The sequence below is a fragment of the Poecile atricapillus genome, chromosome 4 (genome assembly GCF_030490865.1).
Source record: "Poecile atricapillus isolate bPoeAtr1 chromosome 4, bPoeAtr1.hap1, whole genome shotgun sequence".
Lineage (NCBI taxonomy): Eukaryota > Metazoa > Chordata > Aves > Passeriformes > Paridae > Poecile > Poecile atricapillus.
This window is the reverse complement of record NC_081252.1, coordinates 76,238,969-76,310,027: the sequence shown is the minus strand read 5'-3', so window position 1 is coordinate 76,310,027 and position 71,059 is coordinate 76,238,969.

Sequence of the window (71,059 nt, the reverse complement as noted above, 5' to 3'; positions counted from 1 at the left end):
CCTTGTTAGCATCTAGGATCAAATAAAACCGAACCAAACCCCAATAACTGCAGCTGTGTGAAACCTTGTCAGGAATATCTTCATTCTTCCAAGGACCCTGGAGTGTCTCAGCACCTGTAGGGTGTGTAAACTCAGTGCCAAGCACGTTTGACTTGCCATGGATTGCAATAGTTTTGATGTTTGCAAAGGGAAAAGGGAATTTGAGTGATGTAACGACCCCCATCTCCCTGTACCCTTTGTATATTCATTCAGGGGATACCTCAAAAGGAAAGCACAGATGTTGTCCAGAAATGAAGGAAGAATCATGGCTGACACCTATTTATGTGTTTGCCTGTAAGATCCCTTAGAAAAAATCAATGTGACAACCTGGCTTTCTGTAATATGAACCACTGAAGAGGGAAAAGCAAAGTGCACTGAGAAAGAAAATGTGCTGAGAAATGGGAATTACAGATTCTTGGAATAGTTTAGGGTGGAAGGGACCGTAAAGCCCATCCTGTTCCACCCCTGACACCTCCCCCTGTCCCAGAGGGCTCCAAGCCCCAACTTGAACAATTGATTTGTTTAAGATGTGCTGTAACAGCTTTGGGTCCCGTGACAGAAATTAAGTTCTGATGAAAAACCTCCATGAAATGTAGCAGGAGCTGAATATCTCACAGAGCTCAAGAAAGAGCAGAAACAGGATGAAACAGTTCAAAAGCTGAAGTCATGAACCTGAAGTGAAAGTTCCCTTGAAAAGGGCACTTAATAAACCACAAACCCTTTCTCTGCCAGAGAGAATTCCCAGCTTGAGGCATGGCAGGATGAACAGGGGCTGGGCACACGTGGACTGAGGGGCAGCTTCCATGGAAATGTTTATATGGAAATGTTTATATGGAAATGTTCACATGGAAATGCTTCCTGGAAATGCTTCTATGGAAATGTTTATATGGAAATGTTTACATGGAAATGTTTATATGGAAATGCTTCCTGGAAATGTTCACATGGAAATGTTTATATGGAAATGTTTACATGGAAATGTTTATATGGAAATGTTTATATGGAAATGTGTACATGGAAATGTTTATATGGAAATGTTTATATGGAAATGCTTCCTGGAAATGTTTATATGGAAATGTTTATATGGAAATGTGTACATGGAAATGTTTATATGGAAATGTTTATATGGAAATGCTTCCTGGAAATGTGTACATGGAAATGTTTATATGGAAATGCTTCCTGGAAATGTTTACATGGAAATGTTTATATGGGAATGCTTCCTGGAAATGTTTACATAGAAATGCTTCCTGGAAATGCTTCCTGAAAATGGTTCCCTGGAAATGTTCACATGGAAATGTTTACATGGAAATGTTTATATGGAAATGTTTATATGGAAATGCTCCCATGGAAATGTTTACATGGAAATGTTTACATGGAAATGCCTACATGGAAATGTTTACATGGAAATGCTTCCTGGAAATGCCTACATGGAAATGTTCACATGGAAATGTTTATATGGAAATACTTCCATGGAAATGTTTACATGGAAATGTTTATATGGAAATGCTTCCTGGAAATGCTTCCATGGAAATGTGTACATGGAAATGCTTCCATGGAAATGTTTACATGGAAATGCTTCCATGGAAATGTTTACATGGAAATGTTTATGTGGAAATGCTTCCATGGAAATGCTTCCTGGAAATGCTTCCATGGAAATGTTCACATGGAAATGTTTACATGGAAATGCTTCCATGGAAATGCCTATATGGAAATGTTCACATGGAAATGTTTACATGGACATGCTTCCATGGAAATGTTCACATGGACATGCTTTCTGCTTCCATGGAAATGTTTACATGGAAATGTTCACATGGACATGCTTTCTGCTTCCATGGAAATGTTCACATGGACATGCTTTCTGCTTCCATGGAAATGTTTACATGGAAATGCTTCCATGGAAATGTTCACATGGACATGCTTTCTGCTTCCATGGACATGCTGGAGGCCCCATGCCCAGGTGCAGGATGTGCTTTAAAGCACCTGAGCCTCTGAAAAAGCCGACAGCCCAGTGCTGGAGGTTGATGCTCACCACCCCCTTGTGAAGTGTGGAGGAGGAAGGGCTGTTCTGGGGAAATCCCTGGGTTAGACAGAGCCAAGAGCGTGCTGGCCCTGCCAGGGTGTGACACCGTGTCTGCTCCAGCTTCCGACTCCTGAGATGGAACCACCTCTCCTAAATCCACTTCAGATGTGCAAACAGCCCTGTCAACAGCAGCTCACCACGCTCTGTGCCTTTCTCTGGGCTGCAGTAGCCTTGGTAACTCTCAGGGAAAAAATAACCTCATTTTCTCTTTCATCCGTAAGCCGAACTCTTTAATTTGCTTTCAAGTGAATTAAACATAAGCCTCCATTTTTCTAATTCCTTTGTCCTAATTTAAAAGTACTGACATTTATCAAAGGAGTTTTCCAGATTCCCCATTTGCAGCTCATTGTTTTAGTATTTTTTAAATAAACCAGACCGATGCTTTTATTGCTGAAATGATTTCCTTCCCTCCTCCTTTTGTTAATAACGAGGGGATATTGTGCTCATTTCTAAACTTTCTCTAATAAAGTGTGTCCTGCTGCGTTATCCAGGTGACCGTGGTTCACAGCTGAGCTTTGCCTTCACTGCTGTGGGAAATGCAGGAGCATCTTCAGGGCACAGAGCCTCATTTCTCTGTCCCGAGTGCACCCTCCAATATTCAGCACCCGGTGACGCAGGGTTCATGCCATGGAGGTGTCAGAGGTGCTGCAGAACAGCCCCAGCGTTATGAGAACATCGATACAGCAGCACCAGTTTATTTGTATTTCCAGAAACAGCAGCTGCTTGAACAACTTTCACCCTGAAATGTAGGTTTGGCACCCTTGATCCTTTCTGAAAAGGAAATTTCACTGGTTCAGTGTTTGCACAACATGACACACATTGAAACCATCCTCTGGGAGCCAACACGAGCGTAAACACAGCACAAAACACAGCCTGGGGCAAAGAATCACCTTCCCCATGCTGGGACACCCTCCTGGAAGCTCTGAGCATTTGCTTTCCAGACGTGTTTTCCTTTCAGGGTGGCTGGAATGGTCTGGGGGCTGATGGGCAGCCCTGGGGAGCTCTGTTTATCCTCTGGAAACTGGAACCATTCCCCAGCCGGCTGTGCTGGCACTCCCAGAGCTCCCTGGGAAGGACAAGGGGACGAAGTTCACCCATCATGAGATGACAGCTCTTCTGCAGACAGAGTTATTCATCCCAGCACCAGGCTGTTTTTCAGTGGCTCATGACAAATCTCCATTTCCCCTCAGAGTTATGGCTTGTATTTTCCTTTGCTTTCTGACCCTGATGGCCCTTCCAGCGTGCATTGAGTTATCTCAGAGCATCTGATCCTCTGTCAGTGTTAATCTTGGCTCTTGGCATTTGGGGAGGAATGATGGGAAGTGTTTAGCACCAGACCTAATTCCACACCCTTTCGTGACTTGGTCCAGTCAAGGTCAGATCCTGAGGCTTGCACTCTGACAGCAATTCCCAACATTCCCCTCTGCTTGGAGACCTCCCTGCCTGTGCTGAGGACTAAGGAGAGATCACTACTGAAACAAAGACTCCATAAAAATAAAAATAAAAACGGAATTATACTTTTAAATCCTGGGGAATGGAGGGATGTTCTTAGCTCAGGAAGAGGAGTAGGTGTCAGCAGGAGTTACACTGTGTGTGTGAGTTACGTTGTGTGTGGGGAGGGATGAAGTTGAAAGCAAATTTAAACTATGGTTTAAATGTTTTTGGTTTTCTTATCCTTTTGCTGGGATTTGGAAATATTTCCATAAACTCTTCTCCCTGTTCTGTCTGGCCCAGTGTGGGGCACAGCTGGATCCTCCTGCAGGCGCTGTGGATCCTCCCTGTGCAGCCCTGCCCACGGTGCCTGCATGGAAGGGAAATGGAACTGCTGTCAGGGAAAGGGTTAAAACTGGGAGCAGAGACAGCTGCCCCAGCAGGGAGCTCATTCCATAGAGTGGGGAAATGGGGTTAACAGCAAACCTGGAATGACAGAATCGTTCAGGATGGAAAATCCCTCTGATCCCATCCAGCCCAGCCATCCCCAGCCCTGCCAGGGCCAGCACTGCCCCTGTCCCCAAGGGCCACATCCAGGGGCTTTGGAATCCTCCAGGGATGGGAATTCCCAACCTCCCTGGGCACTTCCAGATTCCTTTCCATGTGGGAATATTCCCAATATCCACCCTGAGCTGCCCTGAGGCCGTTCCCTCTCCTCCTGTCCCTGTTCCCTGGAGCAGATCCCAAATCCCCCCCGGCTGTCCCCTCCTGCCAGGGACTTGTGCAGAGCCAGAAATTCCCCCTGAGCCTCCTTTGCTCCAGCCTGAGCCCCTTCCCAGCTCCCTCAGGAATTCTCCAGCCCCTTCCCAGCTCCCTCAGGAATTCTCCAGCCCTTTCCCAGCTCCCTCAGGAATTCTCCAGCCCCTTCCCAGCTCCCTCAGGAATTCTCCAGCCCCTTCCCAGCTCCCTCAGGAATTCTCCAGCCCCTTCCCAGCTCCCTCAGGGATTCTCCAGCCCATCCCAGCTCCCTCAGCCTCTCCTGGGGTTCCAGCCCCTTCCCCATATCTCCTGATTTCCACTGCAGTAGCTTGGGTGCAACCCCTCGGTGCAGAGGAGTGGAAGAAGAGCTGAGCATGGGACCTTTGACTTCTGTTACTCCATTGCTCCTGAATCCATCTCAGTTGCCTAATTCGAGGAATTGAACTTTAAAAGGAAAAATCAGCACGTTGTTTTTCAGTGAACATCTGTCCTTCATTCCCTGGTGGACATTTTCTGTTTAAATGCTTACAAATAAGAAAGTTTTCTTTGTAGACTTAGAAAAAAAAACCCTTTTAAAAGGAAAGTAAGGTTTCAGTCTCTTCTGGCAGCAATTAAGAATACAGGGTATTGTGCCTTTGAAAATTGAGCCTCTTATTTAACTGTCTAAATAGAGATTTAATTTTCCTGCTTTTGGCACCTAAGCTTGAAAATTTTCCTCTTACAGATGAAAACAGAACATTATAGAAATTGAGTCTGTGGCATTTTTATTCTGCTTTGTGATAGAGGAAAAAAAAATGAGGAAGATAATTTTTCAGTATTTGCACCTCTTACTCTAACCCCTTTGAACCAAAATCCCTCCTAAATGTCAGCTCTGGAGGCTCTGGATGTGGCACCAAGGCTGATTTTAGTGCAGACCCAGAGGCAGCCAGGCCCTGGAAGCGGGCAGGTTCTGCACGTGCTGCCTGAGCTCTTCCCCAGCTCAGTTCCACTGAGCTCTCAGCAGATTCAGAGCAATAAATAAGGAAAACCCTCTGGGATCACCCAGTCCAACCATCCCCAGCCCTGCCAGGGCCACCAGTGCCCCACGTCCCCAAGTGCCACATCCAGAGTCTGAAATCTCTGCAGTGATCTCAGAGGTCGTTCCCAACCTCACAGCTCCTCTTAACTCCTGCTCGCCCCTGCTCCCAGCCCAGCTGTGCTTTGAACATCTCCTTCTCCAGGATGTGTTTAACAGGTGCTGCTCCCGGGGGTCTCTGGTCCCGGGGGTCTCTGCTCCAGGGGGTCTCTGGTCCCGGGGGTCTCTGCTCCCGGGGGTCTCTGCTCCAGGGGGTCTCTGCTCCCGGGGGTCTCTGCTCCAGGGGGTCTCTGCTCCCGGGGGTCTCTGCTCCAGGGGGTCTCTTGTCCAGGGGGTCTCTGCTCAGGGGGTCTCTGCTCCCGGGGGTCTCTGCTCCAGGGGTCTCTGCTCCAGGGGTCTCTGCTCCAGGGGGTCTCTGGTCCCAGGGGTCTCTGCTCCAGGGGGTCTCTGCTCCAGGGGGTCTCTGCTCCCGGGGGTCTCTGCTCCCCGGGGTCTCTGGTCCCAGGGGTCTCTGGTCCCGGGGGTCTCTGCTCCAGGGGGTCTCTGCTCCAGGGGCTCTCTGCTCCAGGGGGTCTCTGCTCCCGGGGGTCTCTGCTCCCGGGGGTCTCTGCTCCCGGGGGTCTCTGCTCCAGGGGCTCTCTGGTCCAGGGGGTCTCTGCTCCAGGGGCTCTCTGGTCCCGGGGGTCTCTGCTCCAGGGGGCCTCTGCTCCCCGGGGTCTCTGCTCCCGGGGGTCTCTGGTCCCGGGGGTCTCTGGTCCAGGGGATCTCTGGTCCAGGGGGTCTCTGCTCCAGGGGGTCTCTGCTCCCCGGGGTCTCTGCTCCAGGGGGTCTCTGCTCCAGGGGTCTCTGCTCAGGGGGTCTCTGCTCCAGGGGGTCTCTGCTCCCCGGGGTCTCTGCTCCAGGGGGTCTCTGGTCCCGGGGGTCTCTGCTCCAGGGGGTCTCTGCTCCAGGGGGTCTCTGCTCCAGGGGGTCTCTGCTCCCGGGGGTCTCTGGTCCCGGGGGTCTCTGGACACCCCTGGGGTTCAGTTCAGAAGCACCTGTGAGGAGCAGCGTGGTGTGACCCAGCTCTGCACCCCCTGCCTCTCCTCCACCTCTGCTGCACCTTTTTGGGTGGGAGAGAACACCCTGAGGCTGAGCCCCACAGCACAGAGGGTTCTCCAGCCCCACAGCACAGAGTGTTCTCCAGCCCCACAGCACTGAGTGTTCTCCAGCCCCACAGCACTGAGTGTTCTCCAGCCCCACAGCACTGAGGGTTCTCCAGCCCCACAGCACTGAGGGTTCTCCAGCCCCTCACAGAGCCCAGGCTGGAGCAGCTCCGGCTGCAGCTCCGGGGTCTCCACGTGCTGGGTCATCTTTGCAGCCAAGGGTTTGATGGAGAGGAGCGGTGTGGGATGGGATGGGATGGGATCCATGGGATGGGATGGGATGGGATGGGATGGGATGGGATGGGATGGGATGGGATGGGATCGATGGGATGGGATGGGATGGGATGGGATGGGATGGGATGGGATGGGATGGGATGGGATGGGATGGGATCCATGGGATGGGGATGGGGATGGGATGGGGATGGGATCCATGGGATGGGGACGGGGATGGGATCCATGGGATGGGATGGGATGGGATCCATGGGATCCATGGGATCCATGGGATCCATGGGATGGGATGGGATGGGATGGGATGGGGATGGGGATGGGATGAGATGGGGATGGGAACCATGGGATGGGGATGGGGATGGGATCCATGGGATGGGATGGGATGGGATTGAGGGCAGGATTCCTTCCCAAGCTCCAGGGAAATGGGGAGAGCAGTGCTGAGTGCATTCCCCAGCAGGGATGCCTCGCTGTGTCTGTGCTGGGTTTTATTCCTCGAGCCTGCTTTAGTGAAGACAAATCCAGCACGGGAAAAGGAAACCCAGCCCCAGAGGGAAAAGCCTCTGGTGCTGGAGGGGCTGTGAGCACGGCAGGGAGGGAGGATGAGGCGCTCCTCAGAAGTGTTCCCGTGCTTGTGGTTAATTGCACAGCCCGTGGAATGCGGGATCCCCAAAATCACCGGGGCTTCCAGTGGCTGCTGCACCCTCCCAGCCAGGGGAGCATCCTGGCTGTGCCCTGCCTGTGCTGCCTGAATCCCTCCGGCCCCAGAGCCAAAGCTCCCGGAGCCGCTGAATCCCTGTAATTACCGTAATCTGCTGTCGATTAGATCGGATAGCTCTGTTATCACTGTTAATAACAGCTAATTAGTGAGGCTGTCACAGGGAGCGCCTCTGTAAGGGAAGGGTTTTGTCTTTAACTTCTCATAAAGGCTCTATTTTAAATCGGAGGAGCCTCTGCCTTCAAGGACACCGCTACTGCTGACTTCGAGCCCCTCGCATTGTGATGGAAATGCTCCACAGATTTCTCCCAGAGCTGCCAGCAGGGTGGGAAAACAGGAGCTGGGATGGAAAATGGAGCGAGGTTCAGGCAGCCCTGGAGAGACGCGGCCCAGGGGGAGGAGGATGGATGGGAGGAGGAGGTGGAATAAAAGGGCAAAGGATTATCTTTCCTTCACAAAACTGCAACGGCTGGAGCTGGGCCAGGATTGGGTTGGATTTTGGGAAAGGTTCCTCATCCAGAGGGTGCTGGCACTGCCCAGGCTCCCCAGGGAATGGGCACGGCCCCGAGGCTGCCACAGCTCCAGGAGCTCCCAGGGATGAACAGGAATGGACAGGGATGGGCAGGGATGGACAGGGAGGAACAGGGATGGACAGGGAATGGACAGGGATGGACAGGGAATGGGTTGGGATGGACAGGGATGGGCTGGGATGGACAGGGATGGGCAGAGATGGACAGAGATGGACAGGGATGGACAGGGATGGACAGGGAATGGACAGGGATGGACAGGGATGAACACGGATGGACAGGGATGGACAGGGATGGGGTGGGATGGGCTGGGATGGGCTCTGGATGGACAGGGATGGGCTGGGAGGAACAGGGATGAACAGGGAGGAACAGGGAGAAACAGGGATGGACAGGGATGCCCAGGAGCTCCCAGGGATGCCCAGGGATGCCCAGGAGCTCCCAGGGATTCCCAGGGATGCCCAGGAGCTCCCAGGGATGCCCAGGGATGCCCAGGAGCTGCCAGGGATGCCCAGGAACACCCAGGGATGCCCAGGGATGCCCAGGGTGGGATTGCTGGGGGGTCTGGGCAGGCCAGGGGGGATTTGATGATCCCTGTGGGTCTCTCCCAGCTCAGGACATTCTGTGGTTCTGTGCTAAGTACAAAACCTCCTTCATATCTCCAAAGATTCACTGGAAGATGACAAAGGTTGCCACTGAGGAGTGAAGGATGATTTCAGTTTTAATAATGAAACACAAACACATTGCTCACAGTCACTTTAGGTTTTTTGGGGGGTGGGTTTTTTTTGTTTGTTTTTGTTTTTGTTTTGTCTTGTTTTGATGGAAACCTGCTCAACTAAAAGGAAAAAAAATATCCTCACATTTCTCTTTCCTAACCCTCATTTCCTCCATGGCTCAAACCCTGCATGAAGCAGAGCTTAAAGAGCTGCTTTGTCAGGAGAGGAGAGCACTGGAAAGGAGCTGGCTGCTCACCCCGTACCCTGACATGGGTGACTTTGCAATGGGAAAGCTCAAGGACTCCCCTGAGTTTTGGTTTGGAGATTCACATTTCTGCTGCAGCAGGGATTCAGAACATGGAGATGCTCAGAGCAAAAGGCAGCAAATGAATTTACCCTTGGATCCTTTTCTTTCATGTGAAAGAACATAATTCAGGTCTGTTTCATGTCACAGCCAGGTGAGAAGTGGCCCTCTCCTCTCACAAGCCATTATTGAACTAGAAGCAAGACTACCAAAATAAAACTCCTTCTGTGCTCTGATCCATGCAGAGTCAGGCCCCTTTGCTACTGACCAGCAAAACCGTGATCCACCATGGGATTATTGAGTGAAACTCTTTATGAATTGCACTGAGGACCTCAATCGCTCTGGCAGTGAGTGCCTTTGCTTTCCAATATTTGATAAAATATCCAAATCTTTTCGGTCTCTCTTTTAATTGGAGCAGCCACAATTTTGGGAGGTGATGGATGATGCTGTGAGGATTTTGCTGGGGCGGCCCCACGCTGCTGGCAGGTTCAGGGGTGAATCTGGGCTCAGCTTGGGCTGCTGCCACTCCCGGGGGTTCAGCATCCTCTTCATTTGTGAGACAAAAGAAAGGCTGGTCCTAAAAGCTTCCCTGATGGACGTTTGGTGCTTTGCAGAGGGAAATGGTTGTGTCAGAGATGCCACAGGGGATGAGCTTTGGTTCTGTCCTTTAATCTTCCTCCTCTTCCCTTTCCCTTGACTCTGCTGCCGGCTGTCCCCTGCAGGCGAGGCTCTGCCCCCCAGGCTGGGGAGGGAGCAGTGGCTCAGGCAGGAAGGTGATTTTCCAATGCTCAGAGCCTGGAGTCCATCCTCTGCTCTGGGGATTGACCTCCTTGGAACTGTCACCGCTGCTCGGCCTGCCTCAGTTTCCCCAGGTGCTTAGGAGAGGTGCCAGGGAGCTGAGAATCACTCGAGGGTAAGAAATCCTTGCATGGAACACAAACACAAACACGAACCCTGTGTACAAAGCACGTACCCTGTGCCGCTGTGCTCTCGTTTCTGGAGCCTTCCCGGGGTTCAGGGTCCGTGTTCCCATCACAGCACAGGGAGGTGTTTGTGGGGGAGGCAGATGTTGGCAGTCCCTGGGCACACAGAGACACTGCCAGGGCTGTTCCCTCTGTTCACTGCCAGGGCTGTTCCCTCCTCACACAGCTCTGGGCTGTGCCAGGGATGTTCCTTTCCTGGCAGAGCTGGGACACAAGGCTGGGACTCCTCGTGAGCGCTGGGGCAGTGCTGGGGGTTCCTCAGAGCCACAGGGGAGCAACAGCCGGGTTTGGGGTTCAGCTCCTCCTGTCCAAGTTATGCCAACATCTGCTCCCATCAGCTGTGTCCTGATCTCCACTGCCCTGGGGAGCCCCAGCTGAGAGCAGGTGCCAGTCCTGGGGACACCCAGGCTGCTCATGGCCTGTCCTCTGGGGGAGCTGACCTCTGCCTTGGGCTAATGCCCATCACAGCCCAGCAGTGTTTGATGTCCAGCGCTGTTCCTGCCTCTCCTGCAGGCAATCCCTCTGCAGGAATTGTTTCTGAGGTGTTTCACTGGTTCTGGTCTCAGCTTCAAAACACCAGGTCCCTGCAAAAATGAACGAGGCTGTCCTGTGACCTGCCCACACAGGGCATGGGAAAAACAGTGGCTTCAACAGGAATGGAGATTTCACAGAATCACAGAACAGTTTCTTCTTAAAGACCCTCTCATTCCACCCCTTCCACAAGAACCACCCCTTCCAACCTTCCACAAGAAAAAGCAAGGCCATGGCTCCACGGGAGCTGATTTCCAGCATTTCCATATTTACAGAGCCCCCTTCCAAAAGCCAGCAGCCCAGATTGCTGCAGCACAAACCAGGATGGGCTGGGTTCTGGTGGAGTTTCTGCCCCGAGCAGACAGGCAGATGTTCCCCCTGCAGCTTCAGCAGCAGCAGCACCAAAGCTGTTCCCCTGTGGCAGCGAGGGAGGAGAGATTTCCTGGGGAAAAGAGCTCCTCCATCCCTGCTTTCCACCTCAGACTGCACAGAGAGTGGCTCTGGGTGCAGGGGTTTGATACCACAACTGCCCCATTTCCATCCTGCAGGAATGAACAGCCGAGTGCTGTGGGGCTGCAAAGGACTCAGGAACCCCAGAGCTCCCTGGGGCTGCTCCATCTCTGATCCTGGAGCTGCTCCATCTCTGATCCTGGAGCTGCTCCATCTCTGATCCTGGAGCTGCTCCATCTCTGATCCTGGAGCTGCTCCATCTCCTCTGATCCTGGAGCTGCTCCATCTCTGATCCTGGGGCTGCTCCATCTCTGATCCTGGAGCTGCTCCATCTCTGATCCTGGGGCTGCTCCATCTCCTCTGATCCTGGGGCTGCTCCATCTCTGATCCTGGGGCTGCTCCATCTCTGATCCTGGAGCTGCTCCATCTCTGATCCTGGGGCTGCTCCATCTCTGATCCTGGGGCTGCTCCATCTCTGATCCTGGAGCTGCTCCATCTCTGATCCTGGAGCTGCTCCATCTCTGATCCTGGGGCTGCTCCATCTCTGATCCTGGGGCTGCTCCATCTCTGATCCTGGGGCTGCTCCCTCTCCTCTGATCCTGGAGCTGCTCCATCTCTGATCCTGGAGCTGCTCCATCTCTGATCCTGGAGCTGCTCCATCTCTGATCCTGGGGCTGCTCCATCTCTGATCCTGGGGCTGCTCCATCTCTGATCCTGGAGCTGCTCCCTCTCCTCAGCTCCTGGAGCTGCTCCATCTCTGATCCTGGAGCTGCTCCATCTCTGATCCTGGAGCTGCTCCCTCTCCTCTGATCCTGGAGCTGCTCCATCTCTGATCCTGGAGCTGCTCCATCTCTGATCCTGGAGCTGCTCCATCTCTGATCCTGGAGCTGCTCCCTCTCCTCTGATCCTGGGGCTGCTCCATCTCTGATCCTGGGGCTGCTCCATCTCTGATCCTGGGGCTGCTCCATCTCTGATCCTGGAGCTGCTCCCTCTCCTCTGATCCTGGGGCTGCTCCATCTCTAATCCTGGAGCTGCTCCCTCTCCTCTAATCCTGGAGCTGCTCCATCTCTGATCCTGGAGCTGCTCCATCTCCTCTGATCCTGGGGCTGCTCCATCTCTGATCCTGGAGCTGCTCCATCTCTGATCCTGGAGCTGCTCCATCTCTGATCCTGGGGCTGCTCCCTCTCCTCTGATCCTGGGGCTGCTCCATCTCCTCTGATCCTGGGGCTGCTCCATCTCTGATCCTGGAGCTGCTCCCTCTCCTCTGATCCTGGGGCTGCTCCATCTCTGATCCTGGGGCTGCTCCATCTCTGATCCTGGGGCTGCTCCATCTCTGATCCTGGGGCTGCTCCATCTCCTCTGATCCTGGGGCTGCTCCATCTCTGATCCTGGAGCTGCTCCCTCTCCTCTAATCCTGGAGCTGCTCCATCTCTGATCCTGGAGCTGCTCCATCTCCTCTGATCCTGGGGCTGCTCCATCTCTGATCCTGGAGCTGCTCCATCTCTGATCCTGGGGCTGCTCCATCTCCTCTGATCCTGGGGCTGCTCCCTCTCCTCGGCTCCTGGGGCTGCTCCATCTCTGATCCTGGGGCTGCTCCATCTCTGATCCTGGAGCTGCTCCATCTCCTCTAATCCTGGAGCTGCTCCCTCTCCTCTGATCCTGGAGCTGCTCCATCTCTGATCCTGGGGCTGCTCCCTCTCCTCGGCTCCTGGGGCCAGGCACATCCTCAGTGCTGGAGCTGGGCAGGGAGCAAAGGCACCGGGATCTCCAGCCTCACCCTCAGAATCCCAGAGCCGCTGCAGGAGAAGGGTTTCAGCCTGAGAGAGGAGGGTCAGATGGGATATCAGGATAAATCCTCCCCTGGCAGGGTGGGCAGTGCCTGGCACAGGAGCCCAGAGCAGCTGGGGCTGCCCCTGGATCCCTGGCAGTGCCCAAGGCCAGGCTGGACACTGGGGCTGGAGCTCCTGGAACAGGGGGAGCTGTCCCTGCCATGGCTGGGGTGGAACAAGGGGATCTTTGAAGTCCCAACTCCAACTGTCCTGTGATTCTGTGATCCCAAAGGTCCTGGAAGATGCTTGGGGGGTTCCCTGTGGGGACAGTTGGGATCTGTGAGCCTTGGGGGCTGTGCTGATGGGTGAAGATGCCTCCAGCAGCAGGTGAGGAGCCCTGCAAGCCCAGCTCAGCTCCGTGCTGAGGTTGATTCACTTTGGATTTGATGGAAGGTTGGCCTGGATGATCCTGGACGTCTTTTCCAACCTTGGGGATTCTGTGATTTCTCTTTAACAAGGTCAGGGGATGGTACAAACCAGTGGGGAACTGAGTTCCATTTTCATGTGGATTTTGGGGGATCATCTGCTCTTGCTAGGACAGGGTCCCCTGGCCCCAGTAAACCCAGTTTGATTCTCCTGGGGTGTGCAGGAGGTGCTGGAGCAAACCCACAAAACCATCCCAGAGCAGACAACCTTCCTGTGCACATTCCTCCTCTCACACATTTGTCCTCCCTTTTGCTAACCAGCAGTGAAAACCCAAATCTCAAAAAGAAATTCACTGCACAAGCTGGATTTGTCCTGCTGGAATGTTCTGGTGCCTTTGATGCTCTTTGAAGCATCGCTGCAGGACAGGAGGGAGGTGTTTCCAGCAGAATTCTGACCCAAGCTTTGAATCAAATTGCATTTCAAAGTGCTCAGATCTTGTCTTGGATTGGGAGGAATTTGGATCTGCCCTTGGCAGCTGTCTTGACAATTTGGAGAATTCAGAGCCAGAAATTGGTGCAGATTTCAAAGAGGTTTTTTCACACCTCTCCAGGGCCTTGATGTTGGTGTCATCCATTGGTTCATTATCTCAGAGGGTGTAAGAACAGCCCAAGGAAGGTTTGAACTGAAACTTTTGAGACCACTTCCAAGTTTTCTAAGATATTCCAAGACTTTGACCTTACCAGCCTTTAAGGTGGATATGGTTAGCAAATGTTTTGTTCTTTCCCAAAAACAGAGATAAAATCAAAACATCTTTCAAGGATGAAAAGAATCAGCTTTTCACTGAACCCAGTGTTTAGTGAGGTTTTGGCTAAAAAAGCTTCCCCAGGTTCAGTGTTCCATGAGCAGTGTGAGTGTTTTCAAAGGAAGCAGACACTTGCCACACACACCAAAAAAAAAAGAAAAAAAAAATAAACTGTTCCATTCTCCTCGAATCACTCTTACAAACGATGCAATTGTAAATATTTGAGCAGCTCTCCCCTGGCTACGCTGTCACTTTCTAACTTCCTAAATCACTTTCTAGGAGAAACACTGCCAAATTCTGCTTTTCTTAAATCCCCAGTGTGCAGGTTTCCCCTCCTGAATGCAGGGATCAGCTGGTGGATGGATGTCCCAGCTGCTTCCATCCACACCTGGGGAGCCCAGGGCACTCCAGACCTTCCCTCTGGCACCTGGCACCTCTCCCTCTTCCTGCCAAGCCAAGGGACAGGAATGGAGCTCTGCTGGAGGAGCTCAGGGTTAGGTGGGATCTGGGGATGAATCCCTGCCTGGGAGGGGGGGCAGGGGCTGGGATGGAATTCCCAGAGCAGCTGGGGCTGCCCCTGGATCCCTGGCAGTGCCCAAGGCCAGGCTGGACACTGGGGCTGGAGCTCCTGGGACAGGGGGAGCTGTCCCTGCCATGCCTGGGGTGGAACAAGGGGATCTTTGAAGTCCCTTCCAAGCCAAACCACGCTGTGATCCCCTGTGATCCCCTGGCTGTGATCCCCTGACTGTGATCCCCTGACTGTGATCCCCTGGCTGTGATCCCCTGCCTATGATCCCCTGTGATCCCCTCACTGTGATCCCCTGGCTGTGATCCCCTCACTGTGATCCCCTGTGATTCCCTGACTGTGATTCCCTCACTGTGATCCCCTCACTGTGATCCCCTGTGATCCCCTGGCTGTGATCCCCTGTGATTCCCTGTGATCCCCTGGCTGTGATCCCCTGTGATCCCCTGTGATCCCTGACTGTGATTCCCTGTGATCCCCTGACTGTGATTTCCTGTGATCCCCTGCCTGTGATCCCCTGACTGTGATTCCCTGTGATCCCCTGACTGTGATCCCCTGTGATCCCCTGGCTGTGATCCCCTGACTGTGATCCCCTGTGATTCCCTGACTGTGATCCCCTGACTGTGATCCCCTGACTGTGATCCCCTGGCTGTGATCCCTGGCTGTGATCCCCTGGCTGTGATCCCCTGTGATTCCCTGTGATCCCTGACTGTGATTCCCTGACTGTGATTCCCTGACTGTGATTCCCTGGCTGTGATCCCCTGTGATTCCCTGTGATCCCTGACTGTGATTCCCTGACTGTGATTCCCTGACTGTGATCCCCTGTGATCCCCTGTGATCCCCTGACTGTGATTCCCTGACTGTGATTCCCTGGCTGTGATCCCCTGTGATCCCCTGTGATCCCTGACTGTGATTCCCTGACTGTGATTCCCTGGCTGTGATCCCCTGTGATCCCCTGTGATCCCCTGACTGTGAGCCCCTGGCTGTGATCCCCTGGCTGTGATCCCCTGGCTGTGATCCCCTGTGATCCCCTGACTGTGATCCCCTGACTGTGATCCCCTGTGATCCCCTGACTGTGATCCCCTGGCTGTGATCCCCTGGCTGTGATCCCCTGTGATCCCCTGACTGTGATCCCCTGTGATCCCCTGACTGTGATCCCCTGACTGTGATCCCTGACTGTGATCCCCTGGCTGTGATCCCCTGACTGTGATCCCCTGTGATCCCCTGTGATTTCCTGTGATCCCCTGACTGTGATCCCCTGACTGTGATCCCCTGGCTGTGATCCCCTGTGATCCCCTGTGATCCCCTGGCTGTGATCCCCTGACTGTGATCCCCTGGCTGTGATCCCCTGACTGTGATCCCCTGACTGTGATCCCCTGACTGTGATCCCTGACTGTGATCCCCTGTGATCCCCTGGCTGTGATCCCCTGACTGTGATCCCCTGACTGTGATCCCCTGTGATCCCCTGACTGTGATCCCCTGATTATGATTCCCACACCCTCGTGCCCTGGATCCTCTCCTGGAGTGTGACTCACGTGTGACTCCTTCAGAGAGCATTTTCCACTTCCATCGAGGAGATTTTTCCATTTCATTAAGCAGGACATTTTCTGAGTTTGTTTTTTTAACACCACAGCGTGTCAGATCTCACTCTGTGCTCTCCAGTTGCTGTTTCCAATAACCACTCCAAAAGTGAGGGAGAACATTCTTTTCCAGGCCTTTATTCTCTCACATTTACTCTCCCAGCTTTTAGAATGACACGTTGTTGTGGCTTTGCTCCAGGGAGGCACTGGAGGATATTCTGTGTTTCCAATGACAATTCTAACACATCCTCCTGTGGTTCATGTGCCCCTGGGCTGGGCAGTGGGCACAGCTCCCTGCCCCAGGGTTCCACCAGATGTGAGGATTTCCCTCCAGGAGCCCAAACAGAGTCAGGGACAGACATCCACCCAGAGCTGCAGCTGTTTTCTCTCCCTTGTAACTCCTGCAGACCTTTCTGCTCCCAGGGAAGGAGCTCTGCTGTCCCCTGCTCTCCTGTGGCACCGCTCAGCAGGCTCTGACAGGACAGGGGGACACGGCTCCAGGAGAGGAGATCTGGATTGGAAATCAGGGAAATTCTACCCTGGGTGGGGAAGAGCCATGGCACAGGGGACACAGCAGCTGCGGCTGGATCCCTGCACAGCCCAAGGGCAGGCTGGACACTGGGGACACTGGGGACACTGGGGACACTGGGGACACTGGGGACACTGGGGCTGGAGCTTCTGGGACAGTGGGGACAGGGGGACAGTGGGGACAGTGGGACAGGGGGTCAGTGGGACAGTGGGACAGGGGGTCAGTGGGACAGGGGGACAGTGGGACAGGGGGTCAGTGGGAGCTGTCCCTGCCATGGCAGGACTGGGATGGGATGGTCCTTCCATCCCAAACCATTCCATAATTCAGTGACTCTCCACTCCTGCTCTCTGGACTGACTGTGGTTTCCATCAGGAACTCTGGTTCCTCTGAGAAGGATTTTCCTTCTGCTTCATTCTGCCACTGGATTTCCAGCCTTGTCCAGCTCCCTGCTCCAGTGGAAAAGTCAGGAGATGGAAAAGTCAGGAGATGGAAAAGTCAGGAGATGGAGAAACCAGGAGATGAAAGAACCAGGAGATGAAGGAGGCAGGAGATGGAAAAGTCAGGAGATGGAGGAAGCAGGAGATGAAAGAACCAGGAGATGGAGGAGCCAGGAGATGGAGGAACCAGGAGATGGAGGAATCAGGAGATGAAAGAACCAGGAGATGAAAGAACCAGGAGATGAAAGAACCAGGAGATGGAGGAGCCAGGAGATGGAGGAGCCAGGAGATGGAAAAGCCAAGAGATGAAAGAACCAGGAGGTGCCCCCAGGGCTCTGTGGCCCTGATGTGGGAGGCCCCTTTGCTCTGCAGGGCTGTTGAAGGAAGATTTCCTGGAGCAAACAAGTTCCTGTCCTGAGTGTGCAGCAGTTCCAGCGGCCCCAGGTGACTCACATCTCCTTTTATCTGGATTTTATGGTGTCTGAGCTCCACCTCCCTCCCTTCATTCCTGGAAAACAATAAATCAGGACTCAGTGTTGCCTGTGCAATGAGAACCTGGGCCTGATTTCTCAGCTGGTGTCAGTGGCTGTAGATCCACCAGCCCTGCTGGAGCTGAGGTGAGGGTGAGCCCCAGCCCCTTCCCTCAGGCCTTCCTGCTCCTCTCTGTGAGGCTGTGAAATAAAATGTTTGTGGAAAAAGATCTCTCTTTTCTTTTCTCTCTGAGACAGAGAATACAGAAGGGCAATTTCCCCAGAGTGTTCTCTGGAACAGCACAGAGTATGGATTGATTAGCTGGCAATCTTTATTGTTATTTTTTTGTGGTGCAGCTGCCCAGAAATCAGGCTGAGAGCACGGGTGGGACACTGCAGCTCACCTTGGTGCAGAGAATTGCTGCCTGTTTAGCTGCTCCTTTCCTCCAAAAATCCTCTTTTGCTGTGCTGGCCCTCTGGTCCTGCAGAGGAACTGTTTTCTCAGTGGTGTTTCTTGGGTTGGTGGTTTGGTTGATTTTTATTCCTTTTTCCTCTTTTTTGTGTCTGCAGAGTTCCTGTTTGTGATGAGGGCAAGGTGCAGAGTGTGGAGGTGACAGGACACGGAACAGAGGAGTCTCCAGAGAGCCCAAACCTGTGAGGAAAGGAAATCCCAGACTGCTCAAATTTCAGTGCTAGCAGCTCCAACACGTGTCAGAGTACACGGGAGATTTACTGAACTTTTGCTTTTGGGTGTCTGGAAATCCTCTTTGCACCTTTCCAGCACCAGTGCTGGGAGCCAGCAGCTCCCTGTGGCTGTGCTGGGGAGGTGTTTGCATCATCATCCCTCAGTGGCAGCGGGACAGGGGCTGCCTTGGACCTGCTCCACCTCCCGAAAGCTCCCAGGGAATCCCAGGAGGGTTTGGGTGGGAAGGATCTCAAATCCTCCCCAGTGTCACCCCAGGCATGGCAGGGACAGCTCCCCCTGTCCCAGGAGCTCCAGCCCCAGTGTCCAGCCTGGCCTTGGGCACTGCCAGGGATCCAGGGGCAGCCCCAGCTGCTCTGGGAATTCCATCCCAGCCCTGCCCACCCTGCCAGGAACAATTCCTGCCCAAATCCCATCCAGCCCTGCCCTCTGCCACTGGGAGCCATTCCCTGGCTCCTGGCCCTCCAGGCTCTTGTAAAAAAGTCTCTGCTTTGAAGGTGGCTGCAAATGAATGGTTTCAGGAGCTGTTGGGAAGAGGAGGAAGGGAAGAGCAGAAAGAGGCAGAAATAGCCCCAGTTCTTTAGGAAACTGGCAGTGGGGAATGTCTGGCTGGGGCAGCCTGGAGGGGACAAGGTGGACACCCTGCAAATCCCAGGAAATCTGCGGGGAAGGGGCTCCACATCCACACCTGACATGGGATCAGAATTCAAATATTTTGGCTTTTTGTTTGTAGAGGTTTTTGGATGTGGCTGCAGACTCTGGGCCAGCCCTGCAGGACAAGTTGCAGGAAGCAGAAACAAATCAGCAGCTCCCGTGGGGAGATTCACACGGAGCCCACAGCTGCAGGGAGGATCTGGGCACTCCAAGACATCCCAAGAGAGCAAATTCTGCCCCTTTCTGTGCTCCCTGTCCCGTGCCAGGAGAGAAAAAGAGAATGGGATGGGATGGGATGGGATGGGATGGGATGGGATGGGATGGGATGGGATGGGATGGGATGGGATGGGATGGGATGGGGTGGGGTGGGGTGGGGTGCTATGAGCAGGGATGATGCTCAGGGATGATGGATGATTCACAGAGATGATCCTCAGTGAAGAAGCTCTGGAAGATGCTCAGGAAGATGCTCAGGGATGATCCTCAGTGAAGATGCTCTGGAAGATGCTCTGGAAGATGCTCAGGATGATGGATGATGCTCAGGGATGATGCTCAGGGATGATCCTCAGTGAAGATGCTCAGGGAAGATGCTCAGGATGATGCTCAGGATGATGCTCAGGGATGATGGATGATGCTCAGTGAAGATGCTCTGGAAGATGCTCTGGAAGATGCTCAGGGATGATCCTCAGGGATGATCCTCAGTGAAGATGCTCTGGAAGATGCTCAGGATGATGGATGATGCTCAGGAAGATGCTCAGGGATGATCCTCAGTGAAGATGCTCTGGAAGATGCTCTGGAAGATGCTCAGGATGATGGATGATGCTCAGGGATGATGCTCAGGGATGATCCTCAGGGATGATCCTCAGTGAAGATGCTCTGGAAGATGCTCAGGATGATGGATGATGCTCAGGGATGATGCTCAGGGATGATCCTCAGGGATGATCCTCAGTGAAGATGCTCTGGAAGCCGCTGTGAGCTGTGATTTTCCCCCCTGACACTTCTCCTGCTCTGGGAAGGGAGCAGGATGGCCCTGCCTGGAGCCCCCCATTGCAGCCAGCCCCTCGTCCCCGTGCTCCCTGCAGCCCTGCCCGTGTCCCCAGCACTGCTGTGCTTCCAGCTGAGTCCCCAGTGCATCTGAAACCTGCAACCCTGCAGCCCTGCAGCCCTGCCCATGTCCCAGGCACTGCTGTGCTTCCAGCTGAGCTCCCAGTGCATCTGAAACCTGCAGCCCTGCAGCCCTGCCCATGTACCAGGCACTGCTGTGCTTCCAGCTGAGCTCCCAGTGCATCTCAGACCTGCAGCCCTGCAGCCCTGCCCATGTCCCCAGCACTGCTGTGCTTCCAGCTGAGTCCCCAGTGCATCTGAAACCTGCAACCCTGCAGCCCTGCAGCCCTGCCCATGTCCCAGGCACTGCTGTGCTTCCAGCTGAGCTCCCACTGCATCTGAAACCTGCAACCCTGCAGCCCTGCAGCCCTGCCCATGTCCCCAGCACTGCTGTGCCTCCAGCTGAGCTCCCAGTGCATCTGAAACCTGCAACCCTGCAGCCCTGCCCATGTCCCAGGCACTGCTGTGCTTCCAGCTGAGCTCCCAGTGCATCTCAGCCCTGCAACCCTGCCCATGTCCCAGGCACTGCTGTGCTTCCAGCTGAGCTCCCAGTGCATCTGAAACCTGCAGCCCTGCAGCCCTGCCCATGTCCCAGGCACTGCTGTGCTTCCAGCTGAGTCCCCGGTGCATCTGAAACCTGCAGCCCTGCAGCCCTGCCCATGTCCCAGGCACTGCTGTGCTTCCAGCTGAGTCCCCGGTGCATCTGAAACCTGCAACCCTGCAGCCCTGCCCATGTCCCAGGCACTGCTGTGCCTCCAGCTGAGCTCCCAGTGCATCTGAAACCTGCAACCCTGCAACCCTGCAGCCCTGCAGCCCTGCCCATGTCCCCAGCACTGCTGTGCCTCCAGCTGAGCTCCCAGTGCATCTGAAACCTGCAACCCTGCAACCCTGCAGCCCTGCAGCCCTGCCCATGTCCCAGGCACTGCTGTGCTTCCAGCTGAGTCCCCGGTGCATCTGAAACCTGCAGCCCTGCAGCCCTGCCCATGTCCCAGGCACTGCTGTGCTTCCAGCTGAGCTCCCAGTGCATCTCAGCCCTGCAGCCCTGCCCATGTCCCCAGCACTGCTGTGCTTCCAGCTGAGCTCCCAGTGCATCTCAGCCCTGCAGCCCTGCAGCCCTGCCCATGTCCCAGGCACTGCTGTGCTTCCAGCTGAGTCCCCAGTGCATCTGAAACCTGCAGCCCTGCAGCCCTGCCCATGTCCCAGGCACTGCTGTGCTTCCAGCTGAGTCCCCAGTGCATCTGAAACCTGCAGCCCTGCAGCCCTGCCCATGTCCCAGGCACTGCTGTGCTTCCAGCTGAGTCCCCGGTGCATCTGAAACCTGCAGCCCTGCAGCCCTGCCCATGTCCCAGGCACTGCTGTGCTTCCAGCTGAGCTCCCAGTGCATCTGAAACCTGCAGCCCTGCAGCCCTGCCCATGTCCCTGGCACTGCTGTGCTTCCAGCTGAGCTCCCAGTGCATCTCAGCCCTGCAACCCTGCAGCCCTGCAGCCCTGCCCATGTCCCCAGCACTGCTGTGCCTCCAGCTGAGTCCCCAGTGCATCTGAAACCTGCAACCCTGCAGCCCTGCAGCCCTGCAGCCCTGCCCATGTCCCAGGCACTGCTGTGCTTCCAGCTGAGCTCCCAGAGCATCTCAGACCTGCAGCGTGCAGGAAAAACTGCTGAGAAGTTCAGAAGGATTTTTTTTTCTTTTTTTCTCCCACCTTCATGTTTTCAATTACTGTCTATGAGCACAGACTATTTATAATCAGGAGAAGGCACTCAGCCCACGCCCCCAGGAGATGCAGCCTGGTTCAGAGCAAGGTTCAGAGCTTGTAAATAATTTTTTTTCAGGCCCCTGATTTTACTCAAATCAGTGAAAAACAACTAAAGTAAATCAAGCCCAACTATTTCCCCTCTTATTTTCAGAGAAATGAAAAAAGCTGGAAAAAGAATAATTTAGGGTCAAGCCAAAATATTTCCCTTCTCCTCCTAATTAAACTTTTTGCTTAATTTTGAAGTTTTTAAAAATAACCAGGTCCACTATGAAAGAAATTCCACTTTCAGATGACAAATGGAAGCTGAAAGGTTTTGCTTTGAAAGTGCTCTGGTGTTTCTGATGTGAAACATAAGAGAGGTTGAAAAGAAATATTTTGACATTCCACTTCCATCACCCCCTTACTTTTATTTTCAAACCATCAGCTGCACTCAGCCCATGTTCTCCAGTCACCCCCAGCCCTGCACCTTTAATTGAATTCCCTCCTCATGAAAAATGATTCACAGGGCTCTATGAAACATTTGCTCCAAGCTGCTCAATAACTACTTTGAATTTCTGCTTTCCTCCCTTGGGTTTTGCTGGTCACCAGCAATGCAGGACAGCCATCATTTGGGGATTTCAGCCCAAAATGAGAGGGGGAAAACTCTCATTAGGAATGGCCATAGAGAGATGCCACAGCCGTTATTGTTTTGTGACACTTGGTGTTTGCTCACCAGCCCAGTGTGTGCCAGGCCATCATTCCCAGGGATCTGAGGCTGGGGGATGCTGCCAGGAGCAAGAATTCCAGAATTCCCCAGGAGCAGAGGATCCTACCAACAGCACTGGCATTTCCCAGGGCACGTGGAAGTGACTCTTTGTTAGTCCTGGCCTTGCAGAGCCCCAGCTTTGCACAGCTCTCACTTGAAACGAGCTGTGATCAATTAAAAGCTCTGCTCACTGCTTATTCAAAGAACATATAAATCTTCAGAGTCTGCTTTTCCCTTCTGGACTGCCTTTGGAAGACTGAAAATAAAGCCAGTGCCAATTCTAAATATTTTCTGTCTCCATGTTCCCAAACTCAAACGATCTGATGGCTCTGGAAGCTGCAAGGAAACAACCAGAGCAGACCAGAAATCGTGGGGGGGAAATTTCACCTCTCCTCACCTTCAAAGGGAAAATAGTCCTTCAGGTTTACTTCTGATTTTAGACAAATGTGGGCTTTTGTGGGGACAAACTGGAGGGTCCCAGCACTGTTACTGTTGAAATACAGCTGTGAAGACACAAAGAAACTTCTCAGTCACCCGAGAGGTTTTGAACTCTGTGCAGGAGGTATCCCAGAAACTTCCATGGAGCAGGTTCAAATTCACTTTTAGGGGTGGGGGATTCTCCCAGCTGGCAGTGCCTCTCCCTAACGGGCAGCTCCAAATGAAAGATGCTGGGCAGATGAGATGGAGCTGCAGCAGCAGTTTTCTTCCCCGCCCTCTTTCCCTGGCACATTCAGGACCACGCTCTCCCAGCCTTCCCAGGCTGTCAGGGACTTTGGAACACGTCCCACATGCTCTTAACCCAAATCAATCTGAGTTGGACTGACCTTCTCATGTCAATGGAGTCCCTGGGGACACTGGAGACAGATGTGGGACGCTGGCTGTGCTTGGCAGGGAGGGGAGGACACCCCTGCCCTGAGCTGGCACTGCTGGTGCTCCAGGACCTCAGACAGCTGGAGCTGCTCATCCTGGAGGTCCTTTCCAAGCTGAATGAGCCCATGGCTGTGGTTTGGAGCAGCCCCGTGGCTGCCCAGGCAGTGCTGGCCTCACTCAAGGAGCTTTGCTGGCTGGGGGCTGAAGCTTCCCCATCAGGAGGAAATGCCCCCGTGGATTTCTGCCCTGCTCTGATCCGTGGCTTCAGAGGCACTGACAGCCCCAGGGCTGCTCATCAGGGAGAGAAAATCCTTCCCTTGCAGACAAGGCTCATCTCCTGTAGCTCAGAACAAATTGTTGCTTCTCCACTTGGACCCTCATCTTGTTGGTGCCGCTGTTTCTGAAAGCTGCTGGATCCACAGAATTGTACAGGAATGGGATGGTTTGTGTTGGGAGAGACCTTAAAGATCATCTACTTCCAACAGTGGGAGCACTGTCCCAGGAGCTCCAGCCCCAGTGTCCAGCCTGGCCTTGGGCACTGCCAGGGATCCAGGGGCAGCCCCAGCTGCTCTGGAATTCCATCCCAGCCCCTGCCCACCCTGCCAGGAACAATTCCTGCCCAAATCCCATCCAGCCCTGCCCTCTGCCACTGGGAGCCATTCCCTGGCTCCTGTCCCTCCATCCCTTGTCCCCAGTCCCTCTCCAGCTCTCCTGGAGCCCCTGCAGGCCCTGCAAGGGGCTCTGAGCTCTCCCAGGATTTTTCCCTTCTCCAGGGGAACATTCCCAGCTCTCCCAGCCTGGCTGCAGAGCAGAGGGGCTCCAGCCCCAAATCCCAGGCTGTCTATAATAAGAAGAGTCGTGTCCTGTTTTCAGGGTAGCTCTGCTGCTCAGGATCCTACCCCAGACCCCACCCAAGCCAGTCAAGGAGAATTGCTTGATTTACATCAGTTTGTAATCCCAAACAGTATCTGAAAGCAGAGGAGAGAGGCAAAGTTCCATAAAACCAGACCTGGATGCCTGGAAAACCCATTAAAACCCCTCAAACTACCATGGATAATGAATCCTTAGCTGGCCATAACGTCTCTGTAACCCAGTGGGCAGCTGACATCACATTTATCTTCCAAATGTTACCTCTGGTCCCTTAAAACACATTATCAGCACAGATTTGTGTTGCTGGAGAACTGGAAACATAAACACTGCAATTAAAATCTTTATCAGTCAGACAATGGCTGAGAATTGCAGTCCTGTGCTGAGCCTGTCCATCTCCCAGCGATGGCCCCGGAGATACCCTGCTGGAAAACTCTGCAGCCTGGGAAAAACACGGTCCTTGTGCTGCTGGCCACTTCATTGTGGGTTACAGCGGCTTTTTGTGGTTGTGGTGCTGGTGCTTTGGGTTTTCTCTCTGTCCCTCAGCACTGGAAATTCATTAGTCACAGGGGCGGGAGGTTAAACGGCACTGCGTGCAGAGCCTGCTTTATTTTAGGTTTATTTTAGCTTGCACAAGCTTCACAGAATTTCTGCCTAATGCTTTTGCATTCTCTGCTGCCCTCTCCTCCTCCTTTCCATTACTCCTGTCAGTCTAACAAGTAACAAGACTGATCTCCCTGCTCCCAGCCCTGCCTTTCCAGCGCTTTCCATTGTGACACAGCTGAACAGCAAAGCTCAAAGGCTCCGAGGCTCGGAGGAGTTTGCTCAGGTGTCTCTGTGTCCTTGGAGCCCCGGGAGCAGCGAGGAAATGTGGGATTTTAACCTGGAGCTGATGTCCCCAGGCTGTGCCCCACCTGCTGCCACCTCCCTGCTCCGGGAGCTTCCAGGGACAGCAGGAGCCGGCAGCTGCCTCTGACCTGGGGCTCCACTTCAGAGCAGGACTTGTGCTCCCGGCTCTGAACTTTTATTCTTGTTCCATTTTTTCCCTGGTGATGTTGGTGTGTCTTCCTGTTCACCCTGCAATTGTGTTCTTTAGGATTCACAGCATTTCAAGCCTTCAAAACTTAAACTCTCTGTGACTTTAAATGGGTGTTCACACCTCCATCCAAATTAGCTGCCCACCCTCCGTTCCTAATCCATGGAGCAAAAGGGGTGTTCCAGGAGTGATTTATTCCATCCTGAGTGAATTTCTGAAATGAACCGGGTGCCCATGCCCTGTTTGACCCCAGGGATCAGCAGAGGAGTCCAGGCACCGCCTGTGCTGGAGCTGCCACGCTGCAGACCCGTCTGAAGCACAGAACCACAGAGTGCTCCGGGTGGGAAGGGACCCCCCAGCCCCCAGCCCACCCTGCCATGCCAGGGACTCCTTCCCCTGTTCCAGGCTGCTCCAACCCATCAAAGCTGGCCTTGAACTCCAGGACTCCTTCCCCTGTTCCAGGCTGCTCCAGCCCATCAAAGCTGGCCTTGAACTCCAGGACTCCTTCCCCTGTTCCAGGCTGCTCCAACCCCATCCAAGCTGGCCTTGAACTCCAGGACTCCTTCCCCTGTTCCAGGCTGCTCCAGCCCATCCAACCTGGCCTTGAACTCCAGGACTCCTTCCCCTGTTCCAGGCTGCTCCAGCCCATCCAACCTGGCCTTGAACTCCAGGACTCCTTCCCCTGTTCCAGGCTGCTCCAACCCCATCCAACCTGGCCTTGAACTCCAGGAACTGGGAATCAGCAAATCTGAATTGTTGTCTCCTCTCTGTGCTGATTTACACCAGGCAACATCCTCACCTCAGGGCATGCAAAGCACTCAGAGAAATCTGAGTTTTTGTTTTGCAGCAGGAATAACTATTTGGCATAAATTAACCTGGGTGACCAGGAGCCATGGAAATTCCCCTTTGGAAAATGTTCTTGAGGAAGCAGATTGGGGAGGGAGATGGATGGGAGAACAGTTAGAGGCCAGCCTTGCACTCCATCAAGCCTAAAGGAATGAGCTGTCACTGGGATATATAGGGAGAGGGACACTGCTTAGTAAATTAAGGCCCTGACAGCCCTTGACTCCACTCCAAAGTGCTAATTGGAAAGACTTCAGCTGCTGCTGTCCCCAGGGAGCCGAGTCTCAGCACAGCTGCCCTGCCCAGGCCAGCTCAGAGCTCTGCTCCACTGCTTGGGCTTCTCCTGGAGGAGGCTGAGGAAGGAGGAAAAGTGTTGTGTGTGTTTCTCCAGGAGGAAATGTGTTTGTTCTGTGTGTTTCTGCAGGAGGAAATGTGTTCTGTGTGTGTTTCTGCAGGAGGAAATGTGTTCTGTGTGTGTTTCTGCAGGACGAAATGTGTTCTGTGTGTGTTTCTGCAGGAGGAAATGTGTTCTGTGTGTGTTTCTCCAGGAGGAAATGTGTTCTGTGTGTGTTTCTGCAGGAGGAAATGTGTTCTGTGTGTGTTTCTGCAGGAGGAAATGTGTTCTGTGTGTGTTTCTGCAGGAGGAAATGTGTTCTGTGTGTGTTTCTCCAGGAGGAAATGTGTTCTGTGTGTGTTTCTGCAGGAGGAAATGTGTTCTGTGTGTGTTTCTGCAGGAGGAAATGTGCTCTGTGATTATTCTGTGTGTTTCTCCAGGAGGAAATGTGCTCTGTGTTTGTTCTGTGTGTGTTTCTCCAGGAGGAAATGTGTTCTCTGTGTTTATTCTGTGTGTTTCTGCAGGAGGAAATGTGTTCTGTGTGTGTTTCTCCAGGAGGAAATGTGCTCTGTGATTATTCTGTGTGTTTCTCCAGGAGGAAATGTGTTCTGTGTGTGTTTCTGCAGGAGGAAATGTGTTCTGTGTGTGTTTCTGCAGGAGGAAATGTGTTCTGTGTGTGTTTCTCCAGTAGGAAATGTGTTCTGTGTGTGTTTCTGCAGGAGGAAATGTGTTCTGTGTGTTTCTGCAGGAGGAAATGTGTTCTGTGTGTTTCTCCAGGAGAAAATGTGTTCTGTGTGTGTTTCTCCAGGAGAAAATGTGTTCTGTGTGTTTCTGCAGGAGGAAATGTGTTCTGTGTGTGTTTCTCCAGGAGGAAATGTGTTCTGTGTGTGTTTCTCCAGGAGGAAATGTGTTCTGTGTGTGTTTCTGCAGGAGGAAATGTGTTCTGTGTTTATTCTGTGTGTTTCTGCAGGAGGAAATGTGTTCTGTGTGTTTCTCCAGGAGGAAATGTGCTCTGTGTTTGTTCTGTGTGTTTCTGCAGGAGGAAATGTGTTCTGTGTGTGTTTCTGCAGGAGGAAATGTGTTCTGTGTGTGTTTCTCCAGGAGGAAATGTGTTCTGTGTGTGTTTCTCCAGGAGGAAATGTGTTCTGTGTGTGTTTCTCCAGGAGGAAATGTGTTCTGTGTGTGTTTCTCCAGGAGGAAATGTGTTCTGTGTGTGTTTCTGCAGGAGGAAATGTGTTCTGTGTGTTTCTGCAGGAGGAAATGTGTTCTGTGTGTGTTTCTCCAGGAGGAAATGTGTTCTGTGTGTGTTTCTGCAGGAGGAAATGTGTTCTGTGTGTTTCTCCAGGAGGAAATGTGTTCTGTGTGTTTCTGCAGGAGGAAATGTGTTCTGTGTGTGTTTCTGCAGGAGGAAATGTGTTCTGTGTGTGTTTCTGCAGGAGGAAATGTGTTCTGTGTGTGTTTCTGCAGGAGGAAATGTGTTCTGTGTGTTTCTCCAGGAGGAAATGTGTTCTGTGTTTATTCTGTGTGTTTCTCCAGGAGGAAAGGCTGTCCCTGACTGCTGCCAGGGCTGTTTCTCTCCACACAAATTGTGCCACTTGGTCAGGCTGGAGACTCCTGGTGCTGGCTGGGGCAGGGTTACCCCACTGGGAGAGAGGGTCTGGCCTCGTTACACCCCTGCAATAAACACTGAGATTTCACACTCTTAATTACAGCTGTAACTGATTCCACTGGTACTGATTAAGTAGCAATTATGCAGATTTACTGCAGCGTGTGGCATTGTCTATATCCAGCACCTGAGGACCCAAATTTACTTGTTTTAACCATTAAGGTGACATCTGAGATTCTGCTCCTCCTTGATTATCTGGCAGGATTAATGTGGTTATGGGCATCCCTGGCTTTCTAACAGTGGCTGCTTTGACTTTGATAGTTGGACCCATCTCATCTTGGCTCACAAAATCTTCTTGTTTCCTTTAGAGGACACTGGAATCCTTGACACACGGGGGCATTTCCAGCTTGTTTGGGTGTAGCTAATCCATCAGACCTGGGCCTGGAGAGGTCATCACTGCACCACTCACTCTGCACCCCCTTAAGAGAGAGAAACTCCTTGCACTCTTCTGTGGGAGACAGGAGAACCTGGCAATGCACATTTTTATATCCTCTCATAATGGAAACACACAGGTGCTCTGGAGTTATTGGAAAGGCTCTCCCTCCCCAGAGGTAAAATGTGATCACCTTGTTCAAACCTGGCCAAGAAATGCAGACAAATCCTCTGCCTCTTCCAAGAGAGCCCCAAGAGCTGCAATTGCCTGCAGAAATTAGGAGCACAGCTCTTCTCCGTGACCCAGTAGTGACAATTGAAGAAAATTTTCCTCTCAGTTCAGACCGATCTCATCTGCAGCTCTGAGCAATGTAAAGTTTTCTTACCAAGTTATTGTAATTCCATCATTTTGAAACACTTTCCCTGTGGCCTCATGGAAAATGAGCATTTTTGGTGAGCCAGGGTTCATGTAAATAAGAGAGAGAGACATTTCCAGCGCTGTGCAATGGGCTGGAGAGGCACAGGGGCAGAAGGGTTCCTGCAGGAGAGGTTTTCAGAACATCCACTCCAGTGTGAGGAGTGTGAAACTGTGGAGCTGCTCAAAGGGACATTGGATTAACTGGGGCTGGGTACTTGGCTCTGCCCTGAGGCAGAGTGCAGTAAACACTGCTCCACTCTCCCCAAACATTCCTGCTCCTGCTGTGTGACAGGGGGAGTGGAGAGGGCAGGGAAATGTCCCTGCAGAGTGTTCTGATCTCTCAGCAGCTTCACGTGGAGGCCTCCAGCCCTTTTCCAAAGGGAGTAAAGTGAAGAGTTGAAGGAGAGGAAGGGTGAGCAGAGCCCTTCAGGGTGGCTCAAGCACCAAACTCCAGAATTGCTGGGACCCTGGAAATGACCTCCAGGTGACAAACACCATAACATTGATACTAATCAGACTCATAAAATGGAGATAATCAAGGAAGCTTCACCTCTCAGGAGCATCAAAATACCATGAGATCTGTGGAGCTACTCCTGGTTTGCACCTTGGAGTAGAAGGATTAGAGCCAAATTGTACAAAGCTGTGCTGTGCCCATCACACACATCCCAGCAGAAGGAAGCTCCATCCTCTGACCAGGGACAGGACCAGGGAACGCTGGAGCTGGGCCAGGGCAGGCTCAGGCTGGATTTCAGGGCAAGGCTCTTCCCCAGAGGTGCTGGCACTGCCCAGGCTCCCCAGGGAATGGACACAGAGCTCCAGGAGCCTTTGGACACAGCTCCAGGGATGCCCAGGGGGGATTGTTGGGGGGTCTGGGCAGGAACAGGGGTGGGATGGATGATCCTGGTGGGTCCTTTCCAGATCAGAACATTCTGTGATTCTCTGCAGACAAACCTCACCCTGGACCATCTGTGTCTTGTCACAGCTCTCAACACAATTTCCCAAGGACAGAAATGTCTCAGAACCTCATCTCTGGCTGCCTCTTGATCCCTGAGCCGCTGCCATCCCTGCCACGCAGCCCCTGGGCTCGGGATGTTGACAAGCTGCTGTCACCCCTGGCTGGGGATGAGGAGCTCGGGCCAGCTCTGGAGGCTGGGCTGGGCTCCCTGCTCAGCTCCAGGGCTCTGCAGGGCTGAGAGCTCAGGAGTGAGGCACGTTCCACTCCTGGAACAGCCTGGCTGCTGCTGGGCCTGGCACATCACCCAGGCTCACCCCTGACTGAGTATTCACACTTGGCTTTTAATTACTCTTGCAATTAGCATTGGTTTCTTGGCTCCCTTTCCTGCAGCTTTGCAGGGAACAGCAGCTCTGAAGCTGCTGCTGTGGAATCCCTGGGCAGGAGGGGATGTGCCCTGAGCTCCCAGGATGGTGGAGAGACAAGGAGAAGAAATGAGCTGGGACGGGAACCAAGGGAAGTGACAGAAGTGCCAAGGAGCCGGTTCAGGAACCAGAAGTGACTTGAAAGAGCTGTGCAGCCTTTGAGTGCAGCTGCTCACATTTCATCTGAACACAGGGACAGGGACAAAATCACAGAATCAGAGAACAGTTTGGGTTGGAAAGGACTTTTAAAGGTCACCTAATCCAACCTCCCTGCCATGCACAGGGGCATCTTCAACTACCCCAGGCTGCTCAGAGCCCTGTCCTGGAATGTTTCCAGGCCTGGGGCAGCCACCATCTCTCTGGGCATCTGCTTGCTGTGTTTCATCACCCTCGCTGTAAAAACTTCTGAACAGCTGCTCTAAACTGACCTCTTTCAGTGTAAAACCATGGCCCCCGTCCTGTCAATGTGTGGTGGAGAGCACTGTCCACTGCTCTCAGCAGCAGCTCTGTGGTGATGCAGTCTCAGGGTTTGTTCCCTCCCCTGGGAAGAGGAGCTCCAAGCCCCCATTTGGGAAGGTCTGATGTCGGTGGAGGTCTCAGATGAGTGAAGCTGCTGCTGCCAGGCTCTGTGACCATAAATGAGGCACATGAGGAAAATCAGAGTTTGTTCCAGGCCCCTTTGCCAGCACCTCTGCTCCAGTTGTGTCACTGAGCGATGTGAGCGTGGGTAACCCTCCCCATCCTGCTCCTGACCGGGAGATTGCTGCTGTTGTTCCAGAGCTGCAGAACCTTGGGAAGCCAAGGCCTGTCCTGTTCCTCCCACACCCTCCTGGCTCAGACACGAGGAGCTGTTCCCCTCCTGGCTCAGACACGAGGAGCTGTTCCCCTCCTGGGTCTGACATGAGGAGCTGTTCCCCTCCTGGGTCAGACACGAGGAGCTGTTCCCCTCCTGGGTCAGACACGAGGAGCTGTTCTCCTCCTGGGTCAGACACGAGGAGCTGTTCCCTCCTGGGTCAGACACGAGGAGCTGTTCCCCTCCCATCCTGTGCTAGCCCTGACGGGGCTTTGGAGCCCACCCTGAGCGTGCCCTGGGCACTGAGGCAGTGCCAGTGCACCGAGCCCTTCCCGAGGGGACAGGGGCTCACATCCCCAAACCACGGCCCCAGGCAGGGCTGCAGGGGAGGAGGATCCTTGGCTCTTCCTCTGTTCTCACGCTGAAGATCTCCCCAGGCTGTCTGGGCTCTGTCCAGATCTCCTCTGCCATTGCTGGAGCTGCTCCAGGGTGCTCCCAGCCCAAAGCCAGTCCCAAAACTGGGGCTACAGAGGCTCCTGCAGGAAAACACTGCCCTGGGCAAGGGCTGTCTCCAAACACAGCCCTGCAGAAGCTCTGCCCTCAGCCCTGAGAAGGTCCAAAGCTGGGACAGAAATCATTGTCACCAGGTCAGCTGTGCCAAAAATGTGATTTACACCCCAAAACATGTGTCCAGAGCCCTAAAGTGGGCAGTGCTGTAGGTGGGACACCTTTCCACTGCCTGTGATTTATCAGATCCCACCAGCACCTTGTTTGTTAGGATTTAAGAGCTGCTGCTCCTCTCCATACTGACCACAGCCTTGGACCTGTCCCTCAGGTCTTCTTAGTGACAGACCCAACTCTGAGGCCCCTCTGCCATTTCCTGGATGTGCCCTGCAGCACATAAAGGGTGACTGTGCAGCCAAGGAGCTCGTGGAGCGGCAAGGGCAGACAAGGAAAGCATTAATCACAAGGAAAAATGTGAGGAATGTCACCCTCTGCAAAATCAAGCTCTTGTTATCAGTTTGAAAGACAGCCACTCTGGAGAGCCAGGCTTTGCTTCCTGCCCAGTCCTGCTCCAAGCCAGCACCAGTGGCAAGAGGCAAATTCACCAAATTCACCCCTGTCCTGCAGCCTGGGTCACTCACACGGTCACTGGGCAGGACAGCACTGCAGGCACAGGGACACGGCTGCCCTCCTTGTCACGAGTCCTGGGGACAGGAACTGGGGACACAGAGAGCAGGGAAAGCCAGCAGGGAAATCCAGCAGGGAAACCCAGCAGGGAAATCCAGCAGGGAAACCCAGCAGGGAAACCCAGCAGGGAAACCCAACAGGGAAATCCAGCAGGGAAACCCAGCAGGGAAATCCAGCAGGCAAATCCAGCAGGGAAACCCAGCAGAGAAACCCAGCAGGGAAACCCAACAGGGAAATCCAGCAGGGAAATCCAGCAGGGAAACCCAGCAGAGAAACCCAGCAGGGAAACCCAACAGGGAAAGCCAGCAGGGAAATCCAGCAGGGAAACCCAGCAGGGAAACCCAACAGGGAAAGCCAGCAGGGAAATCCAGCAGGGAAACCCAACAGGGAAACCCAACAGAGAAACCCAACAGGGAAATCCAGCAGGGAAATCCAGCAGGGAAACCCAGCAGGGAAATCCAGCAGGGAAACCCAGCAGGGAAACCCAGCAGAGAAACCCAGCAGGGAAAGCACCAGCAGGGAAATCCAACAGAGAAACCCAGCAGGGAAACCCAACAGGGAAACCCAATAGAGAAACCCAACAGGGAAATCCAACAGGGAAACCCAACAGAGAAACCCAACAGGGAAATCCAGCAGAGAAACCCAACAGGGAAAGCACCAGCAGGCCAGGAGGACAGGCTCCTGCAGGAACTGGAGACACTGGGCACAGGGAGGGAGCCTTTAGGACTGGTTTCTGCAGGGTCTGGAGACACTGGGCACAGGGAGGGAGCCTTTAGGACTGGTTCCTGTGGGGACTGGAGACACTGGGCACAGGTAGGGGGTCTGGAGGACTGGTTTCTGCAGGAACTGGAGACACTGGGCACAGGGAGGGAGCCTTTAGGACTGGTTTCTGCAGGAACTGGAGACACTGGGCACAGAGAGGGAGCCTTTAGGACTGGTTTCTGCAGGGACTGGAGACACTGGGCACAGGGAGGGAGCCTTTAGGACTGGTTTCTGCAGGAACTGGAGACACTGGGCACAGGGAGGGGGGCTGGAGGCTCGAGGAGAGAGCGTTTGTTCCACGCCTGGGATAAGTGGAAGAGCAGAAGGGGCAGAGCAATGATGAAGAGCTTGGTGGGGCTGTGGGGCAGCTCTGGTGGGAAGGAACAGAGTTCCCAAGGGCCAGGAGGAAGGTCACACCAGTGAAGCTCTTCTGAGTCAGTTCCAAAGCCTTCCATTCCCTGAAATCCAAGCAGGTCTCCCTTATTCTGGGTTTATTTAGTTTATAGTTGGGTGGGAGCATCCCTGCAATACAAGTGGCTGCAATAACAAGGACAATCCAGGTGTCCTGGGAAAGGAGGATAACCCTGAAAACCTTCCAGGCACGTAGAGAGCCTTCAGAGGGTCACAGAATGACAGAACTGTTTGGGTGGGAAGGGGCTTTTGAAGTTCATCCCGTTCAACCCCTGTCATGGGCAGGGACAGCTTCCACTGAACCCACCTGGCCTGGGGCACTTCCAGGCTGAGTGGGAATGGAACTGACACAGCTTCCAGTACATTCCACATTCTGATTCCAGTCCCTTCTACACCTCTGTCCCACTGCCCAAACAATCTCAGACCTGCTCCTCCTGAGTGCTGCAGCTCTTGCAGCCCATGAAGTGTCCTTGGATGGGCTCCTGCTGAGGAGCTGCTGCACGTCTCACTGCAGGAGGATGAGGATGTCGGAAAGGGAAGCTCTCCCTCTGGCCATCCTTCTCTCTCCCTCTGGCCATCCTTCTCTCTCCCTGTGGCCATCCTTCTCTCTCCCTGTGGCCATCCTTCTCTCTCCCTGTGGCCATCCTTCTCTCTCCCTGTGGCCATCCTTCTCTCTCCCTCTGGCCATCCTTCTCTCTCCCTCTGGCCATCCTTCTCTCTCCCTGTGGCCATCCTTCTCTCTCCCTGTGGCCATCCTTCTCTCCCTGTGGCCATCCTTCTCTCCCTCTGGCCATCCTTCTCTCTCCCTGTGGCCATCCTTCTCTCCCTGTGGCCATCCTTCTCTCTCCCTGTGGCCATCCTTCTCTCTCCCTGTGGCCATCCTTCTCTCCCTGTGGCCATCCTTCTCTCCCTCTGGCCATCCTTCTCTCTCCCTCTGGCCATCCTTCTCTCTCCCTGTGGCCATCCTTCTCTCCCCCTGTGGCCATCCTTCTCTCCCTCTGGCCATCCTTCTCTCCCTGTGACCATCCTTCTCTCCCTCTGGCCATCCTTCTCTCTCCCTGTGGCCATCCTTCTCTCCCTGTGGCCATCCTTCTCTCCCTCTGGCCATCCTTCTCTCTCCCTGTGGCCATCCTTCTCTCTCCCTGTGGCCATCCTTCTCTCCCCCTGTGGCCATCCTTCTCTCCCTCTGGCCATCCTTCTCTCCCTGTGACCATCCTTCTCTCTCCCTCTGGCCATCCTTCTCTCTCCCTGTGGCCATCCTTCTCTCCCTGTGGCCATCCTTCTCTCCCTCTGGCCATCCTTCTCTCTCCCTGTGGCCATCCTTCTCTCTCCCTGTGGCCATCCTTCTCTCTCCCTCTGGCCATCCTTCTCTCCCTCTGGCCATCCTTCTCTCCCTGTGGCCATCCTTCTCTCTCCCTCTGGCCATCCTTCTCTCCCTCTGGCCATCCTTCTCTCCCTGTGGCCATCCTTCTCTCCCTCTGGCCATCCTTCTCTCTCCCTCTGGCCATCCTTCTCTCTCCCTCTGCCCATCCTTCTCTCTCCCTGTGGCCATCCTTCTCTCTCCCTCTGGCCATCCTTCTCTCCCTCTGGCCATCCTTCTCTCCCTGTGGCCATCCTTCTCTCTCCCTCTGGCCATCCTTCTCTCCCTCTGGCCATCCTTCTCTCCCTGTGGCCATCCTTCTCTCTCCCTCTGGCCATCCTTCTCTCCCTCTGGCCATCCTTCTCTCCCTGTGGCCATCCTTCTCTCCCTCTGGCCATCCTTCTCTCTCCCTCTGGCCATCCTTCTCTCTCCCTGTAGCCATCCTTCTCTCTCCCCCTGCCCATCCTTCTCTCTCCCTGTGGCCATCCTTCTCTCTCCCTGTAGCCATCCTTCTCTCTCCCTGTGGCCATCCTTCTCTCCCTGTGGCCATCCTTCTCTCCCTCTGGCCATCCTTCTCTCTCCCTGTGGCCATCCTTCTCTCCCTCTGGCCATCCTTCTCTCCCTCTGGCCATCCTTCTCTCCCTGTGGCCATCCTTCTCTCTCCCTCTGGCCATCCTTCTCTCCCTCTGGCCATCCTTCTCTCTCCCTCTGCCCATCCTTCTCTCTCCCTGTAGCCATCCTTCTCTCTCCCCCTGCCCATCCTTCTCTCTCCCTGTGCCCATCCTTCTCTCTCCCTGTGGCCATCCTTCTCTCTCCCTGTAGCCATCCTTCTCTCTCCCTCTGGCCATCCTTCTCTCTCCCTCTGGCCATCCTTCTCTCTCCCTCTGCCCATCCTTCTCTCTCCCCCTGCCCATCCTTCTCTGTCCTTCCCAACTGCTGGAGGCCAAAACCCCACCCGTGTCTGGAGGTGTGGTTCAGTTTCCTGGGTGAGCAGTGAGCAGAGGTGGCTCAGGCTGGGCAGCCCTTGGGGCACCCTGGGGTGCTGGAAGGTGTCCCTGCTCATGGCAGGGGTGGAGCTGGGTGGTCTCTGAGCTCCCTTCCAGCACCAACCATTCCATGGCTCCGTGCAGTGCTCTGATCCCTTCCCTCCACTCACCATCAGATGGCAGAAGGAGCTTCTCCCTCCCCGAGGTCCCGTTTCACACACAGGACCTGCAGAGATGCTGCATTTGCTGCTGGGAAGGTTTTTCCTGCTGGGGAGCTTCACCCAGTTCCACAATTTCTATAAAACATGGGTTATAGGCCTGAGGATGAAGGTGTTAGAGAAGCCAAACTGTGTCCCCTGGCTCCTTTGAGGCCACACAAGTCCCAGCTTGTAAATGAAGAAGCTGAGACAGATTTTGGAATCCTGGAATGGTTTGGGTTGGAGGGACCTGGAAGCCCCTCCAGTCCCACCCCTTGGCACGGGCAGGGACAGCTCCCACTGCAGCAGGACCCTCCAGACCCTGTCCAGCCTGGCCTGGAATGGTGCCAGGGCTGGGACATCCCTTCCATGCCTGTGATCCAAGGTCTTGGAGTACTTTTTTCCACTGTGGACTCCACGTGAAGCCAACATTTCTTTTGCAACAGCAGAGACTTTTACAGCCAGACACAGGAGGGCAGAAATGCAGCTTTATGCTCTGGTGAGGACCTTCCATCACAGCCCCAGGATGGTCATTTGGGGATTTAAGCACTTTTCCACACCTGGGAGACAAGGGCTGTCTGTTCCCAGGACAGCTCCCTTGAAATAACAACAACAATGTTTGTGTGAAGCTGGCAGCAAAGAAATGACCCCAAGGACTGGGACAGGCTGGGACACCAACATCTCCATCCTTGGAGGCTTTCAAGAGCAGGCTGGACAGAGCCCTGAGCAGGCTGCTCTGATCCTGGAGCTGAGCCTGCTTTGGGCAGGAGCTGGACTGGGAAAGTCCTGAGGCCCCTTCCTGCAAATGAACATTTGTGGGATTTATTAAATTAAACCTCGCTGCTGCCTCTCTGCCCCGAGGCACAGCCCTGACAGGAACCTGGGGAGCCTCTTCTGCTTCACCTCCTCAGCTGGAGACCTGCTCAGCCAAGCAGGACATCCTTGAGGATCCAGTGGCTTCTTCACTGGGCTGAGGGAGCTGAGGATGAGTTCTGCAGAACGTTTTGTCTGGTGGGAGGAGCAGATTTGGATTCCTTTTTCACCAGGAAAATCACTACAGCTGGAAGCATGGAAAGAAATGGGAAAGGGCTGCCCAAAGCTGATGATTTACCTTGTGGATTAATATAATTACAGATTTTATTTTTTTTTCAGAGAAAATTTTGTACCTTCACTCCTTTATGAAGGAGATTTACCATAAAAAAATCCAACTGTGAAGTGAAAAGAACAAAAGCTTCTCTCCTTTGATTTATCCAAGTGGAAATGGGCCTGGAACATTGCAAAATTGGTCAGTTTTTCTTGTGTGGTATTGCAAACATTTTGATATTTATTCTGTGTGGATTGTTTGTGATATTGGACCACTTTAGTGAAATTACCATGCAAAAAAATTGACTGTGAATTTTCAAATTGTGATGCTGTAACTGCACAGATCTTCTGTATTCAGTGACCCCAAATGGCCAAGAGCAGCTTTCACATCTCATTGGGAATCACAATGATTCAGAACTGAGCAAAATTGATGAGAAAATTGATTTTAACAGAATTTCAGTGGAGAATAATCCAAAGAAGCATTCTCCTTTTGTCCTGGCACTCCCCTCTGGGCCTGCCAGCTCCTCATGGAAGTGTTTGCTCCCAGCTTTGCTTTATGGGCTCTTCTCACCTGCACAGAAGCTCAGGGGACATCTGACATTCCCCTCTGTTGAGCTGAATTCCACCACCCTGAAGATAACTTTTCACCTTCTTCAATCCAAATGTTCTTCAATGGATTGATTTTCTGCACTTCATTCAAGAGAAGACCAAATGTCAGCACCAGGGAAATCTTTCAGATGGTGAAACCTCCTGCTTTTGAATCCTCATTAATTAACTTTCCCTTTTGTCCTCTTCCCCAGGGCTGAGCTAGTCCCTGGGAATTGCTGGAATTGCTGGAATTGCTGGAATTGCTGGGAATTGCTGGAATTGCTGGGAATTGCTGGAATTGCTGGGAATTGCTGGAATTGCTGGAATTGCTGCCGAGGTCACGGCCCAGGGGACAGGGGTGGAAGTTCTGCCAGTCCTGCTGTGGTGGATCCCAGGCTGTGGTGGATCCCAGGCCATGGTGGATCCCAGGCCGTGGTGGATCCCAGGCTGTGGTGGATCCCAGGCTGTGGTGGATCCCAGGTTGTGGTGGATCCCAGGTTGTGGTGGATCCCAGGTTGTGGTGGATCCCAGGCTGTGGTGGATCCCAGGCTGTGGTGGGTCCCAGGCCGTGGTGGGTCCCAGGCCGTGGTGGGTCCCAGGTTGTGGTGGATCCCAGGCTGTGGTGGGTCCCAGGCCGTGGTGGATCCCAGGCTGTGGTGGATCCCAGGCTGTGGTGGGTCCCAGGCTGTGGTGGGTCCCAGGCCATGGTGGATCCCAGGTTGTGGTGGGTCCCAGGCTGTGGTGGATCCCAGGTTGTGGTGGGTCCCAGGCTGTGGTGGGTCCCAGGTTGTGGTGGGTCCCAGGTTGTGGTGGATCCCAGGCTGTGGTGGATCCCAGGCTGTGGTGGATCCCAGGCTGTGGTGGATCCCAGGCTGTGGTGGATCCCAGGCTGTGGTGGGTCCCAGGCTGTGGTGGATCCCAGGCTGTGGTGGGTCCCAGGCCGTGGTGGGCCCATCCTCGTCCTGAGCTGCACCAGGCTGGGATGGGCACAGGAGATGGGAGAGGATCTGTTTGTCCATTTTACCCTGCCGGTGTCCCTGGGCTCAGAGCCTGGAGCAGAGGGAGCAGCTCCTGCTGTGCCCCCAGTGCTGCCCCAGCCCAGGAGCTTCACTGGGAACTGAGAGCTCCAGGAGCTTTCCAGAACATTCTGGGAACTGAGAGCCCCAGAGCTTCACCTGGGAACTGAGTGTCCAGGAGCTTTCCAGAACATTCTGGGAACTGAGTGTCCCAGGAGCTTCACCTGGGAACTGAGAGCCCCAGGAGCTTTCCAGAACATTCTGGGAACTGAGTGTCCAGGAGCTTTCCAGAACAATCTGGGAACTGAGAGCCCCAGAGCTTCACCTGGGAACTGAGAGCCCCAGGAGCTTTCCAGAACATTCTGGGAACTGAGTGTCCCAGAGCTTCACCTGGGAACTGAGAGCTCCAAGAGCTTTCCAGAACATTCTGGGACCTGGGTGCCCTGGGGAATTGATACAGCCAGCATTCCTGCAGGATCTGGGCTCCTGCCTTCCTCTGGCTCCCTTTGAAGGTTTCAGCCTTTAAGGAATTAATAACGAGGGAAGCCCAGCAGCATTTAAATCACACTGCATCCCACCTCAGCAGAGGTCAGGGGATGTCTGTCAGTGCAGCAGCTGAGGTCTCACCCAAGGACCATTTGTGTTGTTCCAGGGGAAAATTCCTTCCTGAGCATTTCAAACAGCCAAGCATTGGGCTTTAAATCCACCCAATTACCTCTGGCACAGAGGAACGTCAGGAAAAGTGCAGGAAAAGTTCCCCAAGCCCAAAAGGAATTTCAATGAGCCAGGGGTGCAGAGCAGACTCTTTGCTCTGGCTGCTGGGCTGCCTCTTCCTCCTGCCATGGCTTTTGCACTTTCCAGCAGCTGATTCTGTGGGGGACACCCTCTGTCCCCAGCAGGGCTGGAGGACAGAACCCTGGACAGGCAGCCCTGTCTGTGTGAGTGGGTGCTGTGCCCTGATTGTGATCTGCCATCCTGGGCACATGGACAGATCTGGTTAAACAGAGACAGCCCTGGGAGCAGCTGTTCCCTGATGGAAATGGTTCTGTGGAAGGTGCAGTTTGTGCCCCTGGCTCAGCTTTACCAGGAGCTCCCCCAGCCTCCCTGGTGTCTCTGTCAGAGCAGAGCTGTTGTGTTTCTCCCCCAGACACAGCAGGGATGCCCCAGAGCAGGAACAGCAGCTTTGGGGTGGGCTCAGCAGGGTCTGGGGCAGTCAAGGAACACTCACAGGCTGCTGCTTTAGACCAGCTCTCACCCAGAGGAGCTGCCTGCCTGAACAGCTCTTATTCAGATTTAAGGATTAAATCCCAGTCTCAGTGGACTCATCCCAGGAGGAGCTGGACCTGCACCATCAGAGTTAGGGAGGAATCCAGAGCCCTGTGAGCTCTCCCACTGGAACAGTCTGCCCGAAGGAGTGGGAATCGCTGTCCCTGGAAGTGTTCAAACAACACCTGGAAGTGGTGCTCAGGGACAGGAGTTACTGTGGACCTGGCACTGGGGGTCAGGACTGGACTGGATCTCAGGGGGTTTTCCAGCCTCAATGATTCCAATTCCCTGATTCTCCCTGACAACCTCACCCGTCCTGACTGATCCCTGCCATCCTCAGGGGCTGGGGGATCCCAGCTTTGAGCTCTGCTTTGCACATCTCCTCATCCTCTCCCTCTACCCCTGTCTGCCCTCCTTTCTCTTCCCCCTTGGTGGTGTTTTCTCTCATGTGCCCTTCAATTCTCCCTTCATCTTCCTGTCCCACATCTCACAAAGCTTTTGTCAGTAAATGGTGATTGCTCAGGCAACTGCTACAAAACAAAGCTTTGGAAAAACATCTGAACTCTGTCTTAGGCACAGCAAAGAAACTCCTGAGTGTTTTAATTTACCCTTGAGCCAAAAATAAAAAAGGCAGCAGATGCAAGAGCTGGTATTTCCCTCAACAGGAGGCACAGACCCTGGAGGGACTGGAGGTCTGATCCTGCCCCAGATAGGAAATGTGCTGATGTTATACAGGCTCAGAGCTCTCCCTGGGAGATCTTGCTCAGCCAGGTGTGAAAAGCCACGAGAGGGAAGAGGATGCTGAGGTGATGGGCCAGAAATGCAGAATTACGGTTCCTGCACGATGCTGGTGGATGCTGGAGGATGTGCCCACACGGGGAATTTACTGCAGCTGCACATTCCTGAGGAGGTCCTTGGCCTCCTGCTTGCTCTTCTCACCTCCTCCCACCGTCTCTGAGTGATATCTGTCCCACCCTGGCCAGGTGGGGAGTTCTCCCTGGGAGGATCCATGCTGGGAGCACTGGGGAAGGATTCGATGCTGGGAGCACAAATGTGCCAGCTCCAGTCCCTGACATTTGGTGTTGGGCAGATTTTATAAAGCCAGTGCCCACCTGTGGCCAGCGAGCCCTGGGGGAGCTGTGGCTGTGATGTCAGGAAGGAGGAAGGGTAATTAACCGGCCCCTGACAGCTAATGAGCAGCATGGGCTCCAGCCCTGTCCCGACACTTCCCCCGTGCCCCTGTGTGCAAATCCCTGTGCAAAATATCCCTGTGCAAAATATCCCTGTGCAAAACATCCCTGTCCAAAACATCCCTGTCCAAAACATCCCTGTGCAAAACATCCCTGTGCAAAACATCCCTGTCCAAAACATCCCTGTGCAAATCCCTGTGCAAAATATCCCTGTGCAAAATATCACTGTACAAATCCCTGTGCAAAACATCCCTGTACAAAATATCCCTGTGCAAATCCCTGTGCAAAATATCCCTGTGCAAAATATCCCTGTGCAAAATATCACTGTGCAAAATATCCCTGTGCAAAATATCCCTGTGCAAAACATCCCTGTGCACAACATCACTGTGCAAATCCCTGTGCAAAATATCCCTGTGCAAAATATCACTGTGCAAAACATCCCTGTGCAAAATATCCCTGTGCAAATCCCTGTGCAAAATATCCCTGTGCAAAACATCCCTGTGCAAAATATCACTGTGCAAAATATCACTGTGCAAAATATCCCTGTGCAAAATATCACTGTGCAAAATATCCCTGTGCAAAATATCACTGTGCAAAATATCCCTGTGCAAAATATCACTGTGCAAAACATCCCTGTGCAAAATATCCCTGTGCAAATCCCTGTGCAAAACATCCCTGTGCAAAACATCCCTGTGCAAAACATCCCTGTGCAAAACATCCCTGTGCAAAATATCCCTGTGCAAAACATCCCTGTGCAAAATATCACTGTGCAAAATATCCCTGTGCAAAACATCACTGTACAAATCCCTGTGCAAAACATCCCTGTGCAAAACATCCCTGTGCAAAATATCACTGTGCAAAATATCACTGTGCAAAATATCCCTGTGCAAAATATCACTGTGCAAAATATCCCTGTGCAAAATATCACTGTGCAAAATATCACTGTGCAAAATATCCCTGTGCAAAACATCCCTGTGCAAAACATCCCTGTGCAAATCCCTGTGCAAAATATCACTGTGCAAATCCCTGTGCAAAATATCACTGTGCAAAACATCCCTGTGCAAAATATCCCTGTGCAAATCCCTGTGCAAAATATCACTGTGCTCATCCCTGTGCAAAACATCCCTGTGCAAAATATGCCTGTGCAAAACATCCCTGTGCAAAATATCCCTGTGCAAAATATCCCTGTGCAAAATATCCCTGTGCAAAATATCCCTGTGCAAAACATCCCTGTGCAAAACATCCCTGTCCAAAACATCCCTGTGCAAATCCCTGTGCAAAATATCCCTGTGCAAAATATCACTGTACAAATCCCTGTGCAAAACATCCCTGTACAAAATATCCCTGTGCAAATCCCTGTGCAAAATATCCCTGTGCAAAATATCACTGTACAAATCCCTGTGCAAAATATCACTGTACAAATCCCTGTGCAAAACATCCCTGTCCAAAACATCCCTGTGCAAAACATCCCTGTGCAAAACATCCCTGTCCAAAACATCCCTGTGCAAATCCCTGTGCAAAATATCCCTGTGCAAAATATCCCTGTGCAAAATATCCCTGTGCAAAACATCCCTGTCCAAAACATCCCTGTCCAAAACATCCCTGTGCAAAACATCCCTGTGCAAAACATCCCTGTCCAAAACATCCCTGTGCAAATCCCTGTGCAAAATATCCCTGTGCAAAATATCACTGTACAAATCCCTGTGCAAAACATCCCTGTACAAAATATCCCTGTGCAAATCCCTGTGCAAAATATCCCTGTGCAAAATATCCCTGTGCAAAATATCACTGTGCAAAATATCCCTGTGCAAAATATCCCTGTGCAAAACATCCCTGTGCACAACATCACTGTGCAAATCCCTGTGCAAAATATCCCTGTGCAAAATATCACTGTGCAAAACATCCCTGTGCAAAATATCCCTGTGCAAATCCCTGTGCAAAATATCCCTGTGCAAAACATCCCTGTGCAAAATATCACTGTGCAAAATATCACTGTGCAAAATATCCCTGTGCAAAATATCACTGTGCAAAATATCCCTGTGCAAAATATCACTGTGCAAAATATCCCTGTGCAAAATATCACTGTGCAAAACATCCCTGTGCAAAATATCCCTGTGCAAATCCCTGTGCAAAACATCCCTGTGCAAAACATCCCTGTGCAAAACATCCCTGTGCAAAACATCCCTGTGCAAAATATCCCTGTGCAAAACATCCCTGTGCAAAATATCACTGTGCAAAATATCCCTGTGCAAAACATCCCTGTGCAAAACATCCCTGTGCAAAACATCCCTGTGCAAAATATCACTGTGCAAAATATCACTGTGCAAAATATCCCTGTGCAAAATATCACTGTGCAAAATATCCCTGTGCAAAACATCCCTGTGCAAATCCCTGTGCAAAATATCACTGTGCAAATCCCTGTGCAAAATATCACTGTGCAAAACATCCCTGTGCAAAATATCCCTGTGCAAATCCCTGTGCAAAATATCACTGTGCTCATCCCTGTGCAAAACATCCCTGTGCAAAATATGCCTGTGCAAAACATCCCTGTGCAAAATATCCCTGTGCAAAATATCCCTGTGCAAAATATCCCTGTGCAAAATATCCCTGTGCAAAACATCCCTGTGCAAAACATCCCTGTCCAAAACATCCCTGTGCAAATCCCTGTGCAAAATATCCCTGTGCAAAATATCACTGTACAAATCCCTGTGCAAAACATCCCTGTACAAAATATCCCTGTGCAAATCCCTGTGCAAAATATCCCTGTGCAAAATATCACTGTACAAATCCCTGTGCAAAATATCACTGTACAAATCCCTGTGCAAAACATCCCTGTCCAAAACATCCCTGTGCAAAACATCCCTGTGCAAAACATCCCTGTCCAAAACATCCCTGTGCAAATCCCTGTGCAAAATATCCCTGTGCAAAATATCCCTGTGCAAAATATCACTGTACAAATCCCTGTGCAAAATATCACTGTGAAAAATATCCCTGTGCAAAATATCCCTGTGCAAAATATCCCTGTGCAAATCCCTGTGCAAAATATCCCTGTGCAAAATATCACTGTGCAAATCCCTGTGCAAAATATCACTGTGCAAAATATCCCTGTGCAAAATATCACTGTGCAAAATATCCCTGTACAAATCCCTGTGCAAAATATCACTGTGCAAAATATCCCTGTGCAAAACATCCCTGTCCAAAACATCCCTGTGCAAAATATCCCTGTGCAAAACATCACTGTGCAAAACATCCCTGTGCAAAACATCCCCGTGCAAAATATCCCTGTGCAAAATATCCCTGCTCGCATCCCTGTGCAAAACATCCCTGTGCAAAACATCCCTGTGCAAAACATCCCTGTGCAAAACATCCCTGTGCAAAATATCCCTGTGCAAAACATCCCTGTGCAAAATATCACTGTGCAAAACATCCCTGTGCAAATCCCTGTGCAAAATATCCCTGTGCAAAATATCCCTGTGCAAAATATCCCTGTGCAAAACATCACTGTACAAATCCCTGTGCAAAATATCACTGTGAAAAACATCCCCGTGCAAAACATCCCTGTGCAAAACATCCCTGTGCAAAACATCACTGTGCAAAATATCCCTGTGCAAAACATCCCTGTGCAAATCCCTGTGCAAAATATCCCTGTGCAAAATATCCCTGTGCAAATCCCTGTGCAAAATATCCCTGTGCAAAACATCCCTGTGCAAATCCCTGTGCAAAACATCCCTGTGCAAAATATCCCTGTGCAAAATATCCCTGTGCAAAATATCCCTGTGCAAAATATCCCTGTGCAAAATATCCCTGTGCAAAACATCCCTGTGCAAAATATCCCTGTGCAAATCCCTGTGCAAATCCCTGTGCAAAATATCACTGTGCAAAATATCCCTGTGCAAAACATCCCTGTACAAAACATCCCTGTGCAAAATATCCCTGTGCAAAATATCCCTGTACAAATCCCTGTGCAAAATATCCCTGTGCAAAACATCCCTGTGCAAATCCCTGTGCAAAATATCCCTGTGCAAAATATCACTGTGCAAAATATCCCTGTGCAAAACATCCCTGTGCAAAATATCCCTGTGCAAATCCCTGTGCAAATCCCTGTGCAAAATATCACTGTACAAATCCCTGTGCAAAATATCACTGCTCATCCCTGTGCAAAACATCCCTGTGCAAAATATCCCTGTGCAAAATATCACTGTGCAAAATATCCCTGTGCAAAATATCCCTGTGCAAAACATCCCTGTGCAAAACATCCCTGTGCAAAATATCCCTGTGCAAATCCCTGTGCAAAACATCCCTGTGCAAAATATCCCTGTGCACATCCCTGCTCACATCCCTGCTCGCATCATCCCTGCTCACCCCCCTCTCCGCCCAGGACCTTCTCCCGAGCTCAGAAGGGTCGGGACGAGCTCTTTTCCCACTGCTGAAATGTCAATTAGCGCTAATTGTGCCCCGCAGGGGGTGCACACAGTGGGCAGGAGGGGCAGGGGCTCCGAGGCTTGGCAGGTTTCTTTCTTCTTTCACTTGCAAATGCAGGATGTGTGCGATGGATGTGACTTCCAGCAGGACGATTTGTCAGGATGGAACTTTTATTCAAGCAATAAATAAATAAATGCCAAACTCTCCTGATGAGCCACGGAGCGGAGCACCCGTGGTCAGAGGAGCAGAGATGCAGATTGATGCTTCGCATTTCCCATGGAGCAACAAGATAAACGTTTGGAGTGCCAAAAATAAGTGAGAATCTCTTCGATTAGAGAATCCACGCTTTTATTTAGCCCTCAGACTCCCAGGACTGGATTTCACCCGTCCAGCGTTTAAAATCGTTCCGTTTTGCCGTCTCCCATCCGTGTGTGTCATTTCCCTTCCTGGGGAAGAGGAACATCAGAGAGTTGAGTGAGGATGTCTTTGTGCAGTGCCATTATTTTTATCGCCATCACACGAGAGTTGTGAGCTCTGGTGCGTGTCTGTTCTGTGCCCGGGTGCAGGGGCAGCATCCCGGATTTATCTGCTGCCCATGGAAGCGTTTTGTTCCCAGCCCCTGAGCCTGGCTCCAGACCGGAGCTGCCATGGGCTGGGGAGTTTAAAGCAGCTCGGGGAGCTCGGAGCAACTTTTGTGCTGCTGTGTTCAAAAATGTCCCCTGGAGACCTTCACCCCCTGCCCGCCAGCTTTGCTGGGCTGTGCCCGCACGCTCCTGACTCCAAACTTTCCGCTTTTTACCCCAGAAACCAGCTCAGGATTCCCGGAGCGTCCCGGGGTGCAGAACATCGCAGGGGCAGCTCCGGAGCTGGGCTGCTCATCCTGCACATGGAATAAACAAGATATTTCCGAGCTGCATTTCATCCTCTGTGCTTGGGTCTCCATGGGAGGGGGAATGATTGCGGAGCTGATGGGGACTCGGAGCCAGAAACAGCTGAGACACAAAACTCCTGCTTTGAAACCCATCCATAGCAAAGGACAAATTGCGGAGCTGCCTGGAGAAACAGGTTGGTTATTGATAAAGTGGCGAGAAGGGGATTCCCAGAAACTGTGAACAGACACAGCACAAATCAACCACTCAATGCTGTGCAGCAGGGGAGGCTGAAAAATCCACTAACAAATTCCTAAACTGGAAATTGCGGGATTTATGAAGTAATGTGGAGTAAATGATGGGTCCCTTTCTAAGGAGAAAGGGAAAGTGCTGGGAAGGATCTACTGCCGAGGGAAGAAACTCACTCCTCTCTGCCTCTGCTCTGTGCAGCTCAGGTGCTTTAAAAGATGTTTCCTGCTTTTTCAACAGCCCTGGGAAGAATTACGGCATCCTGTACCCAGGGATGTGCAAGAGGAACCCAGCCAAGCTCAGGAATTCATGGTGACTGCACGAGCAGCACCCCCTTCCAGACTGCTGGAAGTAAAGAGGAGGAAAGAAATTCTAAAGCGAGAATAAAAAAGCAAATGTAAAAAAAAAAAAAAAAAATAAAAAAAGCAGTCACTGAAAAAGAAGAGTGATTCTGGCAATTGTAACTAATAGAACAAGTATTGAGCAAAATAAATTCCTACACAGTGGATAAAGAAAGGGAGACCAGCTGAAACCCACAAGCATATGCCCAAGTACATAAAGAGTAAATCTCAACAGAGAAATTTGCTGCCTATTTTTAGCTGAAACTATTAGTGGATAAAGAGTTTCTGTTTGGATTTTATTAAAAGCCTTGCAGCCCTGCTCTCAGGATGGATTCAGACTCGGCCAGGCTGCAGTGGGGGAAGCTGGGCTGTGAAATCCCCATCCCTGAGCCTGGCAGAGGCACAGAGCGGGTGTAGGGAGACAAAAGGGGTGTAGGGGGACAGCAGGGACAGGGACAGCAGGGACAGGGACAGCAGGGACAGGGACAGCAGGGATGAGACCCTGGCAGAGGCACAGAGCGGGTGTAGGGGGACAAAAGGGACAGGGACAGCAGGGACAGGGACAGCAGGGACAGGGACAGCAGGGACAGGGACAGCAGGGACAGCGGGGACAGGGACAGGGATGAGACCCTGGCAGAGGCACAGAGCAGGTGTCAGGGGACAGCAGGGACAGGGACAGCAGGGACAGGGATGAGACCCTGGCAGAGGCACAGAGCAGGTGTCAGGGGACAGCAGGGACAGGGACAGCAGGGACAGGGATGAGACCCTGGCAGAGGCACAGAGCAGGTGTCAGGGGACAGCAGGGACAGGGACAGCAGGGATGAAACCCTGGCCCTCGGAGAACAGGTCCATCCTCACAGGAATCTCTGCCAGGCTGCTGGAGAGGGCAGAAATGCAGATTTCCCAGTTCCCCCTGTAACTCCTGCTGAAGTCCCTGGGACGCTGCTGTTCCTTTTCCAGCCTGGAAGGGAAATCAATCCTGCATTCCCCCAGCACCGCTGGCAGGCCCTGGCTGCATTCCCAGCTTTACCTTGCACACAGAGGGGCTCCTGGGCAGGGCTCTGGGGGTCTCTGTCCATTTCCACCCCAGGGCAGAGCTCTGGGGGTCTCTGTGCCCAGTCCCACTGCAGAGCTCTGGGGGTCTCTGTGCCCAGGGCAGAGCTCTGGGGGTCTCTCTGTCCAGTCCCACTGCAGAGCTCTGGGGGTCTCTGTGCCCAGGGCAAAGCTCTGGGGGTCTCTGTGCCCAGTCCCACCCCAGGGCAGAGCTCTGGGGGTCTCTGTGCCCAGGGCAAAGCTCTGGGGGTCTCTGTGCCCAGTCCCACCCCAGGGCAGAGCTCTGGGGGTCTCTGTGCCCAGGGCAGAGCTCTGGGGGTCTCTGTGCCCACTGCAGAGCTCTGGGGGTCTCTGTGCCCAGGGCAAAGCTCTGGGGGTCTCTGTGCCCATTCCCACCCCAGGGCAGGGCTCTGGGGGTCTCACCCCAGCTGTGCCCAGTCCCACTGCAGAGCTCTGGGGGTCTCTGTGCCCATTCCCACCCCAGGGCAGGGCTCTGGGGGTCTCTCTGTCCAGTCCCACCCCAGGGCAGAGCTCTGGGGGTCTCTGTGCCCAGGGCAGAGCTCTGGGGGTCTCTGTGCCCAGGGCAGAGCTCTGGGGGTCTCTGTGCCCATTCCCACCCCAGGGCAGAGCTCTGGGGGTCTCTGTGCCCAGGGCAGGGCTCTGGGGGTCTCTGTGCCCAGGGCAGAGCTCTGGGGGTCTCTGTGCCCAGGGCAGGGCTCTGGGGGTCTCTCTGCCCAGTCCCACCCCAGGGCAGGGCTCTGGGGGTCTCACCCCAGCTGTGCTCCAGTTCCTGGGGATGAGCTTTGCCCAGGGCCCTGCCCAGAAGCCTCTTCCATGCGAGCCCATGGCCCTGGAGCGGCTGAGGGGCTGGGACAGGGCTCCTGCCACTCCAGACACGGGATCATTCCATCATCTCCAGCCTCTTCACCAAAACCCCTCCTGGGAGCAGATCCAGAGAACACAGACACCAAAGCTGCTGCTGGCTTTTCCTGTGGGCTCCCACCCTGTGAGCTGGGACAGTCCCCCAGGTGATGCCACCTGGCCACCAAGGTGATGCCATCCTGTCCTGCCAGCCAAGGCTCCACAGGTGTCTCAGACAGCCCAGGGCTTCTCAAGTGGCACCAGACACCTTCTCATGGGCAGCTCAACCCCAAATCTGCTGGTTCTCTGCAGATTCCTTCGAGTTATGAAAGGTTCTGGAGCCCTCATACAGAACCACAGAATCACTAAGGTTGGAAAAGAGCCCCGAGATCATCACCCTTCCAAGGGAACACCATCACCGTTCCAAGGGAACACCATCACCTTTCCAAGGAAACACCATCACCTTTCCAAGGAAACACCATCACCTTTCCAAGGAAACACCATCACCCTTCCAAGGAAACACCATCACCCATCCAAGGGAACACCATCACCCATCCAAGGGAACACCATCACCCATCCAAGGGAACACCATCACCCTTCCAAGGGAACACCATCACCTTTCCAAGGAAACACCCCTGTGACCCCTGAACCACCTGACAAAGGTTCAGACCCTCCCATCTTTTAACCTCTCCCGGGGCTGGTGACTCCCAGTGCCCTGTTCCAAGGCCTGGCCACTCTTCCAGTGGGGATTTCCAGCTCCTGACCCTGCTGTGGTGCAGCTTGAGGCCATTCCTGGCAGAAGAACATTCCCAGCAGGATCTGCTCTCCTCCTGCAGCCGCTGCGTTTGCTCAGAGCTCTCCCAGAGCAGAGCAGCACTCCCAGAGCAGAGCAGAGCTCCCAGCAGCACTCCCAGAGCATCACTACACTCCCAGAGCAGAGCAGCTCTCCCAGCAGCTCTCCCAGAGCAGCACTGCACTCCCAGAGCAGCACTGCACTCCCAGAGCAGCACTGCACTCCCAGAGCAGCACTGCACTCCCAGAGCAGAGCAGAGCTCCCAGAGCAGAGCAGAGCTCCCAGAGCAGAGCAGCTCTCCCAGAGCAGAGCAGAGCTCCCAGAGCAGAGCAGAGCTCCCAGAGCAGCACTGCACTCCCAGCAGCTCTCCCAGAGCAGAGCAGAGCTCCCAGAGCAGAGCAGCTCTCCCAGAGCAGAGCAGAGCTCCCAGAGCAGAGCAGAGCTCCCAGAGCAGCACTGCACTCCCAGCAGCTCTCCCAGAGCAGAGCAGAGCTCCCAGAGCAGAGCAGAGCTCCCAGAGCAGCACTGCACTCCCAGCAGCTCTCCCAGAGCAGAGCAGAGCTCCCAGCAGCTCTCCCAGAGCAGCACTCCCAGAGCAGCACTGCACTCCCAGCAGCTCTCCCTGGCACTCCCAGCAGCTCTCCCAGAGCAGAGCAATGCTCCCTGTAGCTCTCCCTGGCACTCCTCTCCCTGTAGCTCTCCCAGAGCAGAGCAGAGCTCTCTGTAGCTCTCCCAGAGCAGCTCTCCTCTCCCAGAGCAGCTCCCCCTGGCACTCCTCTCACTGTAGCTCTCCCAGAGTAGCTCTCCTCTCCCTGTAGCTCTCCCTGGCACTCCAGCAGGGCTCCCAGAGCAGAGCAATGCTCCCAGCAGCTCTCCCTGGCACTCCAGTCCCTGTAGCTCTCCCTGGCACTCCCAGAGCAGCTCTCCTCTCCTCTCCCAGCAGCTCTCCCTGGCACTCCAGCAGGGCTCCCAGAGCAGCTCTCCTCTCCCAGTAGCTCTCCCAGAGCAGAGCAATGCTCCCAGCAGCTCTCCCTGGCACTCCAGTCCCTGTAGCTCTCCCTGGCACTCCAGTCCCTGTAGCTCTCCCTGGCACTCCCAGAGCAGCTCTCCTCTCCCTGTAGCTCTCCCAGAGCAGCTCTCCTCTCCCAGAGCAGCTCTCCTCTCCTCTCCTCTCCTCTCCTCTCCTCTCCTCTCCTCTCCTCTCCTCTCCTCTCCTCTCCTCTCCTCTCCTCTCCTCTCCTCTCCTCTCCTCTCCTCTCCTCTCCTCTCCTCTCCTCTCCTCTCCTCTCCTCTCCTCTCCTCTCCTCTCCTCTCCTCTCCTCTCCTCTCCTCTCCTCTCCTCTCCTCTCCTCTCCTCTCCTCTCCTCTCCTCTCCTCTCCTCTCCTCTCCTCTCCTCTCCTCTCCTCTCCTCTCCTCTCCTCTCCTCTCCTCTCCTCTCCTCTCCTCTCCTCTCCTCTCCTCTCCCTGTAGCTCTCCCTGTCACTCCAGCAGGGCTCCCAGAGCAGAGAAATGCTCCCTGTAGCTCTCCCAGAGCAGCTCTCCTCTCCTCTCCTCTCCCAGCAGCTCTCCCTGGCACTCCAGTCCCTGTAGCTCTCCCTGGCACTCCCAGAGCAGCTCTCCTCTCCCAGCAGCTCTCCCAGAGCAGCTCTCCTCTCCTCTCCCAGTAGCTCTCCCTGGCACTCCAGCAGGGCTCCCAGAGCAGCTCTCCTCTCCTCTCCCAGCAGCTCTCCCTGGCACTCCAGTCCCTGTAGCTCTCCCTGGCTCTCCTCTCCCAGCAGCTCTCCCTGGCACTCCAGCAGGGCTCCCAGAGCAGAGCAGAGCTCCCAGCAGCTCTCCCAGAGCAGCTCTCCTCTACTCTCCTCTCCCTGTAGCTCTCCCAGAGCAGCTCTCCTCTCCCAGCAGCTCTCCCTGGCACTCCAGCAGGGCTCCAGGATGGGATGCACCGGGCACACCGAGAGATTAAAAGCAGAGGCTCCCAGTCAGAGACGTTTTAAAAATGTGTGTGCTCAAGTAAAGGACTTTTTAATGTTTTAATAACAAATATTACAAGATATTTTTCTCCATGCCCAGTGCCTGCTGAGCCATCACGCTGAGCCTGTATTTATGGCACTGTAAAGCACAATGAAGGCAGCAGCACTAGGAATACTAATAGCCTCCAGTTTATTACACTAAGGCTGAGTGCTTCATTTTAATTGCATGGAAACATTTAATTTGTTAGATGAGGTGTCATGTAGTTTTCCTCAGGCACCAGTAACTCATATCCACAGTGGGACAATCGAACAATCTAAGGGAGGCTTGAAAATGAAATGGATTTTACTATTTCTTACCTTGTTTGGGGTGTGTGGGTGGCCGGATTCTTGGACCTTGTAGAGTTAAAATGTTATTTATTATCGGGGTAACCCAGCCCAGGCCAAAGGCACAAAGCATTTTGTGTCTCCCCATCTCTCCACACGGACCAGGGATGTTCCTGCCTGCTCCTGGTGCCTGCAGCTGCTGTGACCCTCCAGGGAGCCTTGGCTGTGGCCAGGGGAACGCTTTTGGGGCAGGAAGGTTGGGCATTCAGAGCACAGCTGGTCAATGCTGGGGGCCCTGAGTGATGGATTTGGCTGGGTGGAGTTGATTTTCTCCCCAGGGGAGGCTGTGGGGCCGTGTTTGGGTTTGGCACAGGGCTGGGAACAGGGGCTGGGGGTGCTGAGCTGCCCCTGGGGAGGGGCTGGGGCTGCCGGGGGTGGTGGGAGGTGACCCTGGGTGACCCAAGGGATCCTCCACACCTGTGACATCATTCCCACCATGTACACTGGGGGAGAGGAGGAGGAAGGGGGAGACATTTGGAGACGTTTGGGGTTTGTTCTGTGGGAACTCCTGGAGGTGCTGAACACCTGCCATTGGGAAGGGGTGACTCAGTTCCTCGGTTTCTCTGCCTGTGTGTTTGGTTTTGGCTTTCCCTGCTAAACTCTTTCTCTCAGCCCAGCAGTTGTGCAGCTCTTCCCCTCCAGGGTCCCCCTGCCCCCGGTGGGGGGTGAGGGAGGGGCTGGGAGGGTCTGGGGGTCACACCTGCACACCCCGAGTGCCTCTCCACAGCTCCCTCCCAGCTCTGCTCCGAGCACTCCTTGGGGCAACATTAGGGAGGGAAAGGGAAAGGAAATGCAGCTGAGCAGGAACGGGGTTCAGAGAATCAGGGAATCACGGAATGGAATGGGTTGGGTTGGGTTGGGTTGGGATGGGTTGGGTTGGGCTGGGTTGGGCTGGGTTGGGTTGGGTTGGGCTGGGTTGGGCTGGGTTGGGTTTGGTTGGGTTGGGTTGGGTTGGGTTGGGCTGGGTTGGGTTGGGCTGGGTTGGGTTGGGTTGGGCTGGGTTGGGTTGGGTTGGGCTGGGTTGGGTTGGGTTGGGCTGGGTTGGGTTGGGTTGGGCTGGGTTGGGCTGGGTTGGGTTGGGTTGGGTTGGGCTGGGTTGGGCTGGGTTGGGTTGGGTTGGGCTGGGTTGGGCTGGGTTGGGTTGGGTTGGGTTGGGTTGGGCTGGGTTGGGTTGGGACAGACCTTAAATCCCGTCCCACCCCACCCCTGATGTGGCAGGGACCCTCCCTCTGTCCCAGGAGCTCCAGCCCCAGTGTCCCACCTTGGGCCCTGCAGGGAGCCAGGGGCAGCAGGGAACAGTGACAGGGACAGAGTTCAGGTAATGCTCTGAGGTGATGCCACACCAGGACATGGCAGGAAAATGGACATTTTATAAAATAATCCGTTCAGGAAATAAAAGGAAGGTTGTCAGTATGTCCCATGTGGCAGAAGGGCTGGGGCAGAGGAAGGTCAGGGTTGTTTGGGGTGAGCTGGTTGTATGGAAATAGCGGCTGGTTCCTCCACAGGGGAGGGACAGTCCCAGCCCTGGGTGTGGGGTGGGATCCTGCTCAGCACAGCCCCGTTTGTGCTGTGCCAGGGGCTGTTCCTCACCCACCCTGCTCCTCATCCTCACTGCTGACCCAGCGCTGTGGGGCTGCTCCTCTGCTCGGGGGAAGGCTGCAGGAGTTTTCCAGTGGTGAATCTCTGCTCATGTGGCTTGGCAGGGAGGGGAGGAACCCCAGGAGCCGCTCTGAGCCTCAGCTCCCGTTCCGTGCTCAGCGCCGCCGCGGCCCGCGCAAGAACGATCACCCAGCAGGAATTCCCGGGAACAGGAATATTATGCAGGAGAAGAGACTCTCTGCTGTCCTTAATATCCACATGATGGCTTTTGAGGAGCCGCCGTGGCAATGAGCAAACAGCGATGGCACACGGGGAAGCCGTGTGTCAATGACAGATGTCCTGGCCCTGCCCCACCATCTCCAGCAGCTTTAGGCCTGGGATGGGGAGGGAGCTGAGGCCCTGGCACAGCAATTCCCAGAGCTGCCCCTGGATCCCTGCACTGTCCCCTGGACACTGGGAGCTCCTGGGGCAGGGGGAGCTGTCCCTGGATCCCTGCACTGTCCCCTGGACACTGGGACAGGGGGAGCTGCTCCTGGATCCCTGCACTGTCCCCTGGACACTGGGACAGGGGGAGCTGCTCCTGGATCCCTGCACTGTCCCCTGGACACTGGGAGCTCCTGGGACAGTGGAGCTGTCCCTGGATCCCTGCACTGTCCCCTGGACACTGGGCTGGAGCTCCTGGGGCAGGGGGAGCTGCTCCTGGATCCCTGCACTGTTCCCTGGACACTGGGAGCTCCTGGGACAGTGGAGCTGTCCCTGGATCCCTGCACTGTCCCCTGGACACTGGGAGCTCCTGGGGCAGGGGGAGCTGTCCCTGGATCCCTGCACTGTCCCCTGGACACTGGGACAGGGGGAGCTGTCCCTGGATCCCTGCACTGTCCCCTGGACACTGGGGCTGGAGCTCCTGGGGCAGGGGGAGCTGTCCCTGCCATGGCTGGGGTGGAGCTGGATGATCCCTAAGGTTCCTTCCCACCCAAACCATGCCGTGACTCTGAGAACCTGCACATGACAGAAAGCACGAGGCCAGCGGTGTGAAACGGAACAGCACAGCAAATCCTGCTGTCACATTGCCTCAGAAGGTGAGGGGCTGAGCTCCTGAGGATGGACTTTGGCACCGCTAAAGGTGTTGCAGTAGGAGCTGAGAAAGCTGAGAAGGGCTTTTCCATCAGCAGTTGCTGGAACAAACCCGTTCAGAAGTGTCAGGGTGTCTTTTCTGAGTGTGCATTTTCTGGGAATGCTCCTGGCCACAAAATCTGGAGCTGCACAAAGCGGCTGCCCCAGGCAGCACCCGAGCCTGGGCCTGGGGTGGGGTTTGGTTGGATTTATGGGAATGGCTGTGGGATCCCGGCCACTGCTCCCACACCAAGAGCTGAGGATCTGGGATCCCACACCATGCTGAGCTGTGCACAGACTCTGGGAACTTGGATTCAGTTTGAAATTGCCCTAGAAACCCAATTTAAAGTTTCTCTTCTGACTTGAAGCACAAGGTTTGTGATGTCCCCTCTCTTCATTCCTGGCTGAGGATCCTGTCCCTGTCCTGCAGTGCCAGGAGCTCCTGCAGTGATTCCTGTCACTGCCCGAGCAGGGCTGCCAGGGAAAGGCAGCCCAGAGCACAGGGGATGGGACTGGAGTCACCTGGAGATGCTTTGTCCCGCTTGCCTCTCCTGGGGGCCACCATTCCCCAGATCTGGCCCTGCTTTCAGACTCCTGAAAGTAACAGAAAGGCCAAGAACGTTCACAAGGTCATCACTGACTAATTCTGAATAATCAGCAACCCTGGGAAAATCACAGGTCATTGGCAGGGAACCCAGGAGCAGAAAGAGACAAAAAAAGTTGGAAATAATTCTTTCCCAGGCATTTATCACTAATTTAGTGTTGCTAAATGAATATCAGGTGATGAATTATTGTTCATGAGCAGCACAGAAGAATTTCAGTAGCCAACAATTTTTAATTTCTACACCTATAGAAAGCTGTGACTGGGCAGTCACACACTAAATCCTCCCCTGCTGCCAAAGAAAGGTCTCGTTTCTCCTCCCCACTCGTGATCCAACTGCAGAGCTCCTGGGCCCTCTGTGATCTGATCTGGCTCCTCAACTCTGCAGAAATTAGCAATTTTTTCATCTCCACAGATGAGAGAACTTATTTGTCTTTCAGCTGTTACATTTCCATCACTAAACTAAAGGATGCTGTGGAGCAGGCACTGTGTCCTGCCATGCTGCTGCCCAGGTCAGGGTGCTGGACTGTGGGGTCATTCTGGGCTGGAGTTCAGAGCAAAGTCCTCTCCAGCGAGCTCCTCAGGCAGGAGGCTCCTTCCAGCCCCACCTTCCTCACACACCTGCCCTGAGGAGCCCCTCAGGTACCTGGGGGTGTGCAGGGGTGCCAGGATGGGGCAGAGGATGTTCCTGATATCCCAGACAGGGCAGAGGATGTTCCTGTTATCCCAGAGGATGTTCCTGTTATCCCAGATGGGGCAGAGGATGTTCCTGTTATCCCAGAGGATGTTCCTGTTATCCCAGACAGGGCAGAGGATGTTCCTGTTATCCCAGAGGATGTTCCTGTTATCCCAGGATGGGGCAGGGGATGTTCCTGTTATCCCAGGATGGGACAGAGGATGTTCCTGTTATCCCAGGATGCGGCAGAGGATGTTCCTGTTATCCCAGGATGGAGCAGAGGATGTTCCTGTTATCCCAGGATGGGGCAGGGGATGTTCCTGTTATCCCAGAGGATGTTCCTGTTATCCCAGACAGGGCAGAGGATGTTCCTGTTTTCCCAGAGGATGTTCCTGTTATCCCAGGGTGGGACAGGGGATCTCCCTGTTGTCCCAGGCACACGGAGCAGCTCAAGACACACAAGGATCTGTGTTCATCAGGAGCTGGAGTGCCAGGACAAGGGGGAAGGGATTCCAAGTGAAGGAGGGTGGATTTAGATTGGATTTTGGGCAGGAATTGTTCCTGGCAGGGTGGGCAGGCCCTGGCACAGGTGCCCAGAGCAGCTGGGGCTGCCCCTGGATCCCTGGCAGTGCCCAAGGCCAGGCTGGACACTGGGGCTGGAGCTCCTGGGACAGGGGGAGCTGTCCCTGCCATGGCTGGGGTGACCCTGGGGGGATTTGGGGTCTCTCCTGCCCCAAACCATTCTGGGGTTCTGTTAATGAATCTCACTGTGGGCACTACGAATCTCACTAATTTCACAACTCTTGACCAACGGTTCTAACTAATTTGTAGTTGTCCTCTTAGCAATTAATGAATTTATAATAGGAGAACAATTTGCCTCTAGACCACAATCAGCGTGTTCAGATGGGGGTGGGGAGGTTCTTTTTTCTGAGGAAAAGACAAAGGTGCTTTGTGCCTGATTTGAATTTCAGACAAACATTTAACAGATCACTTTGCTTTCCCAAACGCACAGTGCAGGCTCTAAGAGCAGCTAAATTGCTATAAATTAAAGTTAAATGTCAAAAAGGCAAAGATGTGCAGGAATGCAGGAGACAATCTCGGTGCAATTGGGGTTGTTACCGAGCTGCTTTTATCCACTTTGCTTGCATAGAGTTAAGTGCTCTTCCTGGAAAAGGGGGACTTTTTTTTTTTCTTTCTATTTTTAAGTAAGTCCCAGCCCCCAGTTCCACTGAAATAGGATGTCATCATTTCTCATTTTCAAATATCATCAGGGAAAGAATTGTGATTGTCCACTCCTTGTGCTCATCATTTCACGGGAGTTTTGCAGCCTGTTCTTAGTGAAATGACATCCTTTGGCTCTAGCAGGTACCAACCCGCTCAGTGAAAGAGAAATTCAGATGCCATTTCCACCTGTGCTGAGTGGCTGGCCGCTGTGGGAGGGGAGTAATGAAATCCCTGCTTCTCCTGGCACTTTCAAATAGAAAATATGAGTGGAGATGCAGCGTGAGCTCCGTGTGAGACAGGAAAACAGGGATGGATGTTCCATGAGCTCCGTGTGAGACAGGAAAACAGGGATGGATGTTCCAGGAGCTGAGTGTGAGACAGGAAAACAGGGATGGATGTTCCATGAGCTGAGTGTGAGACAGGAAAACAGGGATGGATGTTCCATGAGCTCCGTGTGAGACAGGAAAACAGGGATGGATGTTCCAGGAGCTGAGTGTGAGACAGGAAAACAGGGATGGATGTTCCATGAGCTGAGTGTGAGACAGGAAAACAGGGATGGATGTTCCATGAGCTCCGTGTGAGACAGGAAAACAGGGATGGATGTTCCATGAGCTGAGTGTGGCACAGGAAAACAGGGATGGATGTTCCAGGAGCTGAGTGTCAGCTGTTAGAGAAGGACGGCAGCCAGGCCGGGCTGTGCTGAGCTCCCCGGGGGCTGGGGAGCCGTGCCCGGACCCCCCAAAACACATTCAGCAGCTCCTGCCCAGCTGCCTCTGCAGGGCTGGGGGGTCTCTGCAGCCTCCCCTGGCTCTGGGGAGCCCCCAGGGGGCTGGGGTGGCTCTGGGGAGCCCCCAGGGGGCTGGGCTGGCTCTGGGGAGCCCCCAGGGGGCTGGGGTGGCTCTGCGGAGCCCCCAGGGAGCTGGGGTGGCTCTGAGCCCCCAGGGAGCTGGGGTGGTTCTGGGGAGCCCCCAGGGAGATGGGGTGGCTCTGAGCCCCCAGGGAGCTGGGGTGGATCTGGGGAGCCCCCAGGGAGCTGGGGTGGCTCTGAGCCCCCAGGGAGCTGGGCTGGCTCTGAGCCCCCAGGGAGCTGGGGTGGATCTGGGGGAGCCCCCAGGGAGCTGGGCTGGCTCTGGGGAGCCCCCAGGGAGATGGGGTGGATCTGGGGAACCCCCAGGGAGCTGGGCTGGTTCTGGGGAGCCCCCAGGGAGCTGGGCTGGCTCTGGGGAGCCCTCAGGGAGCTGGGCTGGCTCTGGGGAGCCCCCAGGGGGCTGGGGTGGCTCTGAGCCCTCAGGGAGCTGGGCTGGCTCTGGGGAGCCCCCAGGGGGCTGGGGTGGCTCTGAGCCCCCAGGGGGCTGGGGTGGCTCTGGGGAGCCCCCAGGGAGATGGGCTGGCTCTGGGGAGCCCCCAGGGAGCTGGGGTGGCTCTGGGGAGCCCCCAGGGGGCTGGGGTGGCTCTGGGGAGCCCCCAGGGAGCTGGGCTGGCTCTGGGGAGCCCCCAGGGGGCTGGGGTGGCTCTGGGGAGCCCCCAGGGAGCTGGGCTGGCTCTGGGGGAGCCCCGAGGGGGCTGGGGTGGATCTGGGGGAGTCCCGAGGGAGCTGGGCTGGCTCTGAGCCCCCAGGGAAACGCTCGCTCTGCAGCTCTGGAGCTGAAGACAAAATCTGCCCTGGCTGCTCTGGGGTCCTGCTCACTGCCCTAAGCTCGGGTGCACTCCTGCAGTGATGGTGACAGTGACAGTGACAGTGACAGTGATGGTGACAGTGACAGTGACAGTGATGGTGACAGTGACAGTGATAGTGACAGTGACAGTGACAGTGATGGTGACAATGACAGTGACAGTGACAGTGATGGTGACAGTGACAGTGATGGTGATGGTGACAGTGATGGTGACAGTGACAGTGACAGTGACAGTGACAGTGATGGTGACAATGACAGTGACAGTGACAGTGATGGTGACAGTGACAGTGATGGTGATGGTGACAGTGATGGTGACAGTGACAGTGACAGTGATGGTGACAGTGACAGTGATGGTAATTGTTATAAATACACTGTTATCACAGTGACAGTGACAATGACAGTGACAATGACAGTGACAATGACACAGTGACACAGTGACACAGTGCCAGTGCCAGTGACACAGTGACACAGTGACAGTGACAATGACACTGCCAGTGCCAGTGCCAGTGACACAGTGACAGTGACACAGTGACAGTGACAATGACAGTGCCAGTGACACAGTGACACAGTGACAGTGCCAGTGACACAGTGACACAGTGACAGTGACACTGCCAGTGCCAGTGCCATTGACACAGTGACACAGTGACAGTGACAATGACACTGCCAGTGCCAGTGCCAGTGACACAGTGACACAGTGACAGTGACAATGACAGTGCCAGTGACACAGTGCCAGTGACACAGTGACAGTGACACAGTGACAGTGACAATGACAGTGCCAGTGACACAGTGACACAGTGACACAGTGACAGTGACACTGCCAGTGCCAGTGACAGTGACACAGTGACACAGTGACAGTGCCAATGACAATGCCAGTGCCAGTGCCAGTGACACAGTGACACAGTGACAGTGACAATGACACTGCCAGTGCCAGTGCCAGTGCCATTGACACAGTGACACAGTGACGCTGCCAGTGCCAGTGCCAGTGACACAGTGACACAGTGACAGTGACAATGACAGTGCCAGTGACAGTGACAGTGACAATGACAGTGCCAGTGCCAGTGCCAGTGCCAGTGCCAGTGACACAGTGACACAGTGACAGTGACAATGCCAGTGCCAGTGCCAGTGACACAGTGACACAGTGACACAGTGCCAGTGCCAGTGACACAGTGCCAATGACAGTGACACAGTGACACACTGACAGTGCCAGTGACAGTGACAGTGACACAGTGACACAGTGCCAGTGCCAATGCCAGTGACACAGTGCCAGTGCCAGTGACAGTGACACAGTGCCAGTGCCAGTGACAGTGACACAGTGACACAGTGCCAATGCCAGTGCCAGTGCCAGTGCCAGTGACACAGTGCCAATGACAGTGACACAGTGACACACTGACAGTGCCAGTGCCAGTGACAGTGACACAGTGACACAGTGCCAGTGCCAGTGCCAGTGACACAGTGCCAGTGCCAGTGACAGTGACACAGTGACACAGTGACACAGTGCCAGTGCCAATGACAGTGACACAGTGACACAGTGCCAGTGCCAATGCCAGTGCCAGTGGCAGTGCCAGTGACACAGTGGCACAGTGACAGTGACACTGACACTGACACTGCCAGTGAGCTGTCAGCGCTGGCCAGACCCCAGGCCTGGCACACTGCCCTGTGCGCTGTGTCCCGGGCTCACAGCCGGTGCCTGCTCTTGGCAGGTGTTTGGGAGCCCGGGCAGGGGAGGAGCCGGGCACTGCAGCTCTGGGGTGTGAGGTCCCCTCTTGGCTCCTTGGGGACAGGACAAGGCTTGGGGAAAGTTTCCTGCCAGGGGCTCAGGGTGGGGGATCCTCCCAGTGCAGTCCTGCATCCCACACTCCAGACTCAGCTGGTGGCTCTGTTATTTACATTTTGCTGAAGGATGTGTTTGTTTTTTGTTTGTAACTGAAGTTGTGTGTCCGTGTGCCCTGGACTGGGCCAGCACTGCCCAAGCTCTCGGCACCCCAGGCGCCTCAGAGCTCCCTGGGCAGAAGGCAGAAGGAAAACGGTGCAGGGAGGTTTGTTCCTGTTGATCTATGACACTTTCATCCATGACATGGAGACTCCCAAAGTTCAGAAATCTCTGGCCTGAGAGTTTGAGAGGCAGAGGAGGGGGGGCTGCATCCACTCACAGGGACACAAACACAGGCAGGGACCCTGCTCGGGCAGCCGAGCCTGGGCAGTCCCTGCAGGATTGTTCCTGTCAGCTCCTCTCTCCTGACCTGGCACTGCCCTCAGCACTTTGAACCTTCACGTTTTTCATTTCACAATTTCCATTTTTGCATTTGACTGGTTCTTCCAGAAACAAAAATACTGTTCCCCTATACATACATACATATATATATATATATATATATATAAATATATGTACTCTCACACACATATATGTTACACCTCATAAAATTCCCAGAGAATCCACCAGCAGGATTGATTGAAACAGGCAATTTCGTAGCGAGCTGCAAAGTTCTTCCCTGAATCAGTGAGTCATGATGCCCTATAAAGCACACACTAAAACGTCATAATGACCTACTGCTATTATTTCTTCCCTAAATCTTCCCGGGGAGAGGAGCAGGAGTTTGCAGAGGGAGGGCAGGAGGGACCGAGCTGGTGGCAGCACAGGAGAGAAGGCTCTGCCCTGCTCACAGCCCCTGGCTCGGGGGCAGGGAGGGGGCAGGACCCGTCTGTGGGGTCAGGAATGCCCGGGTCACTTGTTTACATTTCCAGGAGCAGAACAGCTTGGATCTCAGTTAAACACTCAGCTCATCATTTCACCGGGGCTGAGAGGAGGAGGTGTGAGAGCAGGACCTGCCCCAGCCCAGACCCCACAGCCCCGGGCTGGGGAACTGTGTCCACTCCAGTTTTTGGTGTTTCAGCACTGGGATCAGCCCAGTTCAGTTTGGTGTTCCAGCACTGGGATCCCCCTGTCCTGCTGCCCAAATTGGAGATCAGCCCATTCCAGTTTGGTGTTTCAGCACTGGGATCAGCCCAGTTCAGGTTGGTATTTCAGCACTGGGATCAGCCCAGTTCAGTTTGGTGTTTCAGCACTGGGATCAGCCCAGTTCAGGTTGGTATTTCAGCACTGGGATCAGCCCAGTTCAGTTTGGTGTTTCAGCACTGGGATCAGCCCACTCCAGTTTGGTGTTTCAGCACTGGGATCAGCCCAGTTCAGTTTGGTGTTTCAGCACTGGGATCAGCCCACTCCAGTTTTTGGTATTTCAGCACTGGGATCAGCCCACTCCAGTTTTTGGTATTTCAGCACTGGGATCAGCCCAGTCCAGTTTGGTGTTTCAGCACTGGGATCAGCCCACTCCAGTTTGGTATTTCAGCACTGGGATCAGCCCACTCCAGTTTTTGGTATTTCAGCACTGGGATCAGCCCAGTTCAGTTTGGTGTTTCAGCACTGGGATCAGCCCAGTTCAGTTTGGTGTTTCAGCACTGGGATCAGCCCACTCCAGTTTGGTGTTTCAGCACTGGGATCAGCCCAGTTCAGGTTGGTGTTTCAGCACTGGGATCAACCCAGTTCAGTTTGGTATTTCAGCACTGGGATCAGCCCACTCCAGTTTTTGGTATTTCAGCTTTGGTTCCCCCCGGCTCGAGCAGGTTCCCCTCACTGACCAGAGGCAGCCCTGGTTCTGTGGGAACCCGGGGGAACTTTCTGGATTGTCAGGGGATGCTTTGTGGGGGCACTGGTTGTTGTTGACAGCTGCTGGATCAGTTCCTGGGTCTGTGTAGGTTTTTATGAGCAGACACAGCAAATTCAGCTGGATTGACACCATGGATGTGTGGAGCGATACAGGAGCATAAATGTCACTGAAATGAGACACGAGGACAGCGAGGATGATGAAGCCTTGTGATATGGAAGATGAATAGCATCCAGACAATTTATTTTTTAAGTTAATTTTTAGTGTCCAGATCCAGTTATTGACTTCTCAGCATGAGAGAGCAGATTGAAGCCCATGACGTGAAGGTTCTTGTGGTGCTGTGAGTTAAACGCATTTGTGAGTCTCTGCAGGGCTGAAGACTCAAGTAGCACAACAAATTTAGGAATACAAATAAAATAATTTTAAAAATTACTTTCAAGTCTTCCCCCTACCCCCCAGCTAAGAGTCTGTACTGGTTTGTTTGTTTGTCTCATTTTTGATCAAACTCTGGTTTTGTTGTCATCATTGCTGAACATCTTGAATTTCCTTTGAGGGGATTGGAAAGCTGTTTCCAGAAGAAAATGAAAGGCAGAAAAACTTCCCAATGCTGCTGCCTTTTTTTTTTTTTCTTTTTACTTAATTACACAGTAAACAAAGCAGATTTATTTCTGTGCACACCTGTATTATTTCTGAAGAGCTGTTGAGCATCTGTGAAATGAACAGATTGTCTCCTCTTTTTACATAAAAAAGCCCCGAACCAGAACACCAGAGCTGGAGTGGATCCTCTGTGCCATCACCACCAGGCAGCAGCTCCAGAGCTCTGCAGAGTGATGGCTCCAGGGCAGAGATGACACCAGGAGACCTGAGCTGGGCTCACTCTGTGTCTCTTGTGGCTTTCCATGATGGTAATCCCTGGTTCTGGACATGGAGCAGCTGGAGTGGATCCTCTGTGCCATCAGCACCAGGCTCCAGTGCCCAAATCCAGCAGCTCTGCAGAGTGATGGCTCCAGGGCAGAGATGACACCAGGAGACCTGAGCCATGCTCACCCTGTGTCTCAGGGTTTCCATGATGGTAATCCCTGGTTCTGGACATGGAGCAGCTCGAGTGGATCCTCTGTGCCATCACCACCAGGCAGCAGCTCCAGTGCCCAGCTCCAGAGCTCTGTCCAGGGCAGAGATGACACCAGGAGACCTGAGCCATGCTCACTCTGTGTCTCAGGGTTTCCATGATGGTAATCACCGGTTCTGGGCATGGAGCAGCTCGAGTGGATCCTGTGTCTCAGGGTTTCCATGATGGTAATCCCTAGTTCTGGACACCAGAGCTCGAGTGGATCCTGTGTCTGATGGGCTCTGATTGCAGTCACAGGACCCCAGGCTGGGTCAGGGAGGGACCTCAGTGGCCACTGGTGCCACCCCCTGCTCCAGCCCAGGGCACAGCAGTGTTCACACAGCTCTGAAATGGCCCAGGAGGAGACTCCAGCCCCTCTGGGCTCTGCCCAGGGCACAAGTTCTGCTCCTGTGCCGGGGAATTCCTGGGATCTGCCCTTGGCTCTGGTGCCACTGCTGGGCCTGGAGCAGAGGCTGGCCCTGATCTGCCCCTCCCTGAGCCCAGGGATGGACAGGGACGGACAGGGACACACAGGGACAGACAGGGATGGACAGGGACAGACAGGGACACACAGGGACACACAGGGACACACAGGGACACACAGGGGGACACCCAGGTACACACAGGGACACCCAGGGACAGACAGGGGGACAGCCAGGGACAGCCAGGGACAGCCAGGGACAGCCAGGGACAGACAGGGACACCCAGGGACAGCCAGGGACAGCCAGGGACACACAGGGACAGACAGGGACACACAGGGACACACAGGGACACACAGGGACAGCCAGGGACACACAGGGACACCCAGAGACAGACAGGGGGACACACAGGGACACACAGGGACACCCAGGGACACACAGGGACAGACAGGGACACACAGGGACACCCAGAGACAGACAGGGGGACACACAGGGACACACAGGGACACACAGGGACACCCAGGGACACACAGGGACACACAGGGACACACAGGGCTGAGGGCCCCTCTCAGCTGGGGCTCCTCTCCAGGCTGAGCAGCCCCAGCTCCCTCAGCCTCCCTCGTGCAGAGGATGAAGCTGTGGGCTTCAATAATAAACAGACTTTCTGCTGCCCAGCTGGGTGTTTTCATTAAGTCCAATGAGTTTAATGCATTCACAGTTTAATATATTGAAGATGATGCCTTTGGTTGAAATGATCAAATGATCAAAAGCTAATGTCCAAGAAAGAGATGTGCAGACAGACAGACAGAGGGACAGAGGCAGCCCAGCTGCCTGAGGTAAATATCCCAGGACATCCAGAACAGGGGATGCTGCTGCTCTGGGGGTTGTGGACTCAGACCTGAGCTCCACAGTCAGATCCCAGGCTGCAGGACAGGGACCCCAACTTCCCTGTCACACCCTGGCAAACTGCATCAGTGTCCAGGTGGAATCACAGAATCCTGGAATGCTTTGGGCTGGAAGGGACCTTAAAGCCCACCCAGTGCCACCCCAGCCATGGCAGGGACAGCTCCCCCTGTCCCAGGGTGCTGCAGGACACTGCCAGGGCCAGGGATAGCACCCATGCTAAAAGGCTTTGCAGCCCCTCCAACACTCATCAAACACAATCAGCTGCACTCTCTGTCCAGCTGATGATGAAGCTCATCACAATGGCACTGACAGCACAGCAGCTCTGTAGGGCCATGAATTTGTCCAGCACTGTTTGGGTCAAGTAATTTTTAACTTCTGTGCCAGGTAAAGACTCTCTACAGCTTTATTGTCCCTTCATCCCCATCAGAGCTGCTGATTATGTGAAGAAAAGCACTTTAGGTGGGCTGGTGGCAGGTCAGTGAGAGCAGTTTGCTCCTCCACAAAGGCAGACTCTGGGGGCTGAGGATGAGGCAGAAACCCAGCAAAGAGTTAAAGGACATGAAAGCGCTTCCAGAAGCAGCTGAGTGCACACAGGCAGAGCAATTGGGAAGCACATTAGTGCCTGAGTGAGTGACCCGGAACGTCAGCATGACACATCACTATTGTTCCCTCGCAGAATATTTCCTTTGGGAGCAAAATGAGTGAGGAACGAGTTCCCAAATGATTGCTAACAAGGAAAAAAAATAATAATAAAAAAAAGAATCGAGGAAGGGGGGAATAAAAGGGAGAAAAGAGCCCAGAAAGGCTTCATAGGCTAAGAGCAAATTACTCTGCAATTCAGAGAGCGATTTCATGGACATGCTGCAGGGATAATGCATTCTGAGTGGCTAGAATTTCATTTAATTCCACTTCATTGTTGAGCATCTTTTCCAGTGGTTTTATGACTGAACACTGTGTGCCCATTTTCCTTGTTCCTAATCTGGCTCTTTGACAGTCGGGCTGGATGCACCGTGCTCGTGTTTGTTTGTGTGACGCCTCCTGTGTCCTGAGACAGAAGCACTAAAAGGAAAATGTTCACAAATGAACCTTAATTTTTCCACAATTGCTGTTTGGGCTGGTGACTGAAAGTTTTTGTCTCTGCTGTGCACCCAGGGTAATGCAGGCTGTCAATCACTCCTGGATCAATTAATTGATCCATCAATCCATTCTTCAACCTTGCAGAAATCCCTGCAGCTGCCTCCAGTGAGCGAGGGGCACAAAGCTCTGAGCACCTCAGCTCGATGGCACTGGAACTGCTCCAGAAGGAACCCTGGGACAGCCCTGCCTGGAAATCAGGAGGATCTCTGGGTTTTCTGTGGCTTCCTCATGAAGCCAGAAGGAACCACAAGTGCTCTGAGCAGATTAACAGAGTTATTGAATGGTTTGGGGTGGGAAGGATCTTAAAAACTGTCTTGTTCCCCCAGGCATGGCAGGGACAGCTCCTCCTGTCCCAGGAGCTCCAGCCCCAGTGTCCAGCCTGGCCTTGGGCACTGCCAGGGATCCAGGGGCAGCCCCAGCTGCTCTGGGCACCTGTGCCAGGCACTGCCCACCCTGCCAGGAACAATTCCTGCCCAAATCCCATCCAGCCCTGCCCTCTGGCAGTTTGAATCCGTTGCCCTTTGTCCTGTCACTCCAGGCCCTTGTAAGGAGTGCAATTTTCTGGACCAGTCCTGGACCATTTGTATTTGCCGTAGTGCCACCAGCCGGAAATATCAAATTATTCTATTTTTGTAGCCTTTTTGTTTTATTCTCTCCTCTTTCTGTGGTGGCTGGATCAACCTGGTTTCCTTGGCAATAGCAGTGTGACAGCAAAATTGTCCCAAGTTATTTTTCTCTTGGATTAGTTCCATCCTTGGAAGGTCTTTTTCTTATAGAGAAAGACAGGGAGCTTCTTGGAACATGTTAATTCCTATTTGCTTCCCAAAAAGTCATCTTTGAGAATTAAACTAACCCTCTTCCTTTGGCTGGGAGCTGTCCACGCTGGGGGAGTGATTTCACTGCAGGGCTGCTGTCCCTCCAGGAGTGAGCGGCCACCGAGGCAGGACAATGCTCAGATCTGTCTGGATGAGACATTTTTCACGCAATTGGGGATAATTGAGTGTTTTCTTGTGCAGCCCCATCTGCCTGTGGCCACTGTTCTCTCCTGCTTTATAATTAGCTCTTGCACTGTTGCAAGGACTGATTTGTCATTCTGTCTTTGTGCCATTTCCAGCGCTGGTACAAAGCACATTTCCATGGAAAACCACTATTTGCAGATCAGGCAAAAGGACAGCCTGACCTAAAATCCCATTTTGGCCCCGTGGTAAAACGAAGGCAACAATTACAAATAAAAGGACAATAGGGGAAGAACAGAACTGGGAAGACGGTAATTAGCACAAATGAGAAGCTGTGAAATTGAAATAGTTCACTCAGGAAACTAAAGGCATTAAGGAAAGTCCCAGGAATAAAGAACTGTAGAGCACGTTAGAACCACGAGGGACCTCAGCAATGACATTTGGCTCTTTGCTGGTGAAGGAGAAGAAAGTAATAACCTGTTCTCCAGCCCTCAATATGTTCTCACCTTCCTCTCACAGTTTTAAAATTAAAAGAAGAATTATTTGTATTTCATGAATATGATTAAGGATAATTACCAAGGAAGATATTAAGAAAATACTAGGAATGAGTTTGTTTAAAAATGATTAGGCCATTTTAATGCACCTGAGGTGTTGGCTGAGGGGGCATCTGCACAGGAATGCAGGGAAACCCACATGGATTAACACGAGATTTTGCTCTGAGTTAATCTGTGAGTGGCAGTGACGGGACAGGAGGGATTTAAACAATGTCAGAGGTACCCACAGAGATGTGGGGATGCAGACTGTGATGTGGGGATGCAGACTGTGATGATGTGGGGATGCAGACTGTGATGTGGGGATGCAGACTGTGATGATGAGGGGATGCAGACTGTGATGTGGGGATGCAGACTGTGATGATGTGGGGATGCAGACTGTGATGTGGGGATGCAGACTGTGATGATGTGGGGATGCAGACTGTGATGAGGGGATGCAGACTGTGATGATGTGGGGATGCAGACTGTGATGATGAGGGGATGCAGACTGTGATGATGAGGGGATGCAGACTGTGATGATGTGGGGATGCAGACTGTGATGATGTGGGGATGCAGACTGTGATGATGTGGGGATGCAGACTGTGATGATGAGGGGATGCAGACTGTGATGATGTGGGGATGCAGACTGTGATGATGTGGGGATGCAGACTGTGATGTGGGGATGCAGACTGTGATGTGGGGATGCAGACTGTGATGATGTGGGGATGCAGACTGTGATGATGTGGGGATGCAGACTGTGATGATGTGGGGATGCAGACTGTGATGATGTGGGGATGCAGACTGTGATGATGTGGGGATGCAGACTGTGATGATGTGGGGATGCAGACTGTGATGATGTGGGGATGCAGACTGTGATGTGGGGATGCAGACTGTGATGATGTGGGGATGCAGACTGTGATGATGTGGGGATGCAGACTGTGATGATGTGGGGATGCAGACTGTGATGATGTGGGGATGCAGACTGTGATGATGTGGGGATGCAGACTGTGATGTGGGGATGCAGACTGTGATGATGTGGGGATGCAGACTGTGATGATGTGGGGATGCAGACTGTGATGATGAGGGGATGCAGACTGTGCTGTGGGGATGCAGACTGTGATGATGTGGGGATGCAGACTGTGATGATGTGGGGATGCAGACTGTGATGATGTGGGGATGCAGACTGTGCTGTGGGGATGCAGACTGTGATGATGTGGGGATGCAGACTGTGATGATGTGGGGATGCAGACTGTGATGTGGGGATGCAGACTGTGATGATGTGGGGATGCAGACTGTGATGATGTGGGGATGCAGACTGTGATGTGGGGATGCAGACTGTGATGATGTGGGGATGCAGACTGTGATGATATGGGGATGCAGACTGTGATGATGTGGGGATGCAGACTGTGATGAGGGGATGCAGACTGTGATGTGGGGATGCAGACTGTGATGTGGGGATGCAGACTGTGATGATGTGGGGATGCAGACTGTGATGATGTGGGGATGCAGACTGTGATGATGAGGGGATGCAGACTGTGCTGTGGGGATGCAGACTGTGATGATGTGGGGATGCAGACTGTGATGATGTGGGGATGCAGACTGTGATGATGTGGGGATGCAGACTGTGATGTGGGGATGCAGACTGTGATGTGGGGATGCAGACTGTGATGATGTGGGGATGCAGACTGTGATGATGTGGGGATGCAGACTGTGATGATGTGGGGATGCAGACTGTGATGATGTGGGGATGCAGACTGTGATGTGGGGATGCAGACTGTGCTGGGAGCGGGGTTAAGGGGTTTGGTGATGAGACAGAGCAGCAGAAATTCCACCCAGGGGCTGCAGCAAAGACATCAACAGATGCAGGAGACGCTTTCTGGGGATGGTCTGAGACACGGCAGAGACCTCTATAATCGAGTTGGGTGTTAGGAGTTTATTCCAGGGTGTGGGATAGAGACAGAGAGAGCTCTGCTATGAGCCAGCAGATAGAGCTCAAAGCAGGCTCAGAGGGAACAATACAAAAGGGGGTAAAATATGAATACAGGAGCTCAAGACTTAAGATTGCTAAAAAAGAGAGGAACAGAACAGAAGTGAGAGAGCTGGGGAAAAAGAGCAGTAAGAGTGTAGAAAGAGTGAGGCAAGAGGGCCAAGAGAGACCAAGAGAACCAAGAGAGAGAACTCTCTTTTACAATTCCTTATATACCCTATACATTGAATATTCTATTCCTTCACTAACCAATCTTCATCAGTACACTAATACAGTAACATTTGTGTGTGACCTATAGAAATCTCTGATTTTCATATTTTTAGTTATCTCAGGGTCCTTCAGAGCTTTCCTCATGAGGCTGGAGAGGGGTCTCAGTTTTATTGGGGGACAGAATGTGTTCTGGCACACCAGCCCGCTTTCTTTGAATTATTCAAACCCTGCTTTCATTTGTATTTCCTCCTTAGCCTTTCTGGCTACAGAGTCATATTTATAATTTCTTTCTAATTCTACCTTCCCAACAAACAGAGAGCCTGGAGAAAACAAGAATGGAGATGAAATCAGGAAAGGAGAAGCATCTTCTGCTGCAGTGAGAGACACCAGTGGCACTGAGAGGAGAACAACAGCCTGTTGGCTGCTGTCAGTTTCCAAAAGGAGTTTGGGGAAGGATCAGAAGAGAGCCCAAAAAATATAAATGTGTAAGAAAAACTCCTGGAGGTCTGGAGAAAATGCCTGACACTGAAGCTTTCACAATTCAATCTGCTGATAAAAGAAAGTTTATAAAAGAAAAAAAGAAAAGAAGATGAAGAGGTGACTAATTTGATTAAGGTGTATAAGTACTTTCACATAGGGAGAAAATTGTGGTTAGCAAAGTAGTCATTAATCTTGTGGAGAAAGGAATATTTATAACTGGAAGTGGAATCCTGACATATTCAAATAGAAATAATTTTAACAGAGTGATGGAGCAGGTGAAAGCAGTGCCATGGAAAGTGCTGCATCTCTCTGCTGCTGAAAGCTTCCCAATCAGGACTGAATCTCTCCTCAAAGAGTCACTTCTGATTTCAGCCTTTCAGGCTGTTGCTAACCAGGTCCATTCAGAACAAATCCGAGGTCACAGGAATGGTCAGTGGTGTCTCGTAGCCTGGCAGCTGCTGCATCCCCAGCACAGGTAACAGGGTTTGGCTGTTCCAGGCACAGGTAACAGGGTTTGGCTGTTCCAGGCACAGGTAACAGGGTTTGGCTGTTCCAGGCACAGGTAACAGGGTTTGGCTGTTCCAGGGAATTCTGAGGTGTCAGGATTCGGTTCAGGTGCTCCTCTCCCAGCCTCCCTCTGTGTGTCCCAGCCAAGAGAGGGACAGAGCCCAGGAGAGCTCAGCCCAGGGAGCTGGGACTGTTCAGCTCAGGAGGAGGAGGAGGAGGTTTGGGGGTGACCTTGCT